The sequence below is a fragment of the Gossypium raimondii genome, chromosome 5 (genome assembly GCF_025698545.1).
Source record: "Gossypium raimondii isolate GPD5lz chromosome 5, ASM2569854v1, whole genome shotgun sequence".
NCBI classification, from domain to species: domain Eukaryota; kingdom Viridiplantae; phylum Streptophyta; class Magnoliopsida; order Malvales; family Malvaceae; genus Gossypium; species Gossypium raimondii.
The window spans coordinates 23,411,570-23,483,071 of NC_068569.1; the positions used below are offsets into that span (position 1 = coordinate 23,411,570).

The 71,502-nt window shown below is 31.6% G+C and overlaps 8 protein-coding genes across 9 annotated transcripts; 2 read left to right on the forward strand and 6 right to left on the reverse strand.

The window, feature by feature from the left end:
• Positions 1-2,853: 2,853 nt before the first annotated feature.
• Positions 2,854-4,722, reverse strand: LOC105770123 (cytochrome P450 81Q32). Its single transcript, XM_012591179.2, has 2 exons — positions 3,684-4,722; positions 2,854-3,595 (listed from the first exon to the last, which is right to left on the reverse strand). The coding sequence occupies exons 1-2, from the start codon at positions 4,566-4,568 to the stop codon at positions 2,975-2,977; spliced, it is 1,506 nt and encodes a 501-aa protein (XP_012446633.1). The 5' UTR covers positions 4,569-4,722; the 3' UTR covers positions 2,854-2,974.
• Positions 4,723-11,808: 7,086 nt separating this feature from the next.
• On the reverse strand, positions 11,809-17,311 carry LOC105770122 (transcription initiation factor TFIID subunit 4b). Of its 2 annotated transcripts, none has more exons than XM_012591178.2 (14): positions 17,107-17,311; positions 16,887-16,992; positions 16,086-16,645; positions 15,868-15,963; positions 14,859-15,767; positions 14,211-14,335; positions 14,002-14,089; positions 13,786-13,921; positions 13,618-13,673; positions 13,489-13,545; positions 13,277-13,417; positions 13,086-13,151; positions 12,738-12,999; positions 11,809-12,186 (listed from the first exon to the last, which is right to left on the reverse strand). In XM_012591178.2, the coding sequence occupies exons 1-14, from the start codon at positions 17,143-17,145 to the stop codon at positions 12,008-12,010; spliced, it is 2,820 nt and encodes a 939-aa protein (XP_012446632.1). In that variant the 5' UTR covers positions 17,146-17,311; the 3' UTR covers positions 11,809-12,007. The 2 variants fall into 2 exon arrangements, with proteins under 2 accessions (XP_012446632.1, XP_012446631.1); XM_012591177.2 differs by having other exon boundaries at positions 16,086-16,648.
• An 817-nt stretch (positions 17,312-18,128) lies between these two features.
• LOC105767530 (uncharacterized) lies at positions 18,129-21,253 on the reverse strand. The gene is made up of 13 exons (XM_012587087.2): positions 21,244-21,253; positions 20,950-21,121; positions 20,409-20,489; positions 20,027-20,109; positions 19,836-19,951; positions 19,635-19,745; positions 19,425-19,534; positions 18,881-19,193; positions 18,719-18,796; positions 18,580-18,630; positions 18,405-18,491; positions 18,266-18,343; positions 18,129-18,179 (listed from the first exon to the last, which is right to left on the reverse strand). Exons 1-13 carry the CDS (start codon positions 21,251-21,253, stop codon positions 18,129-18,131), a joined length of 1,341 nt encoding a protein of 446 aa, XP_012442541.1.
• A 4,705-nt stretch (positions 21,254-25,958) lies between these two features.
• Positions 25,959-27,842, forward strand: LOC105770364 (uncharacterized). Its single transcript, XM_012591532.2, has 2 exons — positions 25,959-26,972; positions 27,693-27,842. The coding sequence occupies exon 1, from the start codon at positions 26,093-26,095 to the stop codon at positions 26,948-26,950; it is 858 nt and encodes a 285-aa protein (XP_012446986.1). The 5' UTR covers positions 25,959-26,092; the 3' UTR covers positions 26,951-26,972; positions 27,693-27,842.
• LOC105770365 (uncharacterized) lies at positions 27,494-28,149 on the reverse strand. Its single transcript, XM_012591533.2, has one exon. The coding sequence runs from the start codon at positions 28,147-28,149 to the stop codon at positions 27,664-27,666; it is 486 nt and encodes a 161-aa protein (XP_012446987.1). The 3' UTR covers positions 27,494-27,663.
• A 1,606-nt stretch (positions 28,150-29,755) lies between these two features.
• LOC105770126 (U-box domain-containing protein 30) lies at positions 29,756-32,702 on the forward strand. The gene has a single exon (XM_012591183.2). The coding sequence runs from the start codon at positions 30,320-30,322 to the stop codon at positions 31,652-31,654; it is 1,335 nt and encodes a 444-aa protein (XP_012446637.1). The 5' UTR covers positions 29,756-30,319; the 3' UTR covers positions 31,655-32,702.
• A 13-nt stretch (positions 32,703-32,715) lies between these two features.
• On the reverse strand, positions 32,716-35,852 carry LOC105770125 (growth-regulating factor 1). The gene is made up of 4 exons (XM_012591182.2): positions 35,262-35,852; positions 34,634-34,852; positions 34,013-34,388; positions 32,716-33,902 (listed from the first exon to the last, which is right to left on the reverse strand). Exons 1-4 carry the CDS (start codon positions 35,635-35,637, stop codon positions 33,059-33,061), a joined length of 1,815 nt encoding a protein of 604 aa, XP_012446636.1. The 5' UTR covers positions 35,638-35,852; the 3' UTR covers positions 32,716-33,058.
• Positions 35,853-50,237: 14,385 nt separating this feature from the next.
• On the reverse strand, positions 50,238-54,122 carry LOC105770723 (probable xyloglucan glycosyltransferase 12). The gene is made up of 5 exons (XM_052630807.1): positions 52,712-54,122; positions 52,322-52,630; positions 51,917-52,207; positions 51,705-51,818; positions 50,238-51,572 (listed from the first exon to the last, which is right to left on the reverse strand). Exons 1-5 carry the CDS (start codon positions 53,462-53,464, stop codon positions 50,952-50,954), a joined length of 2,088 nt encoding a protein of 695 aa, XP_052486767.1. The 5' UTR covers positions 53,465-54,122; the 3' UTR covers positions 50,238-50,951.
• Between the last annotated feature and the right edge of the window lie 17,380 nt (positions 54,123-71,502).

Sequence of the window (71,502 nt, forward strand, 5' to 3'; positions counted from 1 at the left end):
GTTAAGTCTGTTATACAAATTGTTATGCAGTTACTAAATTGTTAGCAGTAGTTACTCATACAACACTTATAAATACTATTGATTGTACAGCTTCAAGAATAACGATAATCAATTCAATTTGTGAGAATATTTTCAATCTTACTAGAGATATTAACAATGAGAGAGTAAATTCAGATTTATACAAATTAACCGAACTTAAGTCGGACAAAATATGATTACTGCAGTTATCATGACAACAGTTTAATTTTATTAATACTATGCTCCCTTTTTCAAAAAAAAAAAAAGAAATTCTACATATATAAGTGGTACTTCATAAATCCTCTTAGGAATGTGGCTTACAGGAGTTGGCGTACGGTAACTTGTATGTTTAAGATTTATAATGAATTTACAATCCCTATTTCTTTTTTCTTTACAATTTGCCATCTGAAGGGTAGCAGAAGAGTTTGGAAGGGAGAGAGAGAGAGGTAAGAATGAATGCAGTGGCCATGAAAGAGGAAATGGTCGGCCCTGAATTTTGCCCACCTAAAGTATCCTATGTCATGTGATCTGTTGGGATTCCCTGGGAAACGTACGCCAATGCCTAATCTATTTTTGTCACTCCTAATACAAGTATTCTAATATAGATACGTGTATTCAATTCGATATATTCGATCATTTATTTAAAAAAAATTATATACATGGAGGATTATATTTTTTTAGTCCATGATCTTTTTTATAAAAATAACAGCATGATTGGATGAAATAAATTATGTCACTGCATGTATCGCAGCTAAGAAATGGGCAGTTTCGCAACTTAATTGTAATTAAAGAGTTAAAATCAGCTTGATCTGAGTTGTGGTGTAGGTTAAGAGGTGACCCATGTCCAGATCTTATTTCTTTCACCCTTTGATTATTTGTCCCCATAACCCAGCATTGCAATCCTAATTCCTTAATCTTTAATGGCTTCCAACATGGTCCTCTTCCATCAGCATGTCCAACATAAGATGTTTGAAATCTGAAGCAGTAGATGATATTGATAATCAAAGTTCATTTTACTATTAAAAATTAATAAAATATTAAAAAATATTTGTATTTGACATTTTATATATTTTTATAATTAATTTAATTTTTTAAATTTATTTTTTAAATTAGATTAAGTGTAAAAATCCTTGCCGAGGCGAGCTACTTAACCCTTGGAAAGATCTAAATTTTTAAGTCAATTTTTAATAGATTATATGAATTATTATTTATATTTTAATTATTTTATACATTATTAGTGTTAGTTCAACTCATTTTAAATTATGTTTTTATCCTTTAAGGTCGATGAATGATGGTAAAAAGCTTAATTTAAGCAAGAAAGGTGTCTTTTCGCTCCAACAAATCTTATTCAGGGATGGCAATAGGGTGGGCTATCTTTTGCCTGCCCCGCCCCGAGCTTCAATATAAAATGACCCAAAAATAAATGATACACTCCACTCTGATTCTGAATTTGACCCAACCCCATTTTAAACAGAGATACAAATGGCAGAAAAAAAAATTTCTACACAGTTTACTTTTTTACAAAAATTATTAATCGAAGTTCTTAATTGATGCAATTTTAAAATAATCTTATATTTTATTAATCAAATAATAATATTTTACATGTCAATAAAATGAATCAAATAAAATAATATAATATATAGTTTGGAGATCTTATATTATGCCATATTGATTGCGAAAGAAGTAAAATTAAAAAACAAAAATTTAGCAATAAGTTAGAAACAAAAATTAAATTAATCCATCATAATATTTTTAATTTTTACATCATAAAATTAGGAACAGTTGAAGCTTTATGTATATTAATTTAGTGGATAAAAATACACTTATTAATAGTTGTGTAACTACTAATATAATTTACCTAAATAAAAATAATTTTAAAACAAAATTTCAAAATTTATTTTTTTTAATGTTTTAAAATTGGCTACAGACGTTGATCAACAAGTGGCCAACCATTCAAGAAAGCTAGTTAATATCAATCAATGATTAATGGTCACATCATCAATGACATCCTAAACCTTAACCTTTAAACACCTGACATGTTCTTATTAGTTGAAACATTATTAACTTTTTTATACTAAAATTTTTTATGTCGAATTGTGGGGCATCCTGGATGGTTTGACTCTTCTTTATGAGTGTGGCTTTGGTAGCATTTTAATTGAGACCGATAATCTTGAGGCAGCAAAAACTTTACAGGAGAGGACAATAAATGGCTCAAATTCTGCTTTAATCAAGATTTGAACAATTTGAACAATGGAACATCCGACATATATCCAGAGAAGACAATCAGGATGTTGATAGAATGGCTAAACTAGTGCATTATAAATCTTATGATTTATGCTTGTATGAGACCTCCTCGTTGGGAGAGGTGATTGAAGCTTTGTAATTAGTTTAAGTACTTTTTTTGTCACTAAAAAAAATATAGTTTAAGTACTAAAATAAAATAAAAAAACTAAGGATCAAAATAGGAAAAGAATTATAATTCAATGACCAAAAAAGTTGTTTTTTTTTTTAAAAAATTTTGAACTTTTTTAAGCATGGGAGCATTGAGATTAGCATGAGCTTTGGAGGATGGAGGTAAGAGGTAAGAGGTCACAGTGTAAAGAAGTAAGGAAGTCAGGGTAGTAATAAAGGCGGAAGTGTATAGATCATGAGAAATGAGGGGATACCCATGTTAGGGCAGTAATTGGCTGGTCGTCTAACCATGTTAGCAGTGTACCTAAAATCTTGGTTACTTGAGTCCTTTTTGATACGACTGTTGATCTTAGGCGCCTACTGGTCATGCTCAAAAATCGAATGAAAGAAAAAAGAGATAATGCTAGTAAAAGATGTATACAATTATTAAATATTAAATAATTATATTTAAAAATAAAAATTAATATGTACGGCTTAAACAAGCATATGTATCCAACCAGGAAGCTCTTCATCTTAGTACTAGTTAATACTCGAAACAAAGGGTTTATATTTGGGAAAGCAAGGGAACGAAGGGTTGGCGTGGTCGACACTTAGCCTGCAAAGGTTGAGCCTTGGGCATGGTAAGCCCTGGCCCTTCGCTCATATCCACCATCTCTTCACCTTTTCTCTCCCACTCAAAGCATTGAATCAGTGACCCCAAAGTTAATCCAACCATCCGCATGGCTAACCCTTCTCCGGGACACCGCCGCCTCCCGTTCCCGAACGGCATTAACCTAAACGCGATGTTCGACGGATCCAAACCCTCGAATCTCTCTGGCTTGAACACATTAGGTTCCTCCCAATTGTTGGGATCGTTTTGTATAGCCCATGCGTTCACCAACAACATGGTTCCACGCGGTATACGGTACCCTCCCACCAAACACTCTTTTGATGACTCGTGAGGTACTAACAATGGACCGGTGGGCTTCATTCGGAAAGTCTCGTTAATTATGCAATGAAGATAAGGAAGATTGGGCAAATCTGATTCTTCGATCAACCGATTTTGTCCGACCACTGTATCAATTTCAGTTCGGGCCTTGTTCAAGACTTGGGGATGGTTCAAAAGAAAAGTCATTGCCCACTCTAATGTCCCTGATGATGTATCAGTTCCAGCCAAAAGTAAAACCTGTTTAACATTTTCAATAACCGAGTTAGGATACTATTTAATGAGAGTAGACATTAAGACCAAGAAAGCAAGAAAAGCAAAAGCTTACTATCATGAGACTTCTAATAGTTTCATCCTTGTAATTTTCAGGCTCTTGTTCTTGCAAAGACAACATGACTTCAATCATGTTCTTTTTTTCGTCTGTGGATAAACTACTTTTCTTCCCATTTTTCATATTATGTCGACATTCATCAATCAATTCTTGTGTAAATGCCTCTCTTCTTTTGAACAAGTTGATCATCCTTTTCTCAGTTTTCTCGAACCACTTCATCACCGGCAGGAAATCACCCATGTTCGTTGCGCCGGCCAAAAGAAAGGATTCCCTCATTATTTCACGAAACCGGGTGCCTTCCTCGACGACAGCCACACCGTCGCCGTAATATCTTTTCCCGGCTATCATCCGCAACATCAAGTTCAGCATCAGCTCGAAAAGTCTGGATTTCAAGTCCACCGTTCGATCATGATCCTTGAACAGCTTCCGTAAGAGCAAACGGACTTCATCGAGGCGTGTGGCGTAAAGCAATTGGAGACAGTGCCCCGAAAGAAGTTGAACCGACGATATACGCCTCAAGTTCCGCCAGTTATGGCCGTAGGAATCCCAGATAAGGCTAGTGTAATTATAACCTAGATGCTTCCCGTATAAAAGTAAAGGGCGATTGGCAAAGATGATGTCGTTTTTGGTAAAGCATTCCTCAGCAGCCGATGCCGATGAGATAACCGCAACGGGGCGTGACCCAAAATGGAGGAGAAGGACACTGCCATGCTTGGTGGAGATCTTGGCGAGGGAACGGTGGAGAGGCTTCTTGAGAAGTAAATAGAAGTGGCCAATGAATGGTAAAGAGGGAAAAGGGGTGGGAGGATGGTTTTGGAACTTGTGGTATAAGTGGACAGTGATGGAATAAAGAGCTACAAAGAGGAGGATTTGCAGAAACATGGCTTGGCTGGCGATCAACTTCAATTCTCAGGATTGTCCTAACCATAATCTAAATATATTTATTTATAAATTGGAGGATTGTTCTTCTGCGTCAATTTAATTAGACAGTTGGATTTGTACGCTTCCTTCCCCTCCTCGGATGCTCAATTGTGGAAAATTCAACCACGCAACAGTAAATGAGATAAGGCTCACTTTCCATATTGTCTCTCTCAATGAAACTTCTACGCAAGTGCTCAATCTTCAAACATGTTATTGTTACAAATTTATCATAAAATTCATATAGTAAATTTCTATTAAATAACATATATATATATATGCATTACTGTTTTTTCTTTTTAAATTTTATTTACAAGTTTATATGATTAATTATGAAGTTTACGAGGTTCCGAATTCATATTAAATTATGTATTGAATTTATATCTTTTATTTCAATCATTGGAATGTTATTATAATTAAATAAGATATGATTAAAATATCTTTTGATGTTAAATTTAAATATTTTATTGAAATAATATTTTAATTACGATAATTATAATTAATAAGGTTATTGCTTATATGAAATACTTGTAATTTTACTTAAAATTTTAGATAATATGTTTTTATAGAGAATTGCTGATTGAATCCTAATTCGGTTAGTTTTGGCATTGTTTTTTATATAGGAGTGAGTTCGAGCGTGTTGGAACGTATTTATCCTTCTATTGAAAAGAGATTATGGATAAATTTTAAGTATTTGTATTTTTTAAAATTATTATAGAGAATTGATTTAATAAAAATACATTTCATAACTATGGATGTTCTTATAGTTAATATTAACAAAATATATAATAAATTCTTACTAAAATATTATAATATTAATTAATTTAAACATTATTTAGATGCATATATAATATTTTATAATACCAAGTTTAAAATAGATATTTTATTTCTCAAAATTACTTTTTGGCATAATACTAAACACTTAAATCTTAAATTAAAATTTTAAAATACTATTTTCCAATATGTTTTTCTATTTTCCTTTTCTTTTCCAAAAAAGAAACCGATGAAAAGACATAATATTATTTTATTGCAAATAGCTAAAGTGAGGGATGACATACCAATTAAGTCATTAGAATTTTATGTTGTCCCGTTGGCACTGTCCCATCACAATCAATTTTGTTTTGTTTATTTAATTCTATTTTAAACTCATTCATATTAGTTTTTAAAATATTTATATTATTTTAATTTAACATTTAATATTTTTATATATTTTTATTTATATACTCATGGTAACATTATTTTAATATTTACATTAGAGTAATATTATATATTTAATATTTTTTTTTAATGTGTTGTAAATTACATAATATAAAATGTAATAAACTTAAAAACGAACCAAGTCGGTCTCGGACCTTAATGTTCAAGCCTAACCCATATTTTAAATTAGTTTAATTTTTTATCTAAATTTATTTTTTGAATCTAATATTTGTACGCAAACCATCTCAAATTTTAAATAAATTTTCAAGCCTAAAAAGGTGAGTGAACCTATTAACAGGTAGGATCCTAAGTGTTGGTGCTGGACTTGATAAAAACAATTTAATTATGATATAAAATATAGTTGAATACTAAATACCAACAAAGTATTATTATATTATTTAAAAATCGTGCACTTAATTATTAAATTAATGAAACTTAAAAGTCTAGAAATGTGGAGGTTGAATATTGGGCATTCTGGAAGATTATTGACTTCCAAGTTCAAACATGATGAGGTCACATGTTTGTAGAAAATATAAAAAAGTGAAGCGTAGACGATAGAAATGGAGAAAAGTAATGTGAACTGTGAAGGTCCCTTATTCCACGATTTCCATTTCAACCAGGGCCCGCCCAACCCCTGACTTCTCTTTTGGTGCCCATTGGCTAACAAGTTACCCACTATTTTAGATAGGTATATTGCTAAATTTAGCACTTAATGTTTATCTTCATTTATCAATTTCATCCTTATGTTTTTGTTAAATTTGACTTTCGGTTTATATAAATGGTCAACTTTGATCATCAATTCTTTATAAAAGAGCCAAAACTGTTTTTTTTTTAAATAGAAATAATGACTTGAACGTTAAATTTTTAAACATTACAATCATGGGTAGGAAGGCTCTAATCCCATACATTTCATAAAATTTTATTTAAACCCTTTTGAGTTTTTAAAATTTTAATTTGACCTTATAATCCATGTCGAAAAATAGATTGAATTTGTGCTTGGCCCATGAAGTATTCCAATGTTTTTTTGGTAGCCTCTAATGTTTTCTCATTTTGTCATTTTGACCCTGATTCTCTTTTTTTGGGTCATTTTGGCTTTCAACCTTTAAATTTTAGTGAAATTGCTTACTTTTTTTTTTATGGAAAAACTGACTAAAATGTTAAATTTTAATGGAATTAACATGATAGCCCATGTGACCCTTTACATATACCTCACTGCTAATATTTTTATTAATTTTTTGAAGTTTAATTCTTCGTGGGCTACCATGCTAGTGACCACTTTAATGCTGTTAAAATTTAAATAGTTCAATCAAAATTTTTTTTTCAAAAAGTAAGTAATTTGACTAAAATTTGAAAGTCAAGGGTCAAAATGACAAAATGAATAACTGTTAGGGGCTAAATTTATATCTATGTCCTTCTAATTTGATTTCTTTATAGTTTTTATGAAAAATTTAATAACATTGTTATTTGATTAGGAAAAGTAATATTAAAATTTAATTAAATCACGTTGGAATTAGGTGCAAATTGCGTTGATTAAGGAAGCAAAGACAGAGGCTGACAACATGTGTATAAAAAGGAATCTAGAAACAGAATCATGGAAGCCCATTTTGTTGACCAACTTCATGTGGCGTTGCTTTAGTTGCTTATCAATTAGGTCTTAAACCAAATCTAAACATGCCTCAGCCTTTTGGTAAATAGAGTTGGATTTCGTTTTCCACAAGAAATTCTGACCTTTACCCTACTTTCTTTCTCCTTTTCTCACTCTTCCATCATAATCACTCAAAGAGCTCTTATTGCCTGTCAACTTTGACTAAGTCAACCATTTTTAACCTACATAATTGGTTTAATTCATTCATGACTTTATCTCTACAGTGACATATCGATAACATCGCCTCAACTCAATCATATACCTTTATTTAAAAAAAGAAATTTAGGTGTCGTCAAACGGTATTGAGAAATTTTCAAAAAAAATAAAAATTTCAAGTGTCGTCCGTGTGTCATGCAACACTGGTAAATATTTAAAAAAATAATTTTTTTGTCATCCATTCCTAGATCCAATGTAGGAGCAAACTTGATGCAAATGAGGAAGTATCGGGGAAGATGATCATGGAAATGAAACAGTGGAAAGCAACTCAGTAGCTTATCTCCTTAATGAATTCAATTCTCAAGCACATTGTATCAAACTAAAATTTTCAAGAACATCAACAAACAAATAAACGAAAATCTCATGTGCCACTTGCTAAACCACCCAGAGAAGGAAAAAAAGAAGAAATGTCATCGCCATTACTAAAATCCCATAATAAAGTTCCTCCCTTTTTCTTCTTTATCTTCTCCAACAACATCCCTTTCTCCATTTCTCAAAACCCACCGATAAAAAGAACAGACTTTTACGGCTTTATTTATAAGAAAAAAGTTGATAGAAGGTCTAAAAATAATTGTCAGAAAAATAAATAAAAATGATGTTCAGAGGTCTAAAAATAAATAAATTTAAAATATTTCTTTTAGATGTAATTAAGGCACTATCAACCTTTGAATAAAGTTGTCACAAAAACTGAGGTATTTAAAATTAAAGTAATGTGACACCCATAAAATAATATTATTTTTTCGTATTTTTATGTACATTTAGAAATAGAAAAAATTTAAAAAATTAACTCGTGTCGCTCGACAAATCGATGGCAACCTTTAAAATATATATTTTTTTACCGTAAATACTTGTATTTTTCATGAGTATTTTGAAAAATACATTCACGACGACACCCAAAAATAATATATTTTTAAAAAAAGTTGATAATTGGGTCATCATTGGGAGGCGATGCCGCCAGTGTGTTAGGCGGCACCAACAGACACTGTGGACTTCAGGTCATTTTCGTGTTTAATTTTTTCCTTAGGTCATTTTCTTAATAATTAATTATTTTAGGCTATTTTTTAAAAAAGTCAACATAATTGCATAAAGCTAAGATGACATGGCCTCAGTTTATGTTAATCGACTTTTTTTAGAAATAACTCAATTTAATTAATTAATTACTAAAATGACTTAAAATTCAATGTTTGTCGGTGTCGTCTGACACACCGGTGGCATTACCCCCCAATGTTGAGCCAATGATAGGCTTTTTTTTAAAAAAAGAATTTTTTTTTTGTTGCCACTGTGCCAGACAGTACTAGTATGTATTTTGCGTAATACTTGTGAAAAAATATGAGTATTTATGATGAAAAAAAAGATTTAAAAAATATTTTTTAATGGGTATTGTTGGTATGTTAGGCAACACCTGTTAAAATTTTTAATATATATATATATATATATATATATTTTGGGTGTCGCCTTCCTGTTAGGTAGCACCGGTAATATTTAAAAATACTGTTATAGAAAGAGTATTTCAAAGTTTTGGTCATTATTTTAGAAAATTTAGAATCGACTACTGGGAGATTTGAATCGTACAAGACAACGAAAAAGATGAAATCTCTTCTTTAGTATTGAAATACCGAAAGGCCACCTTAATTGGCTACTAATGAAAATTCTAACTGTGATACTCAATAGCTATCAATGTTGTCGTTTAAGGGAGGCCTTTCGTTCCTATTTCGACACCAAAGAAGAGATTTCTTCTTTCTCTGTGACTTCTACTGTTCAAATGTTCCAGTAGTTGGCTTCAAATATTCTAAAACAATTACCAAAGTTTCAAACTACTCTTTCTACAACATTTTTTTAAAAGTATCACCGGTGCTACTTAACACGATGACGACCCCTAAAAAAGAATATATTTTTTTAAAATTTTAATGGGTGCTGCTTGACATACTGACGACACAATTTTTTTTAAAAATTTTCTGGTGCTGCCTGACAGACTGACGATTCTAATTAAAAAAATTTTCTTTTTTTCTCCACCATGAATACCCGTATTTTTCACGAGGATTGCGAAAAATACATACTGGTGCCGCTTGACACAATGGTGGCACTCAAAAAAATTCTTTTTAAAAGAAAAAAATCGACCCTCGGCTTATCATTCGGGGCCAGTGCCATTGGTGTGTTAAGTGGCACAAGTAGATTCTTTGGATTTCAGATTATTTTTGTATATAATTTTTCACTAAGATCAATTTCGTAATTAATTAATTAAATTAGATTTTTTTTAAAAGGCCACGTTAATCCCTGTGAATAACAGTCATATAGATTTTACATACTTCCAAGTTCCATGTTTTGCAGTCAGGGTGTTTTGGATTTCCAGTTTAATACGACTTTGATCTCTGCTCTTTCTGGTCTGTTTATGTATAGTACTCGGAATCAAATTCAAGAAAACTAGACTTCAAATGCAGCGAAGAAGCACTGAGATGAACCCTCTAACTTTGACTTTGTTTGTATTAAAAGGGAACACTGAAAAGCGCTTATGGCAAGATTAGGGAGGGAACATGGAATTCGAAAGAGGCCATTTGGGAGTTACGGTGGAAGTTCCAAGGACCTCAGCATATTCGAGTCTTCATTTGGCTCGTTCTTAAAGCCAGACTACTCACAAATGTGGAAAGGGTAAAGAGAGGCATAGGAAATGATAGCTCCTGTAAATTTTGTGGTTATGATTCTGAAGAGCGGATACATGTACTTAGAGATTATTCTGGGCCAGAGATGTTTGGGATAAACTTCTTCCAGTTGAAAAGAGAAATCGTTTTTACTCCGGATCCGTTCATGAGTGGATGTGTGATAACCTCCAAAATAAGTTATCTCTTGATTTGGATGGAATTGATTGATCTTACATTTTTGGGATGATATCTTGACGCATTTGGAAGAATCGAAATTGCTTTGTGTTCCAAGATATTACCTGCAGTATGGAGACTATCATCAAGGTTTTCTAGAGTTGGGCTAGGCGATATGTTACCGCTTCAAAGACACTCTCTCATAATTCCCACACTCCCCTCGCTTCTTCTCCTTTGGCTCGCAATTGGGCTTGTTTGAGTACTGATGGATCGATTAAAATTGAGGATAATTTTGCCGCAGCTGTGGGCCTACTACGAGACTCTAACAGTGCTTGGATCTTTGGGTTCTACAAGTACATAGGTAATTATTTTGTTATGGATGTTGAACTGTGGGGTATCTTGGATGGCTCACAGCTTTCTTTGGATAAAAATTTTCAATGTAATTTAATTCAAATTGATAGTCTCTAAACTATCGTTGTCATTCAAGAAGATCCTATAGAATGTCACAAGTCAACTTTGATTAGAAGAATCCAACAACTCCTAACAGAAGTTTCTCGTTATCATATTCAACACATCCCTAAAAAAGAGAATAAAATCACAAATGCTCTAGCGAAGATTGTTTGTAATAGAAGAACTGGCATACACATTTTGGAAGATCCCCAATAGAGGGGCTAGCTTAATTTTATTTGTATCACCAAAAAAAAAAAGCTCTAACTATTATAGTTTTCGAAGCAACCTTTTCTTTTTTTAATTCTTTATAATAAGAGAAAAGTATTAGAAGTAATTAAAATTGGTTTATTAATAATGTGAATGAAAATTGTTCATCATGGACAATACCTTCCTCATTAAAAAATTATTGACAACTGTTTTCTTTTTAAAATATTCATCATTAAAAATATATATATATTTATATAACACTTTTGATTATTTTATTTAATTCCTTTATGAATAATATCACCAAATTTTATCAAAACTTTAAATTGATACAATATGATTCCCCGGTTAATTATTTATTTGTGTCAAATCAAGGGTAAAATTTAAATATTAAAATATATCGTACATTTAACACTTATTCCCTACTTTTAATTTAAAAATTTAGCCCATTTATTTTTCTTTTTAATTTAAAAATTGCGACATTTTGAATTTTATTTTGAATACATTCAATAAGAAAGAAAATTGAAACCCCGATAGGATTAAAACAGAAGATGCATTTTATTCATTAAAAAATTCTAAGACGTAGTAAATAAAATAAAACAGGTGGCGATATTTGTACCCTAATAAATGGTTCACTGAACTTATAGTAAACGAAAACAATAATCATCGATGATAGTAAGAATTGGATAAGATGATAAGGGACACACTAAAATAAATAAATAAAAGGTTCCACAGAATGTACTGCACTTAAAAACCTGAAAATTCAATTATCTACCTGTGTTTTCTTCCATTAATTCTAAAGATACAGTCATGGACATCTCAAATCCCATTTTATGTAATGGCAAACACGAAACACCAAATGTATAAAAGGTGCACTATAATCACTCCGCTTTAGATTCGGAGCAGGTTTTTTCGTACAAGCCATAAATAAGTGTAGACTTTGACATTTGGGGCTCTCTTTCCAGAACTGCAATCACATCCTTAATGGAAATAGTACGAGCCACTCTAGCATGGGCCGTGAGTGTCGTACCTTGGTTCCGACCAAATTTCTTGCTTGTCCCTGTTGGAAGAAAGTAGAGTGGAAACCAAAGTAAATATACGATAACAACTTGATAATGGAACATATTCCGCAGAAAGTACGAGTTGTGTTATGATACATTTGGAACAAGCAGTGGAGGAATGACTTGATCTGAAAAGAAACCAACTCTGAGCTCTTAAGGCAAGCATATATGATAGTCATAATATTCAATTTTTAGGGTTTTGTCAATGCATTAATACCTTACACAACGTTGATATAGCTAGATGTTCGAGCAATTTCATACCAGTACAATTGCTCTACACATGCTCAAGAATAATTTGTACAAATCAACAGTCTAATTTCCTAATTTTTAGTATATGAAAGTGCATAGTACCATCAGGTTCAGGTTTATGACCATGCATTGCTTTTATGGTTCAATACAAGAAACAGTTTCACTGAAAAAACATAATAGGAACCAGTTCTGAATTGCTCGGATGCAACAGTACACATGATGAACCTTACAACAATATTAACCAGTTAAATAAAACCATCAAATTAAAACAATAATAGATCTAGAAAAGAGCCAAGCTTACCAGATCCATGAGGATTGAGAGGGCCCCTCTTTTCAGATTCTTGATTGTCCTTTGTACTTTTCCCAGATGCAGATAAAGGTCTGCGGTTTGCATCTTTACTTGCTTGTGAACCAGATGCCGCATCCGTTCCTCCCTCACGTTTCTGGCGAGCTTGCTCAGCCATAAGCTGCCATTTTGACAGCATGTCATCCCCTCCAACAGCAGCACGAGCAGCAACATTTGCAGCAGTGGTCCTCATCTTGTCATCCTCCTCCTTATTTACCTAAACATAAATGGAGAGTTAGTTACTCCTCTTATTTGGATTATTAAGGCACATATAATGCATGGAAAATCACTCATTGATAATACCTTTACTGCTTTTACTCGACTGTCATCTTTCTCCTTGTCACCATCAAAGGCAGTCTCAGCCTCGGGCTGCATCCACAAAATTGAACATATACAATGTTAAGTAATAAACGGCAGTCTCATTTTCCTCCTTGTCACCCTCATTTTTAATGCATTACAGATAATCATATCATGTAGATAAAAACAGCACCCACTTCATTAAGTTTCCGGAGCTTCTCTGCCTCAGCCTGCTTTTTCTCCCATTCTCCCCTAGCATTCTGGTTCATCATCATAATTTGCTGCCGAACATCCGAGGTGATAACCGTCCGGTGCCTAGGCTTCTCAATATCAACACGCTACAAGAGATCCATTCAAATAAGAGAGACTTAAAGAAAATTCATGTTAACTGACTGGAACTCAGACTGACCTGTTTCGACAGTCTGATTAAATTGCATATGAGCCCACGCATTCTTTCCTCCACGCTCTGGAGATTCAGATACATGAGGAAATGTATAAACTCAATATAAAGGAAAGGGCCAAGAAGCTAGCATCTCACCAGGGACAAGCATCGTTCAACATCATTGCTTATATTCTTCAAACCACTTTTGGCCACTGCAAGAAGACACGTAAAAGCAGACATGATTATGGCTTATAATGAAAAGTAGAATGTAAATGTATGATGCATTAATGAACTTTGGACCAGAGAGATATAAAGAACATTAACTAATTTCAGCCAATTTCTTCTGCAAAGGGGTTTTCTTCAAAAATAGTCTTTCTTCTTCCTCTTGCACAACCCTTCTGGATGCTTCTGAAACTCGGCTCTCATCCTTGGGACCAGACAATAGTTGCTCCTCTTCTTCCTATTTAATAGCGGAATGTCAATTAAGGGCTTATATTTCTTTTCATAACAACTTAATAAGATGACTATAAAGTATCATACCCTGAGATTGACTCCACTGACAGCAGTGACATCATTTAGTTGTTCAATGCTCTGATCTGAAAATGCTCCAGACACTTTTTGCTTCTTACTGTAGGGAACCCCATTGAATATGGGTGAAAAATGATTTAATAAAAGTTAAACATCAAGGAGTCTCAGTTGAACCTAGATAATAATTCCAGGCAATGAAGTGACAGAGAGATTTATTTAACCTTGATGGTGGTGGTGATGAACCAAGAGCTTCCAGTGGTTTCTTCTGGCCAATAGAAGGCTTTTTTTGAGGAGTTCTTGCATTCATCCCAGTTGGAGCAGGCACAGATGGATTCCTAGAGCCCAACTGATAAAAAACAAGAATGTGAAATTCAACAAAAGAAAAAAAAAGTCATACGCATGCACTTCACTGAAGAAAACACTAAACTATACAAGTGTCAAATATGTTAACCGAATAGAAAGTGAATTCAAGAATAATGCCATTTATATTATTGCATGGTAAACACTGTTTTGTAGCACAGATTTTGGAAAGTTTGCCTACTCTACTATAAAGTCGGAACAACTGAAGAGCTAAATACAACAAGTCAGCAGGAGAGCAATTGATCCATTTACAAGGGCACTTGTCCTAGAAACAACATGGCCCTGACATCAAATTGATCATACGTAGCAATTCATGTAAAACAAGGTATCGCTCGAAGATGGTAAATACTTGGTGCAAAAAAAAAATCATATCGCTCGAAGATGGTAAATACTTGGTGCAAAAAAAAAATCATGTAAACTTTTAAAACAAAGTGGTGGGCATCGGCAAGAGCATCCAAATCATCCATCAAGATATCACAATGAGAAAACATAGAGTAAGATGAGATTACCAGGACATTAGAATCCATTTGTGCTGTGATGGAGGGTGTTGTTGTGAAGCCAACTCTAGAAGACTGCTTCTCTCCAGGCTCATCCTTTGGAGTAGATGTAACTGCTTTCCCTTGTTCAGCTAGTGTAGTCGAGACTCCCTGGGTTACAGACAAATGAGGTCTGTGCTGGTCAGCACCTTGATCAGCAGATTCCTGTTTCACATATGTCGCTGATGACAAAGGGCCAGGATTCAGCTCCTTACTCGGAGAGGCTTGCCAAGGAACTGAACCACTAGAAAAGTGAGAAAGTGATGTGCCCTGCAATCTATTTGGGTCATTACTAGAGTTTTGCCTCTCAAGCTTAGGCCCACTCATCATGTTCATTGCCTGGGTTGATCCTCCTACAGGATTTGATCCAATGCTTTGATGTGCAGTTGGCCTCATTTGTGAATCATGAGGTTGAGGCTTTAGAGAGGAACCCGAAGTATTAACATTTGGCCCAGAATATGTATGATAATTATTACTCCCATACATGGCGAATGAAGTTTGTGGGAAATTCAAATGTTGTTGCTGTTGCTTGTTAATTCCTTGTGCCGGAATTGAAGGACGACCTCTTTCTTGATTCACAGTGGTTGAGCCAGAGGAAGAAATTTGACTACCTAGCATTCCAAAGCGAGAATCTGATTGGCGATCCATGTCTTGAGATTTTTGAGCCTTGTTTTCACCAGATAAATAACTTGAATTAGTCTGCATGGGGACTGCTGTAGAAGGGACATGAGATGAATTGGCAGGAGAATTAGGACCCTTTTGGTGCAGCTGAACTAATGAATGTGGGCCAGCGAACTGTGTGGCACCACCAACAGAGGGCATCCGAGGAGTATTCTGCCGTAATCCTGCTGGGGACTGTAATGGGAATTGATTGGAACTCATCTGAAAGTATCAATATGAGCTTTAGCTCGTTTCCAAAATTAACATGCAATCAACTAAAGTATCAGTTTTCACTTTAATAACATGAGACATTTGTGTTCACCTGAACTTGTAACTTGTTAACTGCCAACCTCAGCATCTGATCTCCTACAATATCTCTCATGTGCCTAACAAATCCGTCTTTTGCAATTTCATTTTTCTATCAGATAAATCCAATAGAAAAATCAGAAATAAGGGCAAAAAATTTTCCATTCCTTCTATTTCATCCATTACTAAATAAACAGGAGAATCGTAGCATATTGGTTGATATTAAAAATCGACCTTTAGTTTACCATACAGAGTATGAAGCTGCATGGCTCTATCTTTATCAAGTTGGGGCAGTAAAGCAGGCAACAACACGGCAAATGGAACTTGTTTTGTTCGATTCATAGGACTATTTGGCTGCTCTGCTCCGCTGGCCTGCTGATTACTCATCTTCTGTAATTTCGCAAATTGTGATTCACTGTCTTGATTATTGGTTCTCTCAGGTTCATGTGAGATGGGACTTTTTTCAGTAGTCTGACTCTGAATCCCAGTAGTTTGAGGAACTGGGGCAGGAATTTGTTCGGTCACTCCTTGTGGATGGTCCTCTTGGGGTTGTTTTTGTTGTGGTGGTAGACGACCATGTTCTTTTGGAACATCATTTGGCTGCTGCACTTGTTGCTGACTTCCAGTGACAACAGCTCCGTGTTGCTTTTGCTCCGATTCAGACGAAGTCTGCTGCTGTTGCTGTGCACTTTGAAGGACTTGTTGATTTTGAAAGTTGGAGTTTCCGTCTTGCCCCGAGGTCGGCCATTGCGCAACCGATTGACTGGAAGCTGGATTGCTTCCTTGAGACAAAACTGCTGTATTTTTTAAAACGTAGACGCGGATGTAATTCCGAGGAGAACCAATTCATAACCAACAATTAACACAAAAGTAAGCTAATTATACTCTCAATTAAGAAATTTTGACCCTTAATAAACAAAAATTACTAAATTCCACTCTAAAGGTACTATTTACAAAACCAAATCTAGTCTCTTAGTCTGGAAATTAGAAGCCAAATAAAAACGAAAACCAAAAAAAATAAGAAAAGGCTGATACCGGTATTTGAACCAGACTGCTGAGAATTTGACGCATCGCCTTCAATGTCTCGATTCAACGCGGCCTGGAAAGCCTCAACGTCAGCTCCAGAATGCATAGACTCGTCCTATTAACAGTTTTTTAAGACAGAAATTGGAAAATTAGATTAAATAACCTTCACTTATTGCGAATTCTAGAAATATAGCGGAGAGTAAAAAAAAATTCCAGAACAAAGAAAAACCTCGTCTTCTTCAAGGAGCTTCACTATGGAAGGGTCCATCACAAGTTATACCTGCAACCGGCTGCCGTTCCTTCTGCCTCGCCGGCCGCTCAGCTGGAATCGTTCAGCTTACAGGATTATAATTAAGTACAGTAATTCAAAAAAAAATTTTGAGAACTTCACAAAAGGTGGAAGAGTAGTTGTATACAGTGAATCGAGAAACCAAGGAAAGCGTTTACCGACGTTGTTCCTTAGCTTATATAGACTATAGCAGGCCTATACTAAAGCCCATTATGGGCTCAGGCCGGGTGAAAAAAAATTGAGATATTGTGGGTTTAATAAATGAAATTCGAACTCAATTTATTCATATCCACTTCGGTAAGTCAAATTTGAGTATTTGAATGTTTAAATTATATAATTCGGGATGTACTCAGTTGGATTCGGTTTTTGGATCAATTTATTCTTTTTTAATTTTTATTCTTAAAAGTAAACTCGTATTAAATAAAAATTGAAATATTTGAAATCCATAATTTCAATTTTGTTGGTCGGATTTTTGGCGAATATGGACTTTGTTGTTAAAATTAATATTATTTTGTTTTGGCCCCAAAGTTTAATTTCATGCTCTAAATTTATTTATACATTTATAAAATTAAATAAATAATTAAATTAATATCATAAACATTCACATTAATGTCAATTTAATAAAATTTGAAGTTCCAAAAGAAAAGATATTTTAATAATTTTAAGCTATTAAGTTGTAAATCATTCATAGTTATTAAAATATCTTTTCTTTTAATTAGTTGTTAGCTTTAAAATTATAAAATATAAAAAATTAAAAATGGTAAGAATTATAAGAAATTATAAAAATATTTAAAATTTACATCATCTAGAATGAACCTAAACAACCATTTGTAAATAATTTTCTATAACATATAGGGGTTAATTAGTCCATTTTTTAAGTAGAAAGAGCAAAATGTAATCAAACTCTTGATATAGGGACCTTCATCATACTTTTACCAAGAATGAATATACTCTTGATAAGTTTACGAATCTTCATAGCCTACACAGATGGCAAAGTGTCCGATGTTTCGACCCTAGATACAAACATCAACAAGTCAATGCGCTAAATGGTGCAGTTGGTAGTAAAACACTCGATCGACTTCACATGGAAGACAGTTACCTCAGATAGCATCCGTTGCTTGTTCAATTGCTGGGTTCTAGCCTTGTTAACAACTGAATTTGGTGATTTGTACATTCTCTGCACCAAAGAATTTATATTAGTTTAGTATAGTGATCAGGATAAACACGTAAGAATCAACCTTTTCAGTGTTGGATATATGATCATAGCCTACAAGGTTCCGTCTTTTCGGAGTGAAACCAAAAACATCTTGAAGGAATTCACTTTCCTGCATAAAGAAACAAAAATTTTATATAATCCGTGTGAAAACTAAAAATTGCATCAACAGATGTCAATTTCTCTAAAACAACATTAACCTGTATGTGCTTAGCGAAACCTCCACCGAGAAAGCGCTTCAAAAAGTTCAACTGTTGGATTGAAATTTGACAACTCGATTATCAGAATCCATGGCATGTAACTAACATGAATTGGAGAATTAGAAGAGGACAAGCTAACCTGAATCAACTGAGACCATGTTAATGTCTGTAGTGCAACCCCACCAATCTTCATCGTTGTCTCGGGAGGATAACCATACTGCCATCACCAAGTGAGACAAACTTAGCATGATTAGTTCGAAGAACCATACATTCATGGAAATAAAAAGATAAATACGAGTACCTCAAGGAACTCCAAAACATCCCTAAACATGTTCCTCTGGTTATTAAGATCTTTCTTGGAAGAACCTTTACCACCAGCTTCCATGGAGAGGTCTCGAGCTTGATTTAGAATTTTCCCCTTCAGTCCTTGTATATGTGAGAACCTGACTTTAGTTTTATTTCCTTCTAAATCTGAACTATCAATGTAACCTTTAGTTTCAGCTACAAACTTCTCTAAGCTTCCCATCTCAAAAATAAGAGACAATGCTTCACCAGCAGCGATCCGCATGGATCGGTCATCATTATCTAGCAAACTAGACAAATATGTAACGGACCTGCATAATTTCCCGAAAGCAGTCAGTCTCTTGGCCATGGGAGTTACTTGTTAGCCAGGTTTGTGTTGGTATATTATTGGAGGACCATAATTCAAATCAACGAAGCTCTTTGACTCGCATTTTTATGGTTTAAATAATTTGTCTACGCTACATATGAACAAAGGGATTGTAAAGACAATAAATTACTGGATTAAAAGAATGAACAGCATATGAACTAGAGAGTTAACTCACTCTTGCCAAAGTTTGGGGCTAGGTCTCCAGCCATCCATGGTTGTCAAGAGAAACGACCAGGAAGACACAGCTGTTGTTATTATAGGTGCAGAAGGTTTGATAGCAATAACCTACAAGTCAAGCAAAACTAATTAATCCTCAGTTGCGAGCAATAACTAATAAATATATAATATGCTTTTCAATTAGTGAAAATAAAGCATGTATACTTACATTAGAACCTAGTTTTGGATGAATTATTTGCCACATAATTTGCATTGATTTTTCTATTTCCTCAGGACCATTTGCCCCGACAAAAGTGATGACAGCCAAACAGTTCAGTAACTACAATAAGAAACCAAAGCATTTAAAAAACAACTGGAACAATGTACTAGAGGAAGAAAGAATTCCAATCCTTATTCAATTTCTTCATACCGAAATGATCTTAGAAGATTCTGAACCGGAGTTAAAAGCTTGTGAAAGAGGAGTAATTGATTCTTCCAACATTTCCTGCGCATGAACTCCCGGACCAACAGTTAAAGCCAACAAACCTACCAAGAGACATTGTCAGCTTGACCATTGAGGCGTGCATATGTGGGTTGTCAACATTAAGAATTTAAACTAACCAATAGTACGGGATGCTAAAGATATCTCTTTGCTGGACCCTTTCTTGATACAGTTCAAACACTGATGAAGTAATGTGGCAAATCTGGAGAACAAGCCGAATAACAATATGACAGATTCAAGTATTCAACCATATATTATAGATCATTTCTAGCTACGACTGCAAACATGCTAGTAATAATCCATTCAGCAATTGCTAGAAGGATTTAAAATAGCACGCACTTATTCTCCACAAACTGATGCTGCAAGCTGAAATGAAATAACAATATGATAGATTCAAGTATTCAACCATATAGTATGAACCATAAGGAAGCATGCTTGTATATCATAATCCATTCAGCAACTCTTGCAAATCAATATAAATGAAATCGAGCATGCACTTACTTATTCTCCACAAATTGACACTGCAAGTTGAAATTGAATGCAGCATTAATCACTTCCAAAGCCTTTTCCCGTGTTGAACCCCTTAATAATTGCGAGTGTCAATGTTGGTAGATAATAATATGTTGTTATCTAAGAAAGTACCTAGCAAATTATCGATCAAATAGCTGTGTCGTAAAGACATAACTTTTGCATGCAAATTTGTCTTATAAAAACGTGTGTTTATATAAAATTGTCTTGTAAAACAACACAATCTTATTGAAAGGATATCTCATTAAAAGATATATGTCTATGAAAGATATGGAAAGATACAATTATTAGATGTCTATATAAAAAACCGTTATATGTTACCAACATTAATTTATTTTTCTTCTTCCAGTTTTCCTATTATTTATTTTTCTATTAATAGTTTAGAAATTGTATAAAATAAAACCTCCAACATTTTAATGATGTTACATTCACCCTAATAAATGATGAAACCATTCAAATGCTTCACATTTTAATCAAAAAATTTTATTAAATAAGAAAATAACTAAATTCTAACCTCTTCTCAAATAAAGCATCGATCGCTTCATCTGCTAAACTTTCCTTATTGAACTCTACTTCTTCGGTACCAAAAACAGACATTTGATCGGAACAAACGATCGACGATGAAGTTACACTACTATTATCATCGTCGCTATCTAATATCGCCACATTCTTACGTTGGATTTTACCTGCCAGATTCAAATAATTTCTTTTATTTAGTGAAAATAAACAAGTCAAACAAACCCCCAAAACAAATTAAAGGAAAAAGTAACCCCAAAATAAAAACAAAATAAGGGAAGAAGATTCTTACGTCTTCCCATGTTGGTGATAGCTATTTGAAGGATACAATGAAATGGCTTAGAAATTTAGAAGACGACGACGACAACAAAGGTGAACAGAAAAAACAATGTAACCATTGAAATGGATTTCCTTGTTTATATATAAATAAACTAAATAATTTTGTTTGGAGGAGAACAAAGAGGATGCAAAATTTAGAGCATCCTTTTTATTTCTTATCTTTTCTTGTACTTGTTCTAACGACTAAGGAAAAAAAAGGGTTAGGTTTGGGTTTAGCGGCATTAACTGATACCATCTATTATAAAACCAATTTTGTGAATTTGACAAAGATAGGAGTCGTTGATTTCAGGCGCCAAGTGGGCTATGAGGCGGGTGTTGCATGTTTGGGGTTTGGCTGGATTCTGGTGGAGGTTTATACATTGGGAGTATGCATGTACAAAGCCTTCTACCACTCCACTTTGAACTTATCTTGTTCTAGGTTTCAAGCTAATGTCTTTAGAGTAGAGAGAGAACCAGATTTCTTTGATTTACTTGCTTATTTCAAGTCAAAATATATACAGAAGAGGCAAAAAAGTGTGTTTCTTAAAGGTATTTAGAGGAGAAAATAAAAGGTTATGAGAAATTTGATGCTGGAAGAATTTGTATTTCTCTAACTCCAAATAATTTTATTTTACATTTATTATCATTAGAATTAATTATGAATTAAATTAAATAATTAATTCAACTCAATTTAATTTGCCCATATATGATTTATACAATAAAAAATATATTTAATTTATATACATGTTTAATTAATAAGTTAAAATGTACTATTATAAAATTTGAAAAAAAATTAAAGTTGTTTTAAACAATTTGTTTTTATTTTTATTTTCTTCCTTTCATAGAAGTGTAGCATCCTTGAACTACCCATAGCCCTCTCTAACCCTTAAATAGAAAGATAATGCGTTTTAACGCACTTAAACCCACATCCTCTTACATTGACAACAATACATATGCCAACTGAACTAAACTCAATCGACTTAAACAATTTATTTTAAATTTAATTTAATTTAACTTAAAATTTGTAAACATATTTATTTAAAATCTTTATATATACGATTGTATGTACAAAAATCTATAACGTTAGTTAAAAGTAACATATATTTTTAAAATAAATATAAAAGAATTTATGAATTGATGGTACTAATTTAACTTAAAAATAAATAAATAAAAAGTTAAAAAAGGTATATTTTTCCAGAATGATCATTTCACTTTTTCAGTTAAAATATTTTAATTAAAGATTAAAATTAATTGTTATTAAATTTTTTTAAAATACATTTTTTCCCAAAATGATATATTTTTAAAAATATAAACAGTTTGGAGCATATTAAAAACTTTAAGTAACAATCATAAAAGTACACATATGTAGATAGTAAAAAGATGTATGGCAACCATTATATGAAATGTTAAATTGATTGTCTGTAAATCAATAATATGACATTAAAGTAAACAAAAGGTATTTGAATGAACTAAAAAATTAAATAGTTGCAAGTGAAAAGTTATAAGTAATTAAAAGTTGTTATTATTTATAGTGATGAGTATGTCACTTTATTAATAACAAAGGACCATACTAATTCAAGTAGATATCTGTTGAACAATTATGTTTATTGCTAAAGACTTGACTATTCATTTTGGATAGTTATGTCATTATGAAAAAATATAAGATTTTCTATAAATAGGAGTGAACTCTCGTTTGTGTAACACACACAAAAAAAAGACAAAGTTTCTTTTTATTCTTTCACCATCTTTTATATGTTAGATTGTTATAGAAATTGATATCCCTGCTATGTTTCACTTAGTGCTCAGTGGACTGTTTCCGTCAATGCAAAACGTAGGTAGTTACTGAGCTTCATTGTATCCTCGAGTTTCATTTGTCAGTAACTCTTTTGCACACTATAATATAAGTGGGAATAAACAGAACTTTAAAGAAAGTAGCATTAATACATGCCTTGAAGCTTTCGTTAATTTCTCAAAAGTTGATTTTTATCCCCATACACCAACAGTACTAAGAGTATTTAAAAAAAATATTTAGATTATATTATTTTAATTTATTGAACTTTTTTATAACATTATTTTAATGTTTACATTAGAGTAGTATTAATATATTGTATAGGTTTTTTTAATGTGTTCTAAATTACATAATATTTAAAAATAATATAATATAAAGTATTATAAACTTAAAAACAGACCGGGTCAGGCTCAAGCATTGAATGTTCAAGTTCAAGCCTAGCCCATATTTTAAACGGGTCTAATTTTTTTGTTCAAGCCCATTTTTGGGGCCTAATATTTTTACTCGAATCCTCCCAAATTTCGGGTGAACCTTTGGGCCTGGACGAATAACCCGACTCATAAACAGGTCTAAGTATATATAATATTTATAGAAAAGATATATAATATGATCTTAAACATATGCCTAAAAATGTACAATAATATATAATATATTTAAATATTCCTAAAATATAATATCCCATAATAATATTGTCGAAACCATTTTTTATTTTGAGAAAAAAATAAATTAGTTGTCGACTTTAAAAAAACAAAAATTGGGAATCGCCACCAATCTTTTATTGAGGTGTGATTGGATCACCTAAAAAATAGCTTTGGTCTACGAGTTTTAGAAAAATGGATCCGGGAGTCGGTTACGTACGAGTAAGGATTAACACCCTCGTAAAGCCCAAAATTGGTACCTAGTTAATTAATTAGTGTCTTAATGTCGAAAATTTAAAAATATGATCCTTAATAAAAACTTAAAAAACGTTACTTATTAATACTCTTATCATTTCGGAGAAAGAAAATGTCACACACAATGCGTGAGGGCACGACATTCTAATTCCTCAAAAATGAATTAGTCCAAAATACTCGTGTAATAAAATTTAAAAAAATATTCATTTGTTTAAGATTTATAAAGAAATCACAGCCCAATACGTTAGGGCACAATTTCTCAAAATCCTAAAATTGGAATATTTCCTTTTTTATTATTATTTTTTAAAATCTTTGTCTCGAGAAATCAATACGTTAGGATACAACATATTAAATTCCCGACAACAAGCTTTTCATTTTATTTTTTTGATTAATGAGCAATTCTCGATTGTTAGATTTAACGAAGAAAATTGGAACCCAATACGTTAGGGCTCAATTTCCTTGAAAATCCTAAATACGAGTATTATCTCAATTTTGAAAATTTTAAAATCGAGTAAAAAATGATTTAATGCTACATTAAGTGTAAAATACAATAATAAATACAACAATAGCATAGAAATAAACGAAATTAATGTACATAAAAACAACGACATGTAAAGTATCAAATGAACAAAATATAAATGAAAACATAAATCAATAAGCAAATGAAGGAAATAAACAAAAAAAATATAAAAAGAAAAAGGTACAAAATATATACATGAAATTATAAAGAATAAAAGACATACACATGGGTTTACATATAAAATTTTGGACTATAGAATTTATAACAATATATATATAATGCATTTACGAAAATAAAGAAAAATAGATAAATATACATATATATATATATATTATAGCATATGTGTTGAAAATATAAGTTTGTATTTAAGCAAATAAAAATATAGACATGTATGTATATATATATATATATATATAAAATATTCATTAGAAAAATATATAAATACATACATGTACATATATACAAAAGTAAAAAAATTAAAACTAAATATAAAAGTATATATGTATATAAAAGTTAGGAAGTAAAATAAAAATAAAAACATATGTATAAAATATATATAAACATACGTATACTATATATAAAACAATATATATATATTACATAAAAACGATGCATGCACATGAATATAAAAATAATAATAATAATAATAATAATGATATAAGATTAATGATGCCACATAATCGTATTAATAATATTAAAATAATTAATTTAAGAATAAAAAACTAAAATAACAAATAGAGGATTAAATAGCATCAATAATCAAAGACCAATGAATTTAAAACAAAGAGTATAATATATATATATATATAAAGGCTAAATAAAATGTAAACAAATTTGAAAATAATGAATTTGAAAATAAATAATAAGGGAAAAAAAGATTTGAAATCAACAATATACAAATTAATAAATAAATTATACACAAATCAACAAAATAAGAACGCAAAAGAGAGAGAAATTTGAGGAAATACTCTTAAGAGTTATTATTACTCCCCACTTCAGTCCCTTACAATGAAGGGAGAGACCTCTATTTATAGTTGAGCCTCCCCAAATCCAACGATACAGATCAATTATATCAACGGCTAAGATTAAAGGGTATCTACAAATTAAATCTCTAAGATTACAAAATCATATCTTTTAAGATTGCATATATTATATTTAAGATTGCATATATCATATCTAAGATTACATATCCTTGAAGATTATATTTTCATATGTGAGCCCGGGCTAAAATTAGGTATTACAAATATGATACCATAAGCAAAAGTTTTTGAATAGATTTTCTTTTAATAGAGATAATATTAAAATTTTAAAAATTAAAAATAATACAATTTATTAATTGTTTTTTAATTAGGAGTGTAGTCGTTTAAAAATATATATATTTTTGCTGATTGGTCAGCAGTCTTGGGCCCAACTAAGCTACTTAGGCCCCAAATAACTGTGGTTATTTCGCAATTAATGAGAAATTTGATGCTATTTTATCGTCAGTAAGAGTGATGTTCAGGTCCTTTCCTGTCTGAGGAATTCAAATCCTCCTCTGTCTGGTTCTCTTTGTTTATAATTTTCTTCTTCTTCTTTTTTAATTATTGCTTGAATTTCTTGTTGTTCTTGGGTTGGTTCTTCAATGGAGGTGTCTCAAAAAATCAATGGGAAAAAGAGGTTGCCTTCAACTCCGTCAAATTATGTTACTCTCCTTCAACTACAAGAACGATGGATCAAAGAGAAAGAAGGAAAGCAGAAGGGAAAGGAAGAGAAACAAGAGACCCAGCAGAAACACGAGGAAGAGGAAACAAATTTTGAAGAGCGAGTGAATGACGAGGTTTCTGGAAGAGAGAGCCGTAAGAATAGGCAGATTCCTCGACCTGATCGGGGTAACGGGAAGCATGTAGCGGAAGGGAATCCCAGGGACGAGAAAACCGCCGCGGCCAAGGATTTCGACAATGAGAAGAAAGGCAAGGAATTGAAGAAAAGGTGGAAGTCGAAGAACAAGAAAAGGAACGAGATGAAGGAAAAAGCTAGGGCAGCTAACGAGGGGGAGGAACTGACGGGAGGTACTAGTAAGGCGCCGCTGCCTACCGGTGTGGAGCATAGTAAAGGGGAGGAGAAGCTGATCGGAGATGAACTCCAGGCTCCGGTGCTGACGAGTGTTGAGGAAGAGAATATTGAGGCGAGAAGGGAGTTAGGACTGAGTTCCATTCCAAGAACCCATGACCGTACGGAGGAGGTTGGACGGAAATTTCAAGCAATGTCGATGAACGGTGAGATTAGAAGAGCGGATCATCGTAGATACGGTGGGCAAAATGTTCATCTCAACTATCGTGGTGGCAAATCGGAGCGGAATAGGAGATATAATGGCGTAAAGTTTGATAGGCGTGGAGAGGGGAATCAGAGGAATGAAGGGATGGCTTGGGTTAGGAAAGGGGAAGTTAAAGATCAAAATGTCAGTGCAATTCAAAGCTCGAGTTGCTCTTCTAAGGATTGACATTGATGGGAGTTTTAATCTGGTAATTGCTGATGAAAACTTACTGTATTTTCATTTCTGATGAATGCAAGGTTCTTCCATGCACTACCTATCGTTTTCACGATGAAACTATGAAATTTTAGTATATTTTGCTCGGCATTTTGGTTAGTGGAAGCATTGCCATTAAGTTCATATTTTGAAGTAGATGATTCAGAAACAATGTATTATGAATGGATTTAGCGAAAGATTGTATGAACTATGCAATGTTTTGGTAATGTATGGGATTTTAATCTAGTAATTACTGATGAAAACTTATTGTATTTTGATTTCTGATGAATGCAAGATTCTTCCGTGCACTAGCTATCTTTTTCATGATGAAACTGTGAAATTTTAGTATATTTTGCTAGGCATTTTGGTTAGTGGAAGCATTGCCATTAAGTTCATACTTTGAAGTAGATGATTCAGAAACAATGTATTATGAATAGATTTAGTGAAAGATTGTATGAACTATGCAATGTTTTGGTAATGTGCTGCTTTCAGCTGATATAGAATCCAAAGCTCAAGTTGCTGATGAAAATTTCATTCTGGATTTTTCATTTCTGATGAAATGCAAGGTTCTTTCACGCATTTGATACCCTAGTACAATTTATTGAGTATTTTGGGTAGTGGAAGCATTTGGCCGACGTTTTGCCTTTTCTTTATGTATACACACATACATATACATATAAATGAAATCACACCTTACGTTTGTATTCGGACATAGGTTGCTGATGCTGGGATTTGATACGACACTTTCGTTTCAATTCAAAAACAACATCGTTATCTTCGAATAAACAAGGCTTGCCTTCATCAATTCTGCCCATGTTCTTTGGCAACCCTCTTGATCTCATCTTCAACCTCAGTTGCTTTGGCGAAAACATGTCCATTTCATTTCCATAACTGGAGCTCCTAACAGATGCGGCCCTAATAAGCTCTGTTATATCATCATCTTTGTTGACATTACGCATTGGGGATGAGCTTTCGCAAAAGCTCCTCGGCAACTCATAGTATTCCACCGGGAAATGACTGGGGCAATGTCCGTGGCCGATTCTTGAAGCACAACTTGTCAAACTTCTAACATAAAAATCCCTGGCTTTCCCCAAAGCTTTGAAAGGAACTTTGAGGTACCGGATGAACTTGTTACGAGTTCCGGGTTTTCGGTTATGCCCCTTGCTCTTCATTATAATTGTGAAGATGGAAATGCTGGGGATTCGGTGATTGTATGATGGGAAATGGATCGCATGATGAAAATGGGAGATTGATGAAAACAATGAATATGTTGAAGAAGATTTAGGGTTTTATTGAGGGAAGGAGTTGAGGTTGGTTGAAAATAGAACTATGAATAGGAAGAGATTTGGATTTGGATTTGGAGTTGTTTTTCTAAAGCAAGCAGAGGTTTTGGGCAAACAAAATATGTGGAAGCAGCCTCATGTACCATTAATAAAGAAAATCAATTGACAATGAATAGAAATATAAAAATCAAATCAAACAAATTTTTAAAACTAAAAAAAGAAAATTTAATATCTTATATAAATCATTCTTTTTATAGATTTATATTTAAACAACTTAGTACTATGATTCATAAATAAGAAAGATAATACTCTATTTTAACTTATTAAATAACAGTTGATCGAGTCTTAATTCGATTGGCATGGAAATTAAGTAGCAATGCAAATGAACGTGAATTCAAATCTTTATGAATTAGCGATGGATCATAAATAATTTTAAACATTATGTTAGAGAATATTATCGGATAACAACCTGAACTTCGTTGAATTGTTTTTATATTTATAATATAATATTTTATTTTTCAAAGTTCAATCGAAAAAGAATAAAAAAGCTAAAACAGGATATGGTGGTGATTGTGAATAAACAGATGTAAGCACGTGTGCGCACAGTCACCAAGGGCCACTACACGTAATTTTATGGTCGAATTCGTATGTTAGTCCCCATATTATGTCTAAATACACATTAAGTTGATCAATTTTAGTTATCCTACTTTTGAATTTTGAAATTTCAATTCTAACCCAAAAGATGAGATAAAATTCAGTACTTCATCTTGTTGTAGATTTAATCATTCTTTTCTAATTTGAAAATTTTAATTCTATATCTTTTCTTTTGAAATTTTACTACTGATTAAATTTATTAATTAAATTAACATAAATTTTTATGAGCATTATATAAAAATAACAAGTTGAAAATGCATTACAAATAACTTAAAGAAATTAGTGTATACCATTTGAGTTGAGATTGAAATTTCGGTAAGAATTATGTATTTTTGTCACTAACCTCGCAATGAGGTCCATTTTAGTACTTGATATTTTGTCATGTTAACACCTGAAAGTTGAAAATATATATAACATCTAAAAAAGATAACTATTTGGTAAATTGGTGGTGGAATTTTTAACTTCGGGATTGAGATTTTATTAGAGTTAAAAATTCTACCACTAGTGTATCAAATAATTATTTAATATATATATATATATATATTTAAAATTTCAAATGATAGTATAACACAAACTTAAAATACCAAATCATTACACCTTGGTGGAATTTAATTTTAAATATAAAATAGACATAAATGTCAAATCAAGAGACCTAATTGCTAAGTTAATCACCTAATTGAGTCATAATTCATTGCTGCAATGCTTTCCAGACGCATTATTTCCTCCGCTAAAACAAATTCAAAATTCAAAAATATAAGATATAAGATATAAAATTGAAAAATACGAAATCCGTGAGTCACTAATAGGCAATAGCACAATTATCCCAAATTTATTTATTTATTTATTTTTGCGCAGTATTAGAGAAGAGGAACTGTGCCATTGTACAAGTTAGATTGTTAAATTCTCCAATAATCTCTTCTTTTCTTTTTATAAACAAATCCATGTCCTTGTTTTGCTTTTGATTGTTCTTTACCATTTTCTCCTTCTTAGCTGATATGGGCCTGGGATTGTGATGATTTCAGCTCCTTTTTTTGTTTAAGATTCTTGATTTCAGTAGTGATAAAGAGCTTTATTATTAGAAGATTGCATTTTTTGTACTATTATTTCTTTAATGATGGTGATGGCTTTAGTGGTGAAGGAGGAGGTTTCGTTTTTGACCAGACAAAGGGATCAAATAAAGCAAACGACAATGAAAAGTAAAAGAATGGGGAAGAAAATATGTCCCCTTTGATTGGCATTGTGGCTTCTTGTTTTACTGGGTGTGGTTTTTGTCTGCTTCAAGGCTAGTTCTCTTGTAAATTAGCTCTCTCTCTCTCTCTCTCTCTCTCTTGGAAAGAAAAAGAAAAAGAAAAAGGGTCCTTGTTAGATTCTTTAGCATCTCCAAAAGGGTGTTTGAAGAAAGCCAATGTATCAACCTTCTAGTCGAAAAGAAGCTGACATGAGGCTTGATAGCCAAGTTCTAGATCTAGAAACGGCTGTAAAAGATGGGATTTTGGGAGGAAATTGTCGGGTGATATCCACTGGTTTTGGTTTAAAGAAATTGGATCTGAAGTTAATGGCCGAAGAGCTTGAGTCCATTGATGTGCCTACGGTTTTCATATGTCCAATTTCTTTGGAGCCAATGCGAGACCCTGTGACCCTTTGCACTGGTCAAACCTACGAGAGATCCAACATTGTTAAATGGTTCTCATTAGGCCATTACACATGTCCCACCACAATGCAAGAGCTTTGGGATGATTCGGTGACTCCAAATAAAACCCTTCAGCAGCTAATTTATAGTTGGTTTTCACAGAAGTATTTGGCTATGAAGAAGAGGCCAGAGGATGTGCAAGGAAGGGTCAAAGAGGTTTTGGAGAATTTGAAGAAAGTTAAGGGTCAAGCTAGAGTTCAAGCACTTAAAGAGCTTAGGCAAGTGGTTCAAGCTCATGGGACAGCTTTGAAGACTGTAGTGGAAAATGGAGGCATTGCTTTCATTTTATCTTTGCTTGGTCCTTTTACAACTCATGCTGTTGGCTCAGAGGTGATTGGTATTCTTGTGAACTTGAATCTTGATTTAAATTCCAAGTCTGATTTGTTGCAACCTGCTAAAATATCTTTGATAGTTGATATTTTAAATGAAGGGTCGATTGAGACCAAGATTAACTGTACTAGGTTGATTGGAATGTTGATGGAAGGGAATGATTTTGCATCCCAAAATGTTGCAAGTTTGAGTCTTTTAGTTGGTTTGTTGAGGTTAGTGAAAGATAAAAAGCACCAAAGTGGGGTTTTATCTGGACTCATTTTACTCAAAACAGTTTGTTCTAATGAATCAGTTAGGAACTCTTTTGTCAATGTTGGGGCAGTCCCTCAATTGGTTGAATTGATGCCTGGTTTGAACAATGAATGTTTGGAATTAGTCCTTTGTATATTGGAACTTTTGTCAAGTATTCCAGAAGGAAGATTGGCTTTAAAAGATTGTCCAAATACCATACCAAATGTGGTGAAATTATTGATGAAAGCTTCTGAAAACTGTACTCAGCTTGCATTGTCAATACTTTGGTCCATATGCAAGTTTGCACCAGAGGAATGCGCTTCACTTGCTGTTGATGCTGGTCTAGCTGCAAAGCTCCTTCTAGTTATACAGAGTGGTTATGATCCCGTGTTGAAGCAACGGTCGGCCGAGTTATTGAAACTGTGTAGCCTAAATTACACTGATAACATCTTTATTTCCAAGTGTAAGCTTACACGAACTATTGAATGAACTTTCTGGTTTGGTTCCCTTGTCCAATATAACAAATGGGGTTGATGAGCAACCAGCTTTGGAGAACTTGGATTTGGGTCATTCAGGGTTTCTGAGGTACCCTTTACTCTCTTGTCCATACTAAACTCTTTTTTTTTTTTTTTCATATCAAGTAGTAGCTAAACTGAAAGTTGTGTAGTTATCAATCTGCTGTTTATAAGCTCAACTTTCTGTCTATAATTTCCAATAATTCCCAGCAAGGTTGTGATTCAATCTGTTTGTGCCATTGGTTGCTTTGTTGCTCAATCCACAGGAGAGAACTCCAACCGCAAACTCTTATAATGAGCTTAGTGGGGGAGTTGATAAGCTATGTTACTCTGACTTTATTTTTCTTGAAAAACCCATATCCGACACTCATGTCTGATACATATTTTGCGCATAGCAAATGTCTTGACACTTTTGTTTTCACGATTCACCGTGATTCACAAGCGATGCACACTCGCCCCTTTGCCATAGAAAAGGAAGGTTTGATCATTTGAGTAGGCTTAATATCTCACTTGACAACTCGAGCTTCATTATCCATTTACTTGATTGACCATTTGAGAAAGTACCACAGATGCCCGGTTCGACCATTTGAGCAAGCTTAATGTCACATACTTGAATTATCATTAGTCATTGTTGATTGAAATCAAAACCCAATATTTAGATTGCTTAAGGCCACACGAAGCAGACAATACCTATCTTTCTTCTCAAAGGACAAAACCATGAGAATAATTCACCTCAGAAGCAATTATAGAATAAACAATACGATAATTCTTGCATCATCATCATTATCTTCTCCATCTGCATGAGTGCAACTGAAAGAAGGTTTTTACTCCTTTTCTTACTATGAAAGGGGAAACATGAGCACCTTGGGTTTTCAGTTCAAATCGCACTCGTCAATTTAAAATTGTTTTTATGTTAATGTTGGATAGTTATAAGTTTCTGCTTGATTGAGCTAGGTTCAATATTGTTACCTTCAGTTAATCTAAAGAATTTACAGTTCACTGTATATTGAAATTATAAGCTTGTAATTCCTGAACTTTAACATAATTTGGTTCATGCAACTATTTAAATTTCAACATGTTCAAGATTCAAAATTCAGCATCCACAATAATTTTCTACCTCTCAGGAAATAACATTAAGAAAGTGTAAGATGCAACATCCAGCATCTGCAACCACTTTCTTTTTCCGATATAACCTAGTTTAATCTATAACATTTAGGAACAAACCATGGCTGACAAGTACAAAAGTACGAAAATTAAGAGATTAACATAATAATATAAGCTTTCATAACTAATTGGTTCCATGTTGGTCGACAGATGAAACTCGTGCTTCTGTTCCTTCTTCTGCAACAGCCTAGGGGCTTCCCAATAGTTGAAATGGCTATGTAGCAGGCAAAGAGGAAGATTCGACAAGGTTTGAACCAAGGAGATCATTGCAATGGCTAACGCCTTCATGAGTCTTGTTATTCTCTGGACTGCTTCCGGCACTGCTATTCGAAAGGGAAGCAAAGGTTGTCTTTTGTAAGACCCCAGTTGGAGATGATCCGACCAGAGGACTATTTTCCGAGCTCTCAGTCATTAGGTTCAGTATTGATGAGTTCTTTAAGTCCACCATGGTGCTGCCGTTACTGTGCAGAGCCTCACCTAGAGGGCCACCAATAGAAGTCCCCCAAGAGACTGGAATCCAGTTTGCTTGCTTCTGGTTTGATTCATTAACTACATTACCCACTCCCAATCCAATGTTTATTGGGTTGAACTCACGAGATAATCGGAGAGGTGACGAAGTTAAACTTTCGTTGTTGGGAGAGGAAGTTGTGGACGTGAAATCTGAGGCAGCCATGGGGATTGATATGGAAAGTTGAGTCCTGTATGATTGAACATCAAGTTCGGGCCAGGAAATGGCAGAGCAATGAGACCGACTTTTAGGCCGATCATCAATGAACCGACGAAAGGATTGCTGGGAATCAGTTTCTTGACTAGTAAGATCTTGAGATGAACCAAAATTTCTGCTGTTAATCATGGAAGAGCTTTTATGGGAAGGATTGAGCTCGCCAGAGGAAACAACTCCAAACCCATTTCTCAAGTTCTCTTCGTATGAGATTGGTTGCTTTGGAATCAAGAAAGGGTTTTCTTTAGATTTTAAGTCACCATTGGGGGATATCATGGAGAGTCCTGCTGCATTATAAGGCATTTTTTCACCTACAGTGTCTTTATTCAGAATCGACCTGCAAGAACAGAATTCATTAATATGAAAGTAATATTATGTAATAACTAACTTCTACCTTGGATGTAGTATATCTCCAACACGAATATATGTAGAGGATAGTTCTATCACCTGTTCAGTGAAGCTGCAGCAGAAAGATTAGATGTGCCACCAAGCTGCAAATTCTCGTACTTCTGCCGAGCACTGGTGAGGCTGTTGGGCTCACCACTACCACCAACTGGCCCTACCGCTGATGCTGAAGAGGATGAGACATTAGGCATCAGCTTGGAAGTAGTGGCGGCAGTGGCTGTGACGGAATGGCTGGGTTGGCCTTCCACAGGCTTTCTTGAACGATGGCGACCTCTGTTCATGTGCCGCTCGCAGTACTTCTGGCCAGCAACAGCATCTCTCGAGCACCGCCATTTCTTTCCATCGGTTCTGCGACACCTTCCTGGCTCTGGATCAGTGTTGTTTGAGAACCCAAGTTGAAAAGCTCCCCATCCCATCGCTGGAACATCATAAACAATAACATGAAACACCCATAACCGTAAAACAGACAACAAATTCCAAATTGTAACTTGAAAAACGAAAACTTAAACTGGTAGATGTTGGCCTAATCATGCATGCCAATGTCTTTTTCTGTCAGCCAATCCATATTTGATACAAGTTTTTAACTTTTCAGCTTTATCATTGCATTGTTTTCACTTAGCTCAACAGTTCTTTTCTTGGTGCCCAAACAAGTGAGGAACTTACATGTATTGGGTCTGAAGAGTTCACCAGAAAAGCTCGAGAAATCTGTAGAATCAAGGGATTTTCTTATAGGGAGGAGAAGATTAGAAGGTACAGGCACATTTGCAAGTATGTACTTGAAGATCAAAGCCTGGTGTTCAAGCTCCATCCATTGACATGGAGTGTATGGACCTTTACACACTCCATGCATGTTTGCACCATTAAATCCTCCGTTGTTGTACCCTGAAAATATAATACCAAGAAAAACTTAGGTGTTTCTCATTTACTCTAAATGTAAAAAAGGGGGAAAAGGGGGCACACAAAAGTTGTGGCAGGATAACCCAGAAACCATAACTTGTCTACTAAACTTAGGGAGGATACAACAAGAAAACATAACAAAAAAAGGATGTTGGGGAAAATGGTAAACAAGACAAAAAAAAAAGGATAATCTTTTAAGGGGAAGAAAAATAGAAAACTTCACTTTTATTGATATGACTTTAAAGGAAAGACCATTAGATTCTCCATGAAAAGAAAAGACCCTAAACCAGGGAACCAAAAACCAAAAAAAAAAAAAACATATCTAATATTTTATACAAATTCACAAATAATGTTGGAACATCTGCATTGCTTAAAACCTTCAATATGTAAGTACCTGTGAGGTAAATGTGAGGAAATGTGACATTTTTGGAGCTTCTATCCGCTGAAAGAGCATCTGGTTTTGGGGCTGAGAAGCTCAGCATTTGTTGCTCTTCTTGTTCATCAAAGAAGATAGAGGCATTGGATCTCAATAAAGTATTTCTGTGGTGGAACATCAATGGCTTTGAATAGCATGAAAAATCATCATGAATTTTGGCCAGTTTTGAACTCCTCAACTCATCTTCATTGTTGCAAGATCTCTCTTGCTTGAACAAACCCCCAGATCCGTACGACTTTTGGTTTGTCTCTTGATGATCTGAACCAAGAGAGGAAAAACCAGTTGCAGTCTCTGAACCTATAAACCCCTCCAAACCCACCACCCCAAAATCCATATGGCAAAAAAAAAATCAAACTACCAAAACTCTACACTCAAGAAAATGAAGCATTGGGTTATTCTCATTCATACAAAGCACAGCAGCTTGAAAGTAGTTCATATTAAAACAAGTTCTCTTTCAAAGATTTTATATATTTTAAGAGAAAAAAAAAAGAAAATATTAAATAATTGGAGATAAAGAGATAGAGAGAGAAAGAGAGGCAATGAGAAGACTGACTGGACAAAGCTAGCAGTAAATACTACCACATGTATATATATATATATATATATATATATTTGGGACATAACTAACAAAAATATCAGTCCCTGAGATGCCTATATAGATGAGTTATTACTAGCTTCCTAATTTCCTAAATCAAAATCTACTTGAAAAGTTAAAAAGAAATTTGAGTTTGGTTCATCTGTCATTTCCAAAAGTTTTGAGACTTCCCCATTTCTAACTTCATCTTTTCTTTAATTCTGAATCTTTGAACTGTGAAAAAAATTGTGGGTGCATGAAGTCATAATTTAGAGATAAACTGGCACGTGACAGTCGCCATAACTAAATTCTTTCCCTCCTGTTCATATTGTATATTCACTACAATCTCTTTCATGGAAAATTAAAGCATGTTTAAAGAAAAAAACATAATTCCTTGCTATAAACTCTATATTACTACATATATTTAAATCCATAACATGGAAACTTGAGAAAAGGTCCTTGTTCCCATAAACTTATACTGTTCCCCATTGGTTATTGTTACCTTGTTGGTTAATACCAGCTTCTGTGCTTGCATTGCACCAAAGATTATTACCACTGACAACATAATAATAACAACCTAAACCCAAATAATTTGGAGTGAATTAAAAATTAGTTAAAATTAAAACTGACTTAAATATACTTAAGAAATAAAAAAATCCAAAATAATCTAAACCGTCTAAATTAAATTGGTGTAGCAAGTAACAAAAACAGTCATTGTGCAACCAAGAGTCAAGGGGTGACCTTAGCCTATAATAAATAACCTCTTCTATTTGGTAATTGCAATAAATAACAGTCATTAAGACATGCGCCTTGTGATTTTTTTCGACAACTATGAACGTCATTGTATCCGGTAAAATTTTTTTTTCCAAACATGTTGGGTGAAATATAATAATAAATTTCGTTTTTCTACTTTTTCAGTCAAATAGTTAACATTGTTAAAATTATTATGAAAAATTTAAGTTTATTACAAATTTTTTTAATTATGTTGTTACTAAATGAATATTTTTTTATTTCAAAATGATGCACTAACAAATTTGACAAAAAAAGTTTAATAGTGTTAACAATTTGACTTAAATTTTAAAATATGAAAGTAAAGAAATTAAATTATTAAAAATAAAAGTATGAAGACTAAATTCTGAATTTATAAATAGTATAAGGATTTATGACTTATTACCCATAACATTCTTGTCCTTTTTTGGGTACAAATTAGACCTGTCCATGGGCCGGGTTCGGTCTGGGCCCGGAAAAAATTTTCGGCCCGACTCTTAGGCCCGGGCCTGGCCCAGCCTAAAATATGGGCCTAAAATTTTACCCAGGCCCGGCCCGGGAAAAAAGATTAAGCCCGAGCCCGACCCGGCCCGATTTTTAATAAACACAAAAAAAATTTAAAAATAAAAATATTTTTAAAGTATTTTAAAATTAAAAATTTAAAAATAAAAATAAAATATATATATATATATATTTATTATATTGGCGGGGCAGACCAAAAAGTTGAGCCCGAGCCCAGCCCATTTTTTAAACGGGCCTCGTTTTTTACCCAAGCCCATATTTCGGGCCTATATTTTTACCCGAATCCTCCCATATTTCGGGCGGGCCGTCGGGCCGGGCGGCCCATGGACAGGTCTAGTACAAATTATTATCATTCAATATTAATCAAAACTAGTGTTGTTTGAACCGGCGGACCCACAACTGATCAGGGAGTTGATCCAAAAAGTGATTTTGAACTGATTAGATAAGGAACAAATGCGAACCAAATAAAAACTCATTGAACCTGATTTTTCAAATAATTAGGGGGTGTTTGGTAAATAGAGTTTTAAGCCTTTTTTAACTGATGTTAACACAAATAGAGGATTGAGTAGTTAAACCCTCTAATTATAGTGTTTGGTGAATGGAGGTTTGCAAGAGCTTGTTGAGCTAAAACCTCCAAAACAAAAAATGTTGGGATGGATAACTTTTTTCAATAGTTGATTGGGAATGAGATATGTCAAATGATATGTCAAATGCTCTCAAACTTAATAAGGGTGCCAAGATATCAGTAACATTTATTCTCCCATTTTCACTTTCACCTTCAAAGTTCAAAGTAAAAAAAAAAAAAAACCTCCACTATGAATCTACAAAAATCAACATTGTAACAAGAAATTTTCAATCGAGCCCATTCATCCTTGAATATTTATGTATTCTTAATTTATTTTAAATTTACTTGTGTAAAATGATTTCTTATGCAACTTTATGTTAATTGAAATATGCTACTTGACAAATTTATTGAGTAAGACATAATTATCACTAATTCACATATTAAGAACATGATATAATTATCACTAATAACATAGTTTACAATTATATTAATATACTATTAATATTCATCAATTTCCACAAGGTTAATTTTGCAAATAAAGAACTTAAGAAAATTTTTATTTAAAATTTAAAAGATATGCATTAATTAATTTTCATAATGGATGTTTTAATTCCTTGGTAATAGCGTTTTATTTCAATAATTTCACCCAATAAAAACTAAAGTATTATAAACAAATAAATACTTAACAATAAAATATGTCTTTATTTGTCATTTTACATATATCAGCTTTTAGCTAGCAGCTAAGTTTTTCCAAACACTTTTAAATAAACAAATAGAACCAGTTGGTCAAACCAGTCACTACAATCAACAATCAGCTAACTGTTAAACAAAACCTTAATAATTTTTAAATTGGATCAGTGAAATCAACGAATCAATATTTTAACTAGTTCAACTATCGATCTAATTTAGAAAATATTGATAAAAACCAAATTCGAAGGATAATAACCAACGTAATTTAGTAAAATTTGTTGGATCTTGATACTTCCATCAATAAATATTAAGTTCCTTAAAAAAAGGTACAATATGGGCTAATTTAGAAGAATATGTCGTTTTTTTTAATTGGCCTTTTAGGTCGCTTTTTTTAATTAAGGAAATAGGTTGTTTTTGGAAAGAGAGTGTGTGGACACGTTTTCCACCAACGGTCATTTCCCCAACAGCTTTTTGAACATTGGCAACGGTAAAATTTTTTAAGGGCTTCAACAGTAATTTTTTTCCTATAAATACCAGGCCATTTTTCATTCTTTTCACTCAAATCCAACTCTCAATTCTTTCTAAATTCTCAACTCTCTCAATTCTCTCAAGTTTTGCTCTAAATTTTCTAATACCTTTGTTTAAAAATATTATAGTTTTATTTAATTATTTTGTATATTATTAGTTTCGATTAAATTTTCATGAATGACAACTTCTCTGATTTATTTTGACGACAAGCACATTTCCGCCGCTCAAGCGGTTATGGTAAGACGAAATTTTAAATTTGTTTATTCTCAACTAATTTAAATTTAAAGTTTTTTTATATTTTTTAAAATATTTTAAATTAATTTATTTTGTCGATATAAGTAGGCGGGTGATCACGTTTTGGAGGGGTTCATACTTGTAATTGGTACTTAAAGTAGCAATTTTTACATTACGTAAATGATGACAAATACAGTTGAAAAACAAGTTAAAAAGAAAGAACAATTTTTTTTACACAAAAAAGGAAGCATTGTAAATGCACGTTTTGAAAATATTCAATGAAAACATTAGTCCTGTGATCCAACGTTTTCGACCACAGGGATTTTTTCTTTGCAATCTCACTTCCCCTTCATACTCTATCATCCTTAAAACATCATCTTTCTCGACCTCCATCCCTCCACTTTACAATGTTTTTCTCTTTTTGTTTTCTTCCCAGTTTTAATGTTAAATTTTTTTGTCTCTAATAAAATTCTCAGTTCAAGGTATTTTTAAGTCGTCGATGATGCGATATCGCTTCGAGACACACACATTTCATATATCTTACTGAGATTGGACAATTACCTTCGAAACCTATCCTATGGAAGTCGAGTTTTAGGGTTATTTTGCTTTGTACGATCATGAGTGAAAATCTACGTAGAGGTCTCAATCGACGATCGTTATGCGGTCATGGATCAAAGTATAACGGGGCAACCAGTTGATGGTCGTTACGCAGGCACAAGCTCAAACTTTTTGAGTACCCGAAAATGTTGCCTTATAAATATCATATAGAAGTTTGAGGGCAAAATCATAAGAAAAAACTGTGCGGCTTCCCGCTATAATCGGCTTAATTTTTTTCTCACTTTTCGTGCAGTCGGTATCTTTAATCTTTCTTCTTATCTCAATGTTGGCACCGCCATGGACACAAGAGGACTCTTATGTCGATTATAATCTAGTATTATAATGTTGGCATCGCCATGAACACAAGAGGACTCTTAGGCAGACAGTGACTATTGCGATGCAGTAAAGGTGATGCTCTTTTCAGGGTAACAACAGTTGTTACTATTAAACAACCTATTAATAACTGCAACTACTATCTCGCCGACCTGAGTTTGACATCTATTGTGCCGAAACATCCGCTCTCTGCCTGAGAGCTTTCTTGTGTCCACCTCGGTGTTAGCCTTCGGATAAGAATGAAAGATTAAAGATACCATCTGCCTAGAAATAGAGAAAAAAAGTACGTTGATTACACCATAAAGCCCTCCGTTTTCCTTATGATTATGACCTCGATCTTATGTACGGTATATATAAAGCATCATTTGTGGGTATCTAGAAAGCATGAACTCATGACCAAGTAATGACCGTCAATTGGCTCCCGATTATACTTGAACCCGTGACCGCATCACAGTTACTGATTGGGACCTTCACTTAGACTTCGACCCTTGACCGTATCAAGCACTGCCACCCCAAAACCTAACTTCCATAAGATGGGTTTCTAAGGTAATGGTCTTATCCTGACATGGCATATGAAATGTATGTGTTTTGAGACACATTATCGCATCCCCGACCTCTCAATTCTATCTATAAACGTTCAAGGTTTCACCCCTAAAATCCTAACCGTAATTCCTAAAAAACCTTAACCTTAACAAAATTAAAAAACTCTAACTCTATCAAAATTAAAAAAAAATCCGAGGAGAGAGAGTGTGAGCACTCTCTCCAAAACTGGCCTATTTTCCTAATTTAAAAAAAAAGGCCTAAAAGGCCAAATAAAAAAAACAACATATATATTTAATTTAGCTAAAAATATGCCTATTCGTGCAGTAAAATACACTTAAAATGATTTTAAAAAGAATTTAAATTATAAGATAAATTATCTAGTTGTCACTTAATATTCAGTGCACTTTAATTTGGTCGCTCAAAAAAAAATCTTTCAATTTCGTCACCCAACTTTTAAGACATTTTCATTTTAGTCACCCAAACATTAAATCATTAATGACAGCTTACTGTACATGTCAAATAGTGTCCACATCATGTTTATACTTTCATTTTGGTCACTGAAAAAAAAATCTTTTTTTAATTCTTTATGTGGGTAAAAAAAATTAAAGATTAAAATGAAAAAAAGGCAGAAACTAAAATAACGCATTAAAAACTTTGTCGTATTGTACTTGTTTACCCCAATGCTGAAAATTCTATTTTTTTTTTTCAAAATTGAAATTTCAAATTTCAAGGCATCAAAATCAATTAAATAAATCATTGAAAATTTTTATCCCTTGCTAGTGTTAAGTGATTTGTTACTGTAATGTTAAAATTAATTAAATTAATCTCCTTCTAAAATTTAAAATTTTATTTTATGTTTTCAAAATTAATTAAATTGATTTCCTTCTAAAATTAATCTCCTTTCAAAATGAAAGTATAAAGATTACGTGGACATGATTTGGCGTGTACAATCAGCCACCGTCGATGATTTAACGCTTGGTGACTAAAATGAAAATGTCCTAAAAGTTTGGTGATAAAATTGCAAGGATTTTTTTGGGTGACCAAAATGAAAGCGCCCTAAAATTGGATGACCACCTAGATAGTTAACCTTAAATTATATTAGAATAATCCTAAAAAATCACTTTTTAAGCTTCCAATAAAGACGTGACACTTCATTTTTTTAAAAGATTTTCTGATTAATATCATACATTTTCTAATACTAGATCAATTCTACTTAATAACACTTTAACCCTAATTAGTGTTTGATTAATTAAATGAATCAACAAATAATAATAGTAAAACAAGGTTTATGAATTTTTTATTTAACTAGACTTATGATGTATGGTGTGGTGAGTTATAATTTAGAATTTTATGATTTATGGTATTAGGGAAAAGATTATTAGCATTTATGGGTCATGGTTTATAGTTTTAGGGTATAAGATTTTAGCGCCCAAGGTTTAAGGTTTTAAAATTTTATAAAAAGAATAGATTAATTTTTTAATTTTAGAGTTAAAATAGTAACAAGAGTTAATTTGATATTTCTTGATGTATTTTATTGTTCATGTACTCTAAAAAATATAGTGTAACATGTTATTATTCAAGATTTAAAAATGACTTTTTAAGATGATCTTAATTCAAGTTAAACTCTTTTAAAATACCCATTTCTCCTCCACGAGTTTAAAAAAGAAAATCAAATAATCTATTTAGTAAGCAAATGTTAAATAAATTAAAAACATTATTTATCTATATATTTTCTATTTAGTTTATTCATTTAATTATTTTTAATCACAATATAATGAAATTTTAGTTACATGTTGAAGTGTGTCGTTAAATTATTTCACATAAAGTTAATTAGTTATCATTATTAAGAAGTTTTTTATGAATTTTTTATTTATAAAAGTAAAATTTTATGTTAAAGTTAATATCATAATTAAGTATTTAAATGTTTAAATGTATTTGTATAAAAATTATTAAACAAGAAATAAAAAAGAAAACAGAATATAATAACCATTGCTAGCTTAAGTGGCCATGTGATTGCATGGTTCACTTTGTTAACCACTTAATAAGATGATGTGGTCTCTTTGAGCACTTGGATTTTCACTAAAGTCGAGAGATAAATTTTCCAAAAGATGATACTAATTCATTAAAGGGTCTATCATCTTTTTTGACAGGTAACGAGGTTAACCTCCCTCAATATGGTCTTAGTTTATTGGCAATATTAATTGTTAAATTCCTAGAGTCTTAGATTCGAGTCTCACTCAATGTAAACCATATATGGATTTTCAGTCTATATTTATTATGATTATAATCCATTGTATACATTTCAATTATCAATTTGATTGTGCTGTATAATGATTAATTTTTATAATTTAATAACAATTAAAATATTTTTGTAACTAATAACGTTTTTAGTAACAATTGTGGTATAGATATTTTGTAGGTTATACCCTACAAAAGGAGAAGACCAATTTTCAAAGTGAATATGACCTTTTAGTTGACTCAATGATTTTTTATTTATTGGGCATTTGGATCTTTGCTTTTTTCCTTTTCCCGGAGAAAATATGAAACCAAATCTTAATTATTGTCTCAAAAGGTGTCCCGCACTGGGTTGATCTGTTTTTGGATTCAACCTACAATTTATTTTATTACTTAAAATTAAATTTGGATAAAAGATTTTATTAGGGAATCATATTTAAAGTTTTAAAATTTACTCTTTAGTAACTAATTATTACTTTATTTTTCTAATTAGTTATAAAAATATTTTAATTATTATTTGTATTTTATTATGGTATAACTCTTTGTCAAATAAAATCTATATTTTCAATTAATATATTTGAATTAATTATTATAGACTCATAACCAAATATTTTTAAACTTAAACTAGAATAAATTTATACTTATCTTACAAATAATAGGATGGACATAAATCAGAAAAATATAGATTGACAATCTACACATAATTTACATAAAGTAAAATTGAGCCCGACATCTTAAAGTTTTAAAATATTAACCACGCCATTAAACTAATAACTCGTTGGTTGTAAGCTTATTTTTTTAAAATTATTATCGATGGTAATTATATAATGTTGTTTGTTTTTAGTCTTTTGTTTCTTTTTAATGTTTTTTTACATAAATACATGTCAAATATTTAAAACTTGATTTATAAAATATTTTAATCAATTTCTTTTCATTAAAACATTCTAATTAGTTTTATATAAAAATAATTTAATGAATTCATCTAAAAAAATTTAACATACAATATAAATGTTAGTTTTATATTAAAAATTGTTACTACCTTAAGTTGCTTATTTGCTTAACACAATAAGTGCAATGAAGTGCTAGACAACAATGGCCACTATGGTTTGGCACTATGATAAATTATGCTAACAAAACAAAAATAATACCAAAGTTTATTTATATAGTTCGGCTTTCTCATGTCTGCGGAGCCTAACTCGGTGAGAAATTTCAATACATTTGGTTAAGAATATAACAAGTGACCCGCACTCTATACCTAAAGACTAGAACTCTCACATTCAAATCCTCCCCTTGAGAACTTGGGCAATAAACACTTTCAACAGCGTTTACAATACAACCTTTGCACTCTCTAAAAAAAAGGTTCCTCAATGAACAAATTCAAATGCTCAAATTTGAGTGATCTCAATAAGCTCTCCCACAAAACCTAAACAAGTCATATAACATATATTCAATTCGGCTTGCTATCATAGAATCTAAGTAAGCACAAAGTAACTACTTGAAAATAGCTATTACAATATCAATAATCAAAACAACTACATAGTCTTCATCGATTCTCTATGTTATAAGGGTTGATTTGATCACTTGAATCCAATCAAATCTTCAAATTACCAAGGATTGATTTTCATAGATAAACCAAAATATCTTCAATAAAACAACAAACAAGAATTAAAATTACCTCATCGGCAGTTTGTAGTTGGCACTGTTAAGTGCCAATATAAAGTTATTTGATATATTAAGAAAATTAACATTGAATGTAACCATGTTGTTCAATATATTAGAAAGTTTAATATAATAATTTGGATATCGCATTTAAAAAATAAGAAATAATTTATTTTTAAAATAAAATCAATTTAAGATTTAATACATTTAAAAATTAAATGTTTAAACTATTTATTTTCAATTCATTTTTTCAATGGTTCATCCAACCCATCAAATTTGCATCATAATTATATTGTTGTTACATTATAATCATATTAGGACATAATAAATGAGATAAAATAACATTTAATCCCTCAACTTGGCAACTTCTCCTATTTTAGCATCTGCAGTTTTTTTAGTTTACATTAGTTTCGAAACTTGACGGGTTTTTTTCAATTTGATCTAAGAACTTGGTTTCTTTTAAGTGACACTCTAAAATTATGTCACATCATCACTTGAAAAATTGTAAAGGTTTAGAAAAAGAGTATAATTTTGTTATATTTTTTGTAATTATTTAAATTTTTATATAATGATATGGTATAATATCAAAGTATCATATCATTATACCTTAAAGAAATTCAAATTTAAAAATCTGGACAAATAATTTCAAATATGAAACTAAAAAAATTGTAGGGTTTAAAGATTAAAGATTGTTCCAATATAAAAGATTTAGTTGATAAATATTTATCCATGGAAATTAGGCTGGAAAGATAATTCAATGATTGAATTGAAATAAAAGAGGGAAGAGAAAAGGTTAGGTAAAAGAAAGAAAGAAACAAAAACGAAAAGTTGAGAGGAAAGAAAGCAAAGACTGCAAGTGCAGAGCAAATATTATCCCCATCATCTCATCTTGGATTCCACACTTCATTTTAATTTCTTTTCATGTCCACACAATTGTCATGTCAAAACATTTCTAAATTTAAGAAGGGGTTGGCAGGCTAAGTAGCTTATATTTATATGCATATCACGTAAATTTTAGGGAAGAGTCTCACCAACTTAAGTACAACTTCATTTAGGTTACAAATATAATAACTATCCATTTTTATTGGAAAAATGACTTATAAATTTGCTGGCGTTACGTCTAATCAAAGAAAAATGAAAGGCGAAAGACAAGTGGGTAAATGTTGTGCTGTTGGGGTTCGGAGAGGCTCGCCTCCCCATTGCCGACAGCCCGTAACTCAGACCCCACCCCTCTCCCTCAATCATGTTATTACTTATTCCCATTCAAGGATGAGCCCTAGCATTTCCTTTTTCAAATATTTAAAATTATTAAGAAAATGTTTTTCTTTAAATCAAACAAAAAGTATTGGGGTAAAGAATTTTTTTTAATATGTAAAATGGATATAACTTGTGGATAACTCAAAATGGAACAAATAAATTTATTTGTTTTGAGTTTGTTCATGACATTTATTTTCGTTAAAAGCATCACAATTAACTCTCTTGTCGCATCTAAACTCTATACCCTAAGTACTAATTAATAAGAAGGAAAGAAGAAAACCAAAGCTCAAACACTAATGGTTTCGATAAAATGATATCAATGTTAATCAAAGTAAGATTAAGTTGATAAAAAACATTATTTTATAAATGTAAAAAGTAATTGTTTAGAAGCATATGAAATAATTTACCCCCTAACTAACATATTATTTATATCCAATTCCCCATGTCATAGTCTTTTCCCAAGTACATCTCGATCAACGTAGCTAACTTACTAGGCTTTCCATGTGAAGCGCAAGCATGAAGCATCAACTTAGCCAATGAACACCAAGGGTTTGAAACAGCTTGGTTTCACCCCAACACCACAAATAAAAAATGTAGGTAGGATTGATACATTGTAATCCCATTGGAGTTTGGGGGTTCATCATGGGTTCCATTAGCAATTGAATTGGAATAGTTCAAGACCCAAGAAAAAGGGATAAAAAAGAAGGTTTTACTAAATTGAATAGGTTATGGTAACGAGAAGATAATCATAATAAGTAATGCAAATGAGATTGATAAATCCTATAAAGGATTTTAATTCAATAACACCTAGAGATGCAGTGCACATCTTCATTTTTTTGGGTATTTTCTTTTACTCCTAAGGTCTTTTAGCCACCTTAAAAACCCCAATTCCGACTTTACTAAATCCAACCTTATTTAACCAATTGAGAGTTTAAATGAAAATTTTCAAAATTTTAGGTTTTTGGTAGATTTATGTTTTAAAATTTTTTCAGAGAATTTTTCGTTAATTTTAAATTTACACCATGTTTAGTTGGAGGAATTGAATAGAATGAGTATTACTTTCATATTACTTGTCTTCTCGAATAGCTATTCTTTAGTATCACTAAAGAATGGTTATTCCATGCAATATTGAATACCAACAAAAACAAATTGATTAATCCTTTAAAACTTGAATTTAAAAATAAAAAATAAAAATTTAAAATATTTTAATATAATTTAATATAAAATATTATTAAATTATTTATTTTATTTTATTAAATTATCCTATTAAAATTTAATAACAATAATCATCTACTTAAAAAAATATACCAAGGGTACTTTGGTCATTTCGAATTTTTTTCCTTGTGCTAATACAACCTCATTCCATTCAACAAAACACAATAATACTATTATGTTCTATTCCATTCCATTCAACCAATTAGTTGAATTACTGATTACAGCTCTATTATATTACAACTCTATTTTATTACAGTAAGCCAAACGTAGTGTTAATGTTTAATTAGAAATTTCAAAAATTTAAGTTTTGAGTAGATTTGTTTTTCAAATTTTTTTTGAGATTTTTCTCAGAGCTAAGGCACCTTGACTCTCAATACCCATCCACCTCCGCATATTGCGTCAAACTCTTACGACACGTTTGGTTTACTGAAATTGAATAGGGTTGTAATGGAATAGAATTGTAATTAGTAATTCAATTATTTGGTTGAAGGGAATAGAATAAAACTGTATTAATATTCTTGTGATTGGTTGAATGAAATAGATGATATAATAGCATAAGGGAAAAAACTGAAATGACTAGAGTACCCTTAGTAGATTTTTTTTTAGGTAGATGATTATTGTTATTGTTATTAAATTTTAATAGGATTATTATTAAATATAATTTAATAAAATAATAAATAGTTTAACCATATTTTAATATATTTATTATTAAATATAATTGTCTTTATATTAAATTATATTAAAATATTTCAAATATTTTATTTTTGTATTTCCTAGGTCCAAGTTTTAAAGGACTAATCTGAAATTGATTTTATTTTGTTATTCAAGTGGTTGAATGGAATAATCATTCTTTAGTGATACTAAATAGTAGCTATTACGGAAGAAAAGTAATAAGGAAGTAATAACCATACCATTGAATGAGTATTACGATCAACTAAACAAAGGAATGGTTTACCATTCAATGAATAAGGGGAATGCGTGTTAGATTCTTTGAATTTTATTCTTATTTATTATGATTTAGATTCAAATGTATTTCGACTATCAATTCGATCTTTCATTGTAATAGTTGGTTATGCTTATATTTACAATTTCACTTCAAAATAAATTTATTTTAAAAATACATATATATTTTAATAAAATATTCAAGTATTTAATTTCCGACAATTCCTCGAAAACTCAAACTAATATTAATAATGGTTGAAGATGGATTAGCATAGAACCTAAAGAATAAAAAAAAGAGCTGGTAATGGTTAGGTTTACTATAACAAAATTCTACGTGAACAACAGCTAACTTTATTTTTCCCCAAGAGCTTGTTCAAAGCTCAATGTCACATGCTAAAGCATTAAGAAAATTGGTAAATATAAATGATTAATAAGCATTCTTGTCCTTAATTGAAATAAAAATAATAATTTTGAACTAGTGGCGCAATTACCGAATATTCGCACGCATAAGACTTGCCTCATTATTTATTTGCTTTTACATGTGACCAAATCTCGGGATTGAATCCCTCTGCACCAGCAGTACCATCTTCATGATTTTCTTTTAAATTATTAAGTGAATTTAGTTAATAAATAAGTTGAAATATGCTATTAGTCCCTCTACTTTTATAGAAATTGAGATTCAGTCTTTGCATTTTTAAAGTCTTCTTACTCTATCATTATCATTGTTATTAACTTTTTTCAATTATAACATTATTATTTCCTGTCCATTATAGGACATGTCACATTAGGGTAGCTTAACCAAAATGTCAGTTTGACCAATTTTAATGATTAAACCCGGACTTTTAAATCTAAGCAATAATCTCAAATTTTTTTCGGAATACATGTATAAACAGCATATTTTAATCCCTAAAAAGTCATGTATATCCACTTCAAACCACGAATACGATATACTAAACTGTCCACAATTGCCATCGTATTTATAATTTTACAATTTTTCTCCAAATGATTCTTAAAAAGTCGATGCATTAAAATTTTTTAAACAAATATTTTGAATAAAACAATTAGTCATGTTTATTTTATTTTGGCCAAAAACCAGTACATCTTCAGAAAAAAAAAGATTTTAATTTTAGAGACGATAATATTAAAAAAGAAAACTCGAACATAAAGAAAGTCCAGTTGGAATGTTTCACATGAAGATCAAAAGTGAGAAAAAGCATCAAGGCATGTGCTAACCCCTAAATAACAGTTTTCGTTACTTTCTTTTCCTCTTCTTTTTACATTACTTTGTGAACCTTAACTTTATTAAGATTATTACCTCCAATTAAATGTAATTTTTTTATTTAATAAAAGTTGTGATATTGAATCAGTAAATATCATCTAAATTTAATTTTAATTATGTACAATTGAAATGCATAAATCTCAGGTACCACTATAGATAATTAGTATGTATGAATTTAAAATTATGTGTTGTAATTATTATGTTAATTAAACCTATTTACAAAGTTATACTCTCTTTCATTTACTTTATGGCGTCTAAACACATACTTACTAACAAATATTCGATTACGATACAAAGAATATATTAAGATTTTTTTTTATGTAAAACACAGATCAGGTTGGGTTTCTTTGAATTTTATAGACTTCATATAAAAGTATTAAAAAAATAAAAGAACAACCCATAATAATATTTATTATATTTTATAAAATAATAATCATTTTCTAACTGAATTACTCGTTACACAATTTATAATTATCAAAAGGAGGAGAGATTACTTATTGGGGCTAGACCTGTCCATGGGTCGGGCGGCCCGCCTGAAATATGAGAGGTTTCGGGTAAAAATATAAGCCCGAAATATGGGCTTGGGCAAAAAAACGAGGTCTATTTAAAAAATGGGCCGGGCTCAGGCTCAACTTTTTTGACCCGAGCCCAACCCAACCCGGCCCGGCCCGAATATAATAAATATATATTTTTATTTTTATTTTTAAATTTTAAATTTTAAAATACTTTAAATTTTTTTTTATTTTTTTATTTTTAAAATATTTTTTTGTGTTTATTAAAAATCGGGCCAGGCCGGGCTTATTTTTTCCCGGGCCGGGCCTAGGCAAAATTTTAGGCCCATATTTTGGGCTGGGCTGGACCCGGGCTTAAGAGGCAGGCCAAAATTTTTCCCGGACCCGGCCCGACCCATGGACAGGTCTAATTGGGGCCAAGCACGAATTAAATGAACAAAAAATCTGCTGTAAAAAGATAAACCCAAAATAAGGAGGAAAAAGAAAAAACAAATTCCAGTGCGCCTTTCAACTTGACAGATGTGTTGATGGCCGTCTTAGTTGCAGAACACCATGGATTTCTGATTTCATTTTCGTAGCTTTTTAAGAAAAACGTGTACATATATTGGAATATGGTCCAACTGCATTACATTGCATCCCAAGCCCACCATAAAATTGTGAACCCCCCAACCCACTGTACTCCACAAAGATTTCAATTTAATCCTTAAAATGGAGGTGTTACAAACATGCAAGCCGAAAACGGTATCCGTTCTTTGAGCTGCTTAGCTACCTCCTCATCAACTTATCCCAGTCATAACCAGAAATGGTGATTTCTGTTCATGAAAGCTGCGGATTTTTTTACACAGATTCAAAACAACATAACCAAAACACGGATATTTGTCACAATGACATTCATCATGTCTCAAACCTACAAGAAGGGATCCAATACGCTACCCTGCATTATAACTGTAACTACCATTATTTCTTTTCTTACAAAAGAATCGACTCACATTTACTGAAAGAGTGTCCCCGTCTTCAAGTAAAGAGGTTTTCATCTTGTGGCTGGAATATGAACCAGTCCAAGGGTAGATGGTGACATAAAAGAACACTTGGGATTTCTTCGAATCTACAGTAAAAAGCCCGTTTGGAACGGTACTTGGATTCGGTGTCGTCCACCTGTATCGAGATTTTCCTACTAAAATCTCTAATCTGTCCTTTACATAACCTGCTCACCAATCAAGTCTAAACCAACCAAAAGGAAGGATATACCTTGAAACAGCAAGAAATAGAAATGGATTCCCTGTGCAGACAGTAGGCTCCTAGCTGATGCCGTTAGAAGAAGGAATGCTAGTGCTAATTCCTTTGTATATATCCGATTATGCTTCTTTTTCCTAGCCTTTTGTTCTTGCAGGATTTCAGCTTTAATTTCATCAAGATCAGGTTCTGATCCCCGAAGCTGATGTTTCGGGTCTTTCTCAATCAACGACACAAGGTCACTCTCCGATGATCGACCCGATTTTTTTGTAACAACCCACTCGTATGCATTACCGAGTTGGAATAGACCAGAGATCATAGCGTTGAACTTGGTCACTGACATGGTGTTCTCGAAAAGAAGGTAAGGTACAATGAATGGGAAGGATTTCGGGGCCGGAAGGATGTTGAGGAATGACATTAAAGCAGGGACGTAACAGACAACCCATGCTGGAAGCTCAGCCTCAGGAATAAACATCGTCATGGGGAGAATTATGCAGAAAAGAGTGAAAGAGTAAAACGGTAGGATCAGTTTTCTTAGCAGAAAGAACAGAAATATCATATTGAATTTCTTCCAGAAGCTAATCTGCATCGGTTAAAATAGAGAACAAGAACAAAGTTAGGAATCGGAAACTTGGAATCAACGCCGGAACTACTGAATTTGACAAAATAGGATCATTGTTGCATTAACCAAAGAGTGCTTCAAAAATGTATTCACCTTAGCATGGATAACATCGGGCAAACAGAGACGGAATAATTGCATTGGTCCGGAGTGCCATCTATGCTGTTGCTTTCTATAAGCTTCATAAGATTCAGGAAGTTCACACTGACACTGAACAGATAATAAGAAAACAATAAACATTAACTCTCAACAAAGTGAATAACTGCTAAATTCAATTGGCAATATTACGTATTAAACTCAAGCTATACCTCGACATCATTGAGAAAAACAAACTTCCATCCTTGAAGATGAGCACGGACGGCGATATCCATGTCCTCAACTGTTGTCCTCTCAAGCCATCCACCAGAATCCTCCAAAGCCTTAATCCTCCAAACCCCGGCAGTTCCGTTAAAACCAAAGAAATTAATCAAAACACCATTCACTTGTTGCTCAACCTCAAAGTGAAATGACAAATTTATGTTTTGCAACCTTGTTAGCAGATTCTCATCCTTATTCACAAAGGACCACCTTGCTTGAACTAACCCTACATCCTCATTGTCCTGTAAGAATACAACCAAAATCGATCACTTCAACTAATCCTAAAACATACTAACTTGTTCTTGACTTAACAAAATTGCACTCAACTCAAGGTAGAGGCAGTTAATTTTAGTTACCTTAAAATGGGGGATGGTTCGTTTGAGGAAATCATGGGTCGGCTGGAAATCGGCATCGAAAATGGCAACAAATTCATAGTCTTTGACATAACTACAACTCATGGCAGACTTAAGATTACCAGCTTTGTAACCATCTCGGATTACTCGATGTTGATACACAATGTTGGCACCTACTTGCTGCCATTTATGCACTTCTTCTTCAATAAGCAGCTGAGTCATTGGATCATCAGAATCATCCAAAACTTGAATCAAAATTTTCGACTTTGGCCAATCCAATTTACACACTGCAGCAATGGAGTGTTGGTAAACCTGCAAAAATCAAAATCAAATCCCAATCATAAACAAAACATGGGTTGGTTTTAAATGATAAATATTTTTCTTGGTTTTTACCTCTCTTTCATTACACATAGGGATTTGAACGAGAACCATGGGGAAGAAGCCATTTTCGCCGGTTTCAAGATCCGCAACAGCGTCTTCTTTGGGAATTGGCTTGATTTTTTTGACACGGATCCAAAAACAACATAAACAGAGGATTAACCTATCTAAGCTTTGGATTAAGAAAAGGACAATGCAGACATTCGCGAGGAACTGAAGCGGGGGAGCAACGAACCCGACCCGAATCAAGACCCAATTAGAATATAGCCAGTCGAAGAAATCTCTAACACCAAATGGGGCCGTGAAAATGTACTGTAATTGAAGATTTGAAGCACGGAAATGCCAGCCTTTATAATACGCAGCAATCTCGAAACCGAGTAACAACAAAGATAACCAAAGGAACACTTTGATGCAATTATAAAACCTGGTTTTAACGGTTTTGTTCTCGAAGGAGGAAGTGCTTTCGGTGTCGGTTCGACCAGAGGCGACTCGACGGCGGATGGCTGGACCGATACTGGCCAATGTGGAGGCAACGGAGGTTAAGTAACCGGCGGCGCGGTGGGCCTTTAAGAGGAGAACCCACGTGAGTTGCTTGGCGTTTTTGCCACGCGCTTTGGCTCGCGTATCGGTTGGGTTGTTTCCGATGAGGAAATCGTCTTCCGATGGACCTTCCAGCTCGACCATCGACCAGTCTGGGTTGTCCATTTTGACAACCACTGGGGTTCCTTTATGAACACCTTTTGCCCACCAATCAAACGATGGCGCCATTGTTGGTTCTTTCTCGTCCTTGAAACTTGGCTGTTGGTTCGATCTTGACGGCGAACGAATTGAGGAAACAAAATGTGGTAAAAAAAACTAAAAAATTAACAACATTATCAAATTATCAGGGGAAAAAACAGAAGCCCGAGAAGAAATCAAACGGCAAAATAAAAGCTTTGGGTTTTGAAGATGAGCTTCACGGTTCCTTAAAAGCTCTCTTCATTGAATCACAGGTTTAAAAACCCAAAAAATGAAAAAGAGAGAATTGGGGAAATGGTGTAACAGCTCAACACGTCCTTGATTGTGATTTTCTGGAAAAATAAAAGATTTTTTTAAACAATAATTACCATAAAATCGAAATAAGACACAATTTTGACAATAATCTTGGTTTACGTCCTTTTACCGTTTATGGATACAAAATCTTTAACAACAAAATGACATTTGAAGTTCCGACAAGGACAGATTTTCCCTTTTTGATTCTTCTCTTTCCCTCGTTAAATTTTAAATAATAAATCCAGCAACGACCTATAGCAACATGAACTGGAACCCTAGTAATAATAAATATCATCGGACGAATGAATTTCAGAGTGCGCCGGCGGTGAAAAATCAAGAGATTTTTCCCGCGTGTAAAAGGAATGGCGACCTTCGATCCTCCTTCTTTGGGTTTGGCGTTGTTATTTTCGCGTGTGATTAAACAACCAATAAAGATTCTGAAATTAAATTAAATAAATAGATAAATAAATCAAATCTGAGTAAATGATTACGCGCGCAAATGTAGGCCAAGCTCCGCAAAGTTCAAAGCAATCTATTGGGTAAACTACCAAAATAGTCACATTTGTTTACCTCAGATTACATTTTAGTACTTGTGTTTGAAATGTTACATTTTAGTCACTGAACCGTTAATTGCTGCGCAGCAAGTTAAATCATCATTTTAAATAAAAATTTTAGGTTAATTTATACAATGGTCCCTATATTTTTTCATTTTGAGCAATTTAATTTTTTTCCTCTTATATTCTTTTAACTTTCCTTTTTATTATTATTTATTTTCCATTCTCTTCTGCTTCTCCCTCTGTCTTCCTCCCTTCTCCATTTCTTTTAATGTAGTTTTTCTATAGTTTCCATTTGTTAAAACTAGTCCTTATACTTTTATTTTTTTGAGCAATTTAATTTTTTTTGAGTGAGATGAGCTTGTGGACTAGTTTTAACAAATGGAAAACATTAAAAAAACTACTTTAAAAGAAATGAAGAAGGGAGGAAAATAGAGGGAGAAGTAGAAGAGAATGAAAAATAAAGAAAAAATAAAGAAAGTTAAAAGAACATAAAAGAAAAAATAAATTGCTCAAAATAAAAAAATATAGGGACCAATTGTAGAATTTAACCTAAAATTTCCTTTTGAAATGATGATTTAACGTGCCACATCAGCTTACCATTATACCGTTAACGGTAATTAATGGCTAAATGACTAAAATGTTACAATGCGATAACGTAAGTGACTAAAACGTAGCATTTCAAACATAAATGACCAAAATGTAATTTGAGGTAAATAAAAGTGACTATTTTAATAGTTTATCCCAATCTATTTAACATTGCTCAAATGGTTCTTCTACTCTATATAAATATATATATATATATAAATATATATATATATATATATATATATATATATTAATTTCCTCAATTTTAATTTTCTACTAATCAAATTTTTACATTTTAATTTTGACTTAAGTTCATTACTTCAAAATTGCTATTAATTTGCTTGTAGATTTAATCTTTATTAATATCTATAATTTTGAATTTTAAAATTTCAACCATGACTTAAATGATAGTTAGATCCATTAACTAAAATGATGTGATTTTTGTGACTACTATATGAAAATAATAAGTTGACATGCGATTATACGTATGATAATATGTTTACCGATTAAAGTACCGGAAGGTCCTTGTATTATAAGGACTAGATCAAATTAATCCTCTATTATTTGTGGATCAATTTAATTTAGTCTCTATACCATTAAAAAGGATCGAATAAGTCCAAATTGAAATCGAGTTAAAATTAAAAATGTCTTGAAAATTATTTGTTTTAATCGCAGTTTAATTCCAAACAAAAAAATTTATTTACGAACCGTAAAAATTTTTAAAATATCAATTCGGTTAAAGAGTGAATGCTATTTTTAAAAATAGTAAATGTAAAATTTTAAATTCTTTTAAATTTATTTTATCTAATTCTTTCATCAAAATTTCTTTTAGAAGTGTTCTTAACTGATGGTGTTTATTTGCAAACTCGATTTTCTCAAATATACAACTAATCTCCATGTTCCAATCTCATTGTCTCCTCTTCTATCCAAAGCTTTTGAATCTGTCGTATAATTTCGATTTATGAGAAATATGTGTTTGAGGATTTAAGTGATAGAATTTATAATTGTGGGGAGTTAAATTTGTTGAATTATTTAGAACTAGAACCAAATTGATAGAATGTATAAATGTCAAGGACTAAATGTGTTATTATACTAATTAAAAAAAAGCCGCGTGATATTTTGTTAACTATTTAACAGATGGTGACCGAAACAAAAACAATAAAAAACGTTAGTGACAAAATTGCAACTTTTTGTAGGATGGTGACCAAACTAGAAACACGCTAAGGGTGCATTTGGTTCACCGAATTTTAAATTACATTCCGTAATAGAATTACGAGAATATAAGATTATGACACACTATGAGATTAACTTATTGGTTCATTTGGCTGGAATGTAAAATTCAAGTGTTTGGTTGACGAAATATAAGATTATCTAGAAGCACATTTTACTTAATTACCTTTGTTATATAGTTTGTTTTTTAATCAATTTATTTTAATAATTTTTAGTATCAAATTTCATAAAATCATGATAAATTATTACAATTTTTACTTTTTACTAAATATTATATATTGTTAAATAAATATACGATGTTGAGATAAATTTATAAATCATAATTATAATAATTCATAAAATTGATTGGAACATCAACCATAATTATAATTCTAATCATAATTATAATTAATCTATTAATAAATAAATTATTAAATAAAATTAATAATTTTAATTTTAATGCATGACATCTACTGATTCATTATTAAGAATTTTTGTTTTGTTTTTATTTAGTCTTAAACTTTATTTAGGAAAAAAGCTTAAATTGATCAAAATAAGGTACAAATTGGTCCAAAATTTTAAATTATGCTTGTAATCTAAGATAATTTAAGGAATTGACTGTAATCTAAAATAACTTAAGGAATGATCCACAAATTGGTCTAAACATTATTTTAGATTACACACGTAATGTGAGGTTATGAGATGACCGGAATGTTGACAATCCAAACACTGTAATCTCATTCTGGAATGTATAACATTATGGATCGTAATGTTCATTCGATGAACCAAACACTTCTTAATAGTTAGATGATTAATGGCGTAGTTTACCCTATTATTTTTTATCCTTTTGATATGCTTAATTGAGTTGATGTCATAAAACAACTCGACACTAGCTCAATAATTATTTAAAAGCCGTTTTTTTCTTTTACTATTTTTAAATGAAATGTTTAAATAAAAAATAAAAAATGAAATATTCAAGAATTGATTGTGAGATCTCAAATACTTTGACAATTTCCTTATAATTCAATTATTAATTAATTTTTTTACAAAAGTATTATTAATATTACATTTTCTTTCACTTATATTGTAATAAAATTTAGAAATCCAGACATAAATATTCAATCCATTCACTATTCAAATAAATTGGCCCAAAATGTTGAGCAAAAATGGGCTTAGCCGACATTGAAAACACATTAACTCGACAATTAGGCCTAGTCTACTCGGTATAGGTGGGTTTTGAAATTCGGAACTCAAAATTTAGCCCAAAATGTGTTGATCTATACCAGGACCAAATTTGATAACTATAATTATATTTCAATTATTTTACATATTATTAGTTTTTTTTTTCCCATGCACGTGTATTTCTTTAATTTTTTTTAAAAATTTTAATACCTATATAATTTTATAATATTGTAATAAAAATAAAAATATATTTTCTATGATCATATTTATTTATGAAATCAAACTACAGAACATAACAATAATAAATTATTTTTCTTTGTAATTATTTTCAAAAATAAAATTTGTAGTTACTTAAATAATTTATTTGATTTTTGATTGGAAGTTGATTTTTTAGAACAAATAAAAAAGTTAGGATCTAATTTTGTAATTTTAATAAAGGAATTTCTTAGAGGGTTTAAATTGTGATTCAAGAATGTTGAACACCTTTAATTTAAATATTTTAATAAAACATGGATGGGTTTAAAAGGAATTTACCCATTCACAAAAGTTATAAATCTCTATTTTGCCTTTTAAGTCCATTTTACACACTATTGATTATTCTAATTGAATGAACGAATATATTTTTGTTTATTTATTTTAAAATTATTATTTCAATTAGAAAAAAAAAAAGGTTAGAAGCAAGTTTGTTCATTTAAATGAGTGAGTATTATGTTTGTGATTAAAATAAATAATTTATATATAACCATTAATTTAATAGAATAATTGTTTAATGATGACAATATGCGTTAACTAAGATTTAATAGTTTTATAAAATTAAATTTTGACCAATATGAAATTTTTAATTGTTATTTTTTTCAATTTTATAAAACCCATAAGTAGCAGAGTGTGTAATTTAAGTATTTTATGTAACACTCTTCGTCCGACCTGATCGTCGGATTCGAGTTACAAAATGTTATAAACATTATTGGAATAATTTTAGACAATATGCAAACAAGTTTCGTTCTCATTCTAAATATATATATATTACAATCATTTCTGAGTTCCAGACAAACTTACGAAAGCTTTTTCGTTAACCTGAACATGAAATAGGACTAAATTGTGAAGTTTGAAAAATCTCGGGCCGACGTTGCGACATAATGTTTTTTCACGTCGCAACGTCGTAAGTCAGTAAGTTACGTCGTGACGTTAAATCTCTGCACGTCGCGATGTCACTCAAAGTATATGAAAGAATGAGATCTTGATAATCTTAATGATGTAGATTTAAATTTTGACGATGATAAACTTGGTCAAAAACTAACAAATGAGGATAAGAAGCATATGTTAAATATAAAAGATGGAATGAACCAACAACTATGCACTATAACAATTAGATAATTAAAATTGCATATGATGTTCTTTTTTCTTACTATTTTTATTAGTAATTGTATTATCATCTAGTTTTTTTACTAACATAATGCATATATTGATTTGATTTTAATTTTTGTTACTAGTTAGGAATTATTTTTATCATACTAATAGTTTTTTATAGTAATTAATATTTTTTAAAATATAAATGATGTAATTGTGTAATTACAATTTGTATTACCAAACATGACATAAAGAATTACGATATAATTACACTTTGTCAGTCATACATGTCTAAGGAATTATACTTTTTGTAATTACAAGAGAGTATAATTACTTACTTTGTGCTGTCCAAACATACCCTATTTATCAGATATAAATGTTAAACTTTACTATTAGTCTCGTACTATGAGTAAATTATAGATTTAATCCATACGCCTAATTTTATCAAGTTTAATTCTTGTATTTTTTTGAATTTTAAAATTGCAACCCTAGCTAATGATTGTTCAATTATTAAGTTTTGTTATTTCAAAACTTGATGCAAGAACGATATTATCACATGTGTAATGCCGTGTCAGTTTGTTATTTCTGATTTATTCTAAACTTTGTTAGGATATTGGTAATTCTAGTTTATTGGCAACAAGTGCAATAATTATTATATATAAAATATACACATTTTATATCATGTCAAATTTATCGATGGTTCTAATCTTGGTTGTTTGAATTGAATTGGATTGGTTGGACCAAAAATCAATTGCGGGTATCGATTCAGAGAGAGACATCATAATGATTGAATTGGGTTAAAAATTGGTTGAACATGACTTTTTATTTTTTATAAATTTTTTAATAATTTATTTAATATAACCGATTGGACCAACAAACCGATGATACAATAAATTCAACCATTGATTTGACTCCGAAACCTTAGTTCCAGTACATATATTATTTTCTTTCATGCGTGGATGAACAAAGAATGTTTTAACCTCAGGTATCACCTCACTTCTTTTGCTTGTTGCTGTTGGTTAGTGCGAAATCAGTATGAATGACAAATTTTTTTGGTACTCTTTGGGTCTATTTTATGGATTTTACGGTTTATATTTAGGGTTAATGATATCCTTCTCAATAATGTCATCTCTAAAATTCGAATCTATATTTTTTCTTAAAAATGCAATGTGTCTTATTATTACACCTTACTCTTTGTTGGTGTATAAATGATAATGATATTATGTAACTTTTATGATCGAAAGATTCTCCCTGAGTGGTCCATTATTGGTCTTAGTTGTGGATGTAATAACAGCTTCAAGTCTCCATATTGGACATCAAATGCGACCCATAGGTCGACCTATGTACTAGTCATGATGTTGCCCTTCCAGTCAAACTCTTTACAAACATTACGATAATGAACATATGCAGAATAATTTTGGGTGGAGGGGCTTTCCATAAAGGTATTGTTCTGAAAAGATGTGTTTTTTTAAAAGGAATTGTCTTAACGAGAGTAGTTATGAACTAAGATATTCGAAACAAATAATTGAACAGCACATGAATTATTTTGGATAAAAACCATTAGGAATGTGAGTTATTTAAAATTTTAAATAAGGCTTTTGAAATAAAAACATTTCTCTGAAGTAAAATTATTAGTTTAATTTTATGGTTGTTTAGAGTTATCTTTAAGTACCATCAAGAAATGTTCACCTTCAAAGTTTTGTTTCTCAACTAAGAACGCCTGTTATAACCATTGAAACACTGAAGAACTGATGCACGATGGAAACACACTACCCATGAAAAGATTTGCGCTTAGGTTGGTCTTAACCCAAGACTTCTAAGCAAACAGAGGTACTCTAATTCCCTATGAATACATGGGTTCAAATTTACTACATCTAAAACTCTTCAATAGCCATGGGTCTCCATCACGGGGTATTGAAGCTCGAAAATAAAATTTTGAAGAATATCATTTCTTCAATGACACTTGTTGCGCTGTCAACACGATATACTCCAAAATAAAAACAAGTGTGTTTTTCTTTGAAAACAGAAAATACATTAGTATTGAAAACAGAATATCTACGATCTACAGCTGCAGTTCAACTCTCTACCATGTCTTAAGCTTCAGTTAATGCTGTTAAAACCATGACAAATCCCATGCTTCAAGGTTCAAGACAAAAGACAAAAGGGTAAACTCATACATCCATATATATTCCTATTTCAAATTTTGATCCAATACTTATATTTAAGTATTTTATTAAATTGGTGTCGCTTTTAATTGGGTTATCAATATAATTATAAAATTATAAAATATATATTTCTTTAAATTGTATTTAATATTAGTATGATAACACTTTAATCTTTTCATAATTTTATATATTTTTAAATAAAATAATTAAAAAAATACAAATCCAAGAATTCAACAGCATGTTCAATAATTTTAAACTACAAGTTGATTTTCCTCCACTTATACCTATTATTGAATAAATTTTAAAAAATATTTTTTACCATGAAATATTTTCTTTTACCCACGTCGTTGATGTGGCAAAATTTAGTGTTAATAATTTCTATTGTATTATGTTCAAATAATTCAAAAATAACATGCATTCATATAAGGGTGTAAATGAGCTATTGGTGCTCGCAAGCTATTCGAGTTTGACTGGAAAAAAAATCGAACTCAATTCGGTAATTATTGAGCCGAGCTATCGATCGAGTCAAATTCAAGTTTAGTAATACTTGACTCGAACAATTCACAACTCTTATCAAACTTTTCATATTTTTTATATTATTAAATCACATTATTGCCCTTAATATATAATATAAATCTTAAGCTTAATTACTTAATGGAGGTTGAGTACAAAAATTGACAAACTAACTTAATCAAACTTGGGCTTAAAAATAGATGTTCGATCAAGCTCCAAATTTCAAGTTGAGCTCAGGCTCGGCTCGATTACACTCGTACGTGCATATAAGGGTAGATACAAAGGGGTAACTAGGAGCCTTGGCCCCCCAAAAAAATTAAAAAATTGCAATTCTAGTTTAAATGATCAAATTATAAATTAATATAGAGAAAAGTTATGTTTTGAACCCAAACTGAAAAACATTCTAATCTTTTCAAAACGATATATTTCACATCTTAAAATTTCATAATACAATTTCACCCTTGCATGCATACACAAATTGTAAAATTTACGAACTTGGAGAATGTTAGTGATCTATGGAATGCCAAAGATAAAACACAGTTCTATGCTATGTTTCTCCTGTTCATAAATTTTTTTAATGAAATATTTATAATATGTTAATATATGAAAAAAATTAGGAAATTGAACTATTTAATGTCGGATTCATGGTCATATATCCAATGCTCCGAAGATTTTATACAACGGCCCCTTGGAATTTTTGTTGTTTTCTCCTGACAAAAACCAAATAATTAGAAGTTCCCCTACCAAAAGTCACCAAAACTAATAAAATGTGTCGTTTGACTAAATGGGTGAACAAAGCGTGGGTTGCGGTGCAGGTTGTCTACCTCGCAAGTGAGTGGAACAGCTGAAATTGTTTTCAATGGTCTGATCTTAGCAAAGCATGGTTACGACAACTTTTAGTGGGACTTAGACTTAGGTTTCATTGTTTCCGCCTGTAAATACATCTTCTTCTCCCCGGCCGAAATTCCTTCGTCCTTATATAATTAGATTACGTAAGTGAAAAATAATTATATAATAAATTATTTAAAAAATATAAAAATCAAACTTGACTTTAATTTAAATGATAGTTTAAATTCATCACGGCCGGTACATACATATATTTCTAATCTTTTATAAAATATTCCTAAAATAATTTTAATAATTTCATTACTAAATTAAACCTAATTGATGAGTGATACTACCTCAATAAATGTTTAAAGCCATATTATCATGTGATAGTGACAGTTGAACATTAAGTATGACAGTGAATAGATAGTGACAGTTCTAGTTTTGCATTGCTCGGTCATTTTGTGATATAGGTAGAGTTCGATGTATATGTTTGAATGTACATGCAACACATTGTAAAGCTATGAGTCCATACATGCACGACCTGCGAACTCAACTTATTAAGATTGATAAACTCTTGAAGTTTTTTCAGAAAGTTCATTTACATTAAACTCGGTGATAATTTTGTAATCTTAAAAATAATTCAATTTACATATTTTGATGTAAGGAGAGGTGAATCCCATCTCATTTTTACATATAGCATTTACTCTAATAACTTTTTCGACTTCTCTTTCTCCTTTTGCTTCTTCTGCTTAATGACTATGTTTGCTTAATACGTGTCTCAAAGAATTTTTATTTTTTTTAACTAGATAATTTTTTAAAATTTCTCAAATTGATTTAAGTAAGTTAAATCAAACTCACCCTGTAGAGCCACACAGTTAATTAAGCTAAAGTCATCCTTAATGGCTCTCTAAGTATCATGACTAACGAGGATGGCCAGATTCCCAGACAAATTCAAACAAGTGCTTCACTTTTCATGCCATTCACGGGGTTCTTTTTTTCAAAAAAAAAAAAAAAAAACCCAAGTTGCAATAATTAACTCCCTGTTCGTCTAGTAAGAAAACTGTTCAAAAAACAACCTCACAATTGGAAAAAAAATTCAAAAATATAACAATTAATTGACTACTTCATCGTTGTATTAAAATTTCCACCTCTGAGCCACTTATTGGGGCGGTGTTGAGGGATGGTTTCCATCTGCAATCAATCAAATCAACTATTTATTGATTTTCCTTTCTGACCTCCTTAATAAACTTTTTTAAACTTGGAAAAATTATCAACCTAATTTTCATCATTACGATATTTCATAATAGTATTCCATTTTTTACAGTTCGTATTAAATTATGAGCTTCACACAATAAATATTAAATATTAGTATTTAAATTCATTAGGATTATGTTTTGTTTTGTTTTGTTAAGCGCTGGTGTCAATCTTTGAGTTGGTTATTGTTTACATTTTTCTTTTCCCATCAATCATTTTTTTTTTCCTCATTCATTATACATGTTTTTTCTCTTTTCAGTTTACAGTTCTATTTTGTGAGTATTTTTGTTGTCTTCACAAGTTGTGATAGATAAATGACAATGTCTGTCGTTCATTAAAACTCCACCGGCCACCGGTTATTTTTCTTGGAAAGTAGGTGGCTCCTCATCAACTTCTTAATCTGTTTATGTTTTGAAAGTATTTCAGAATAGTAAATGATTTTATGTGTTGATTTGGACCCGTGTTGTCTTAAGTTTTATATTTTTTATTTGTTTTTTCTTGTTTAATAAGCTTTCAATTAAAAGTTTTTGTTTGCTCTTATAGCACGTTTTTTTAGTCTTGCTTATGCATGTAATATTAGTTTTACAAGTGGTTCTAGGGATAATTTTGTTGTCGTCCTCTCTAGTTTGGTGAATACTCGATTCTTTTGTCGATTTTTACTCGTCGTTTTGGACCATCCGGGGCTGATTTCTTTAATGTATTAAGTGCTTGCAATCACTTCAGATATATTGTGCTTGAGTTGTGAAAAAATCAATTGTCAACGTGTCATAATGTTCTATTGATGCTGAGGCTAAAGCCTTTGATGTGTGATGAATTTATCTTTCACCATCTACGATGAGTATTTACTATTTTTTTATTTAAATTATATGATTTTATTTATTAAATAAATTAATAAATTTACCTTAAAAAAATGAATTAGGGTTAATAATGAAAGTATTCCAATCCCATTCTTTTTTGACTTTGGTTTTAGCCGACAATGTACTTCATATCTTTATTAGACTTAAAAACAAGATGTGTTTTCAAAACTTTTACTGCAAAACTGCAGAAAAAAATGGCTATTCCTTTTACTGCAAGAAGCTTGCAAGAGACTTTCCATGGCATCCATTAATGAACGGAGTTGTTCAAAATTTTCAAAGGGTTTGCTGGTAAAGTAAGTGGAGTACAAAGAAGACTTGGGTTGCCTTTGTCTTGTTAGAAGTCGACATTGGAACTTGGAGTTCTATTCAATTAAGTTACAAGGTTGAAGCAAAATCATTCCATTTTTGTTAATAACTCAAATCCATCAATTTGGTAGATGTAACTTTCAAGTTTCAGACTTACATAATTAGAGTATGTTTAAGTTTCAACATGACATAAGTACAAACATGATTTTAACACGATAAAATACGTGTCCAACGTGAAATGTCATATCAAATAAAATAAAATTTAAGTCATATATAATCGAAGCACAATTGACACATAATTGTACTGGACACAAAGTGATAATTTCCAAACATACAATGAACCCTTCTTTTCTCTCTAAATATAGAAATAGTAAAAATAACAATTTAATTGTAATGGCTTTTTTTTTTTGTTATTATTTTACCTCCTTTCATATGAGTGTATTATTACGATGCCTAATCTCTGTTTCAATATTTATAACTATACATAATTCCTCCTCAATCCTTAAATAAAAGGATAATTCACTTCAGCGTATTCGAATTCACGTCCTCTTGCACTGGCAATAATGCCGATGCTAACTGAATTAAGACCTAATCAGTAAGTATATAAAAATAAAATATAAAAATTTATTTACGTATTAATATTGTTATAATAAACGTCGATAATGGCGGGAGAACGATTGCAAAGCAATAAGAAAAGAAAAATAAGAATACACAGATTTTACTTGAAAACTCTTTTAAAAAAAATCACGGATAGAGGAGGAGAAAATTTACTAATATTGAAAAGTAAATGATACAAGAAGAGTTTTGACTGCATTCATTTAAGGGTTAAAAAACCTTGTTCTAGTCAAAGTCAAATAGAAGAAGAAGAATAATTCCGTACGGATTCAACTTGTGCTATATGGTCCGTATCTACAGCCCTCAGCCTTTTTCCCCTACAAATTCTCTTATTTTACCACTGCGTTTATTCCTTCAACAAGTGACGAAATTCGAGTCACATAATCTCTAACAAATATCTAATTAATAAGTATGGATTTCACACTTTTAAATTTATCTATATTGCATTTAAAAAAAAAAATAATGATCGAGTTTTGTTATTCTGTAAGTCTAAAATATTAAAAAAAAAAATGATGAACGTTATATACGTATGGGACTTGGCTCTGGCTCCTTAGAGCGGAGGCAAATGGTGGATGCATGGCAATGTCCAACTCCAAAGAGGCAATGGTGCATGCGCTATGAGGCAACACCACATGGGGTTTCACGTTCACTGTCTTACAATACAAACAATTTTGTGTTCGTATTTTAAATTTTTAGTAGAGTACTCCAAATTGATGGTTTTTCCACGTGATCAAATAATCCTTCTTTCACTACATACCCACGTGCTTCGTTCCAATTATTACATTTGTTTTCATCTTGCCTAAGTAGGTTCTATTATAGTTTTTTTAATCGAGAGGTTTCATAGTTCGTTCATGTAATATTGTTGGTACATATAATTATTCATGTTGAGGTATTAACAATGATATATGTCTTATTTTTATTTTTTCTTGTTTTGGTTATTACATTATTTTTATTTTTAAATATATTTTAAGAAATATAGGTGGATGTATTAATCTTATGTTTATAACTTTTACTTTCCACTTTATAGTAAGACAAACTAACAACAAAAAAGACGATTCAATTGAGTAATATATCTTCTATATTTGTTTTATGTTTAGAATAAGTCGAAATGAAATCTAATTTAATAAAAAATAAATAAAATAAATAAAATTTTCCCTTAATCTTACGGATCAATGTCATGACATGAGACATATATGCAAGTAAAGGCATTATTGTAAGACAAGGCAATTATTTTGGTGAAAAGAAACAAGTTGCCATTTTCTGATAGGCTGTTGTCCATCCAAAGAAATGGGGCCATATTGCCCATTTAGTGATACAAATAATGGTCCTAAAACTAAAAGGAAAAAGAGTCCCAAAAATAGAGCGTTGATCCCTCTGTTGAAGTGGGTATTTCAGCTCCATTAGACAGCAGCTGTCGTTCTTATCCCTTTTTAAGTGCCGATGCTACTATTCCATATTTTATCCATTCAAATTCCCACTACCCAGGCCTTGAATTGATGTTTCATATTGGAATTGTTGATTTAACCTCCAAGTTAACATCAAGTTTGAATAATTACTTGTTTTTCATTTAAATAAAAATTATATTTTTGCGAATTTAAGTACATATGATAGTGATATCCATAAAGAGCTTAACTTCCAATACTAGTGCTCGGTCTAAAACCCAAATTTGTCTCAACTGGCAACTTTTTCAACTGTCAGTTTCCATTGTAGTTTATTACAACACACAAACAAAAGAGCAATATCCTTTTTAAAATAAATATATTTTGAAAACAATAATCAAAATATTAGTGAATTAGTAAGAGTTAATTATTCAATTCAATATTTATAATAATGAATTTTACTAAAATTATAGTAACTTAAAAAGAAGTGTCACTCATTAAATTGTGGGTAAGTTTTTATTTTGATCACTTAATTAAAAAAAGTTATAATATGATCATTGAACTATTCAAAAACATTTATTTAAATCATTAAGTTGTTAAAAATGATGTTATATGGTTTCTTTATTCACAATGCTTGCACCAATCAAAAGTTTTTTTTCTCATTTTCTTTTACAGTTCAGTTTTTTTTCATGAAAAAATTTTGGACGTCATGAATCCGCAAATCAAAATTTAAATAGTTTTTTTCTTCAATCTCAGACACTGATTATCAAATTGACTTGAATTTAAGGTATGAGAAGATTGGAGATGTGTAGGCGCAAAACCGCGTTAACGTTTCCTTTCAGCTGAAATCACTATGACAGTGTTTCATTGGTAAGGGTGGGGGGGGGGGGGGGGAGCTAGAGCCTCTAAATAACAACGTGATATTATTTCGTGCACTAATCCAATATGAAATCAGTGGAAATTGCGTATCTTTGGCTCTTTAAAAATAAAAAAGAACCCATTGCTCTCTTAGCTGTTCCTCACTCACAACTTTGGATATACCGTCCACTGCTTTAATCCAAAATCCTTCAGTCGGTAAACATCCCCACTTCAATTTTATAATCTTTTACCACATTAAATTTTTATTGAATTTAAATATTTTTATATATTGTTAGAATCGGGGAAATATATACAGTGAGAAGTAAACGTGTTGTAATGGCAGTATTTGAGCGTATTTTTCCACAGGAAAAGCCTTTTGTTTTGGTAGGAAAGATGTTGACACAAAATATATGCTATTGGAGGTGATAAAGAACATTAGGTACGCATGCGCAAAATTAGTCAAGCTTCCTCTTTTTCCTTTTTAATTTCTTTATTAATTATTAATAAGATGTTTCATCCACAGTAATAATGACATCATCCTTTAAATTACAATTAACATTGTAGTCCATGCTAGTCGGTTAGGTTCAGTTGAACTTGATTTATTACTCAAAATTTTAAAAAATATTAAAACTATTTTATTGTTGTAAATTTATTGATAAATGGATATTTATAAAAGATTTATAGAGTGCTTTAATTCTTTTATTTATGGTTTTGTAATCTATGGCGATTGAGATCCGATAAATATAAGGTATGTATAAATTTTTGTATCTGAATTATTGTTATTTTTTTATCTTTTCAATGAATTCGCTTAAAGTTTTTTATTAAAATCAAATTCCATTTATCTTTTGATTCGAGGTAATCCTAAATTATATAGTGCTCAAATTATTATAATTAGTCAATTTTTTCTTCATTTATTTTTCAATCTTAATGATTTAGTAATTTAATTAAGGTGTAATATATTTATTTTAATATTCCCAAGGTTGTATTATGTATGCTTTTGAATGTGCATATTGATTCCTTAATTTTGCATTTGCATGTTAGGTGAAAATTAAAATAACAATCTATACATGTTGATTCTTTCATAATAAGTATGATGTATACATTTTTAATCTTTGTGCACAATATCTCTTATTATACTTGCAACTATACCTCGTTATTTTTTATTTTGAATGTTCATTTTGACTAGTCCTCAACTTTTTATAACTTCTTGAATATTTCTAGTACTAACTTTTATTTATTTTAGTAATCGAGTTATTCTTATTGAATTTCATATTCTAATTGTTTGTTGTTTTTTATTAGTTTGAATGATATCGAATCTTATCAAATTCGAATTTGTGGCAAATATTATTTGTTATAGTTATTAGATGCCAAAATTCACCTAAGATGCTAAGGGCTTAGAAAATACAATTTTAGCATCATGAGGCATCTAATCAAGACAAGGCAAAAGTAATGATTTTTATCTGTCATCATCTACATGAAGGATTGAAAGTGAAATATTTAACTGTGAAAGATCCTCGTGAGTTGTGGAATAATCTGAAAGAACGATTTGACCATAAAAAACGATAATACTCCTTAAAATTCGTTATGATTTGAAGCACTTATGATTGCAAGATTTTAAGACTGTAAGTGAATACAATTCAGAAATTTTTAAAACTAGTTCTCGATTAAAATTATGCGGAGAAAAATATAATTGATGAGAACTTATTAAAGAAAACCTTTTCAAATTTTCATGGATCTAATGTGGTTCTACAACAACAGTATTATGAAAAAGGATTTAAAAAATATTTCGAATTGATCTCACGTCTTCTGGTAGTTAAGCAAAAAAACAAGTTATTGATGAAAAACCATAGAATTTTGTCCCATTGGTTTTGCTTCATTTTTTAAGTGAATGTAGCAGTACATAACAATTATGAAATGGAAATTATGGAGATCATGGTTGTGGACGTAGTTGGAGACATGGTCACGAACATACTAGTAACTGATATCATGTTGGTCATAACAATAGTACTTCTAACCACCAGAAAAAGAATAACAATGAAGGAAAGAAAAGGGTGGTCAAAATAATACTTCAAAGGTTATTGAAAATTTATGCTAATGATGTAGTACGAAGGGACCTTGGTTATGTACTTGTTGTACGTTTGAGCATCTACTGAAACTTTATCAAGCATCTATTAAAAGGAAGGGAAAAAATATTGAGACAAATTTTACATCCCAAAATGATGAAATGGAGGCTTATAAAAAAGATGAAAATTTACAAGAATAATGATATTCATAGCCTGTGAAAGATTTCTTTGAGAATCATGATGCCAAAATTTAGAAAATATGATATTATCTAGAAATTCTATTATTCTTGTTTTTATGTTTTAAGGATCCTTTTATTTTTCCTTATTAGTTTTATATATTTTCTATGACTATTTTCAATATTTCTTACAGTGTATTTTGCTTGTTTTAATGAAGAACATGAATACTTTTTGTTGGATCTAAGATCGATGGAGACATGTGTCTTGCCTATAATGTCACAACACATACTATCTTGAAAGACAAAAAATATTTTTCTCATTTGACGATAGGTAATGCTCATGTTAATACTATATTGAGTAGTTTAAAATTTATTGAAGGCTTTAGAAGATTTATTATATTATTACCCAAAGGGACAAACATTGTCATTGATGTTGTTTTATTTTTCATTAAGTCTCAAAAGAAATCTATCGAGTTTTAAAGGTAATTGTCTTAATGAATATCATATTGAGATTATGAATGAGAAATTTATTGAATACTTATATATCACAACTTTTAAATGTGAAAAGAAATATGTTTTGAAAGACTACTTATTTTTCTATCAAGTTTATACTATACACATATTAGTGTAATTGAAGTTTGTAGAACTACATACTTTTATTATTTGACATTACTGGTTAGGCCATTTCGGATCTATTATGATGTAAAGAATAATCGAGAATTTAATTGGGCACCCATTAAAGAATCAAAAGATTTTTTAATTCAAGAAATTCTCACGTGTTGCATGTTCTCAAGGAAAATTTATTATTAGACCATCACCAACAAAAGTTGGGATTGGGTCTCCCACATTTTTGGAATATATTCAAGGTGATATATGTGGACTCATTCATCCACAATGTGTACCATTTAGATGTTTTATGGTTTTTATATATGCATCTACTAGTGTCACGGGGCTAGACCTTTCGTCTCGCAATCTGTGTGGCCTTAGGCGATCCGTTCGTCCAAACTCGCCCAAGTTAGCCTTAACTCAAGTGAGGGTTCTTTAGAACTCCTCCAAGGCACCAAATTGAAGAGCGGAAGCGATTTATGCCAAAAGAAGAACAACAAAGAATAACAGAAAGAACGCTCGCAAAGTGTTTGAGTAAATGCTCTCTATTTCTCTTATTCACAAAGAATAATGAAACAATGAATGGAGTGAGTACAAATGAGGGGGAGGCTCTCTATTTATAGTTGAGCTCCCCCACAACCGACGGTCAAGATACATTTACATCGACGGATGAGATTTAACCATATCCCTTAATTTTAGGGATTTACAAGATAAGCCTCATCAAATCTAATCTAATCTTTACAAGATATGATTCCCTCTATCTTTTAAGATTAGTTACCATATTAGCCTAAGTTGCCATCTCTTCATTATCGGGCCAACTAGGCTTCAATCTGACAGGCTTGTCCAATAGCTCTTTGAATCGGGCCAGTTCTCGTAGGCCAAATGATCCTCATCTAAGCAATAGACCTCCATTGGATGCATTTGGTGCGATGGTCACGGGCTTTGAACTGCGGCCTGTAACACTAGGTGGTCACATGTGTGTTTATTATTAACTCGCAACTTGGCTTTTACGGTACTTGCTCAAATAATTCGATTAAGAGCATAATTTCCAAATTATGTAATCAAGATTATCTATTTTAATAATGTTGGTGAGTTCACATCCCAAGCTTTTAATGATTATTGTATGTCAATTGGGATAAAATTTGAATATCCTGTAGCTGATGTTCATACACAAAATAGTTTAGATGATTTGTTTATCAAATGCTTCCAATTAATAATTTGGTCATTGCTTATGATAACATAACTCCCTATTACAACTTGGGGATATGCTATTT

What these genes read in the sequence shown, in the direction of transcription:
- LOC105770123 (XM_012591179.2), bottom strand. Translation starts at nt 4,568, where the DNA reads ATGTTTCTGCAAATCCTCCTCTTTGTAGCTCTTTATTCCATCACTGTC. An exon ending in CTATTAGAAGTCTCATGATA is followed by an intron (nt 3,596 to 3,683) that starts GTAAGCTTTTGC and finishes AATGTTAAACAG; the next exon opens with GTTTTACTTTTGGCTGGAAC.
- LOC105770122 (XM_012591177.2), bottom strand. Translation starts at nt 17,145, where the DNA reads ATGGACCCTTCCATAGTGAAGCTCCTTGAAGAAGACGAG. An exon ending in AAATGGATTCTAATGTCCTG is followed by an intron (nt 14,336 to 14,858) that starts GTAATCTCATCT and finishes GTTTTTTATCAG; the next exon opens with TTGGGCTCTAGGAATCCATC. An exon ending in TTGAACGATGCTTGTCCCTG is followed by an intron (nt 13,546 to 13,617) that starts GTGAGATGCTAG and finishes CTGAATCTCCAG; the next exon opens with AGCGTGGAGGAAAGAATGCG.
- LOC105767530 (XM_012587087.2), bottom strand. An exon ending in GTTTCGCTAAGCACATACAG is followed by an intron (nt 18,492 to 18,579) that starts GTTAATGTTGTT and finishes TTCTTTATGCAG; the next exon opens with GAAAGTGAATTCCTTCAAGA. An exon ending in AGCAACGGATGCTATCTGAG is followed by an intron (nt 18,180 to 18,265) that starts GTAACTGTCTTC and finishes GTTTGTATCTAG; the next exon opens with GGTCGAAACATCGGACACTT.
- LOC105770364 (XM_012591532.2), top strand. Translation starts at nt 26,093, where the DNA reads ATGGAGGTGTCTCAAAAAATCAATGGGAAAAAGAGGTTGCCTTCAACT.
- LOC105770365 (XM_012591533.2), bottom strand. Translation starts at nt 28,149, where the DNA reads ATGAAGAGCAAGGGGCATAACCGAAAACCCGGAACTCGTAACAAGTTC.
- LOC105770126 (XM_012591183.2), top strand. Translation starts at nt 30,320, where the DNA reads ATGTATCAACCTTCTAGTCGAAAAGAAGCTGACATGAGGCTTGATAGC.
- LOC105770125 (XM_012591182.2), bottom strand. Translation starts at nt 35,637, where the DNA reads ATGGATTTTGGGGTGGTGGGTTTGGAGGGGTTTATAGGTTCAGAGACT. An exon ending in TCCTCACATTTACCTCACAG is followed by an intron (nt 34,853 to 35,261) that starts GTACTTACATAT and finishes TTATATTTTCAG; the next exon opens with GGTACAACAACGGAGGATTT. An exon ending in ACTCTTCAGACCCAATACAT is followed by an intron (nt 34,389 to 34,633) that starts GTAAGTTCCTCA and finishes ATGATGTTCCAG; the next exon opens with CGATGGGATGGGGAGCTTTT.
- LOC105770723 (XM_052630807.1), bottom strand. Translation starts at nt 53,464, where the DNA reads ATGGCGCCATCGTTTGATTGGTGGGCAAAAGGTGTTCATAAAGGAACC. An exon ending in CTATGTGTAATGAAAGAGAG is followed by an intron (nt 52,631 to 52,711) that starts GTAAAAACCAAG and finishes TGATTTTTGCAG; the next exon opens with GTTTACCAACACTCCATTGC. An exon ending in CCGATGTTATCCATGCTAAG is followed by an intron (nt 51,573 to 51,704) that starts GTGAATACATTT and finishes TAACCGATGCAG; the next exon opens with ATTAGCTTCTGGAAGAAATT.